The sequence below is a fragment of the Colius striatus genome, chromosome 2 (assembly GCF_028858725.1).
Source record: "Colius striatus isolate bColStr4 chromosome 2, bColStr4.1.hap1, whole genome shotgun sequence".
NCBI lineage: Eukaryota > Metazoa > Chordata > Aves > Coliiformes > Coliidae > Colius > Colius striatus.
Window position 1 is genome coordinate 62,663,589 of NC_084760.1, and position 72,089 is coordinate 62,735,677.

The following is a 72,089-nucleotide window of genomic DNA, read 5'->3' on the forward strand; positions in this document are numbered from 1 at the left end:
TTCTGGTCTCAGTAATTCTCAGAGAAGCTCCTTATTAATTCATTGTTACTATTCTGTCTGGCACCAGAAAACAGTGCTCAGGACCTTGAAATGCATTCTTGAAACATCAGTGTGGGCAGGATCTTTCCTTGGTGGGACTGCCCAAGACATGCCATAGAGCACCAACACCAGCAATGCAAAGCAGAGGCAAAGCCTTGCAGCCTGGCAGTAGGAAGAATTTATTTTACCCTTGGCGTTTACCAGAAAGAGCAATGATCTAATTTAGCCGTGCTACTGCCCCCTCGCCGGTAGCCTATCCACCTCAGAGGTCTGTGTTTATTTTTACAACGTACCTATGACCTGGCAGGATCCAACCCACTTGTAACCTGACGATCTAATGGTGTTGGGGGAAACACCACCCACCGTGTGTTTTGCACACTACCAGCAACTGCTTGAAACTTGCTCTCTCTCCTTCCCACACACTCCCACCTCACCCAGGCTGCTGTCACCGGAAGGGCTGCAGCAGAGGGGTCTTCCCTTCCCGCACAAGACCATCACCACCAAACATGAGTCACAGGCAGGGAAGGGCTGATGAAACAAAACAAGAGTCGGAGGGTGAAGTCTAAAAGGGTGCGGGTCGTGCCTGAAGCGCAGGACACTGTGTGCAGCTTCAGCAAACAGGAAGCAGAAGGACGTCAGCAGTCGCACGCCTGTGAGAGCAATGTGTGTGAGATCAGCCTCCGACATCAGCCGCAGTGAGCCAAATGAACCCTCTGGCACAGCTGGCAATCACCTAAATCACACCTGTTTGCCAAACCAAATAGGGAATGACCAAAAAAAAAGAGAAAAATCTCTTTTCTCTGTAGAGCTGACATCTCTATCAGCAGCATTACATGCCCTTAAAGGTAAAAAACGCTTTTAGGTGACACAGTAGAGCTGTGCAGAAAACAATTACACTTCAGAAATCACTGAGCTTTGGTCAAATGGTAGAAAAGGTAGAAAGCAAATAAGCAAATCAACTGAGTTGTAAAACACTGTTCATTTAAAAATTACTCATTATGTGTCCAGCTGGATTCAGTTGACACATGACAACAGGGCTGATGACTTTCTTGGTGGAAATTATCCACTTGTCTGGTGTGGCCAGTCTTATGGTAAAAAGTTACCAGGATAGTCTGGTAACATCTTCATTTCAGCTAATATCAAAATATCAGTTTCAAACTAAATTGGTTATTGCTGGGAAATGCAGAATAACAGTGGCTTTCCCTAGTCGTGTAGCTAAAAAGCACTTTCGGTAAAGCAGCAGTCAGTTCTTGTGAAATTGCCACACACTTGGTGCATGAGAACTAGATGTATTAAGGAGTATTGGTAAATGTGCGGTATGAATGATTCAAGTGGTTTTCCTCGTTTTTTTCTTCCATTATGTAACTACAAAAATTTGGCTAACACAAAATACTTGATCAAGAATTGATTCATATATAAGATACACATGTATTTGAAGTTGATACTTGAGGGCAGAATTTTGCTGAGTAAGGAGAAGGTAAAGTTGCCTCCTTTGAAAGAGAAAATTAATACAGGAATTGCTTCATGGGTAGTGGCTGCTGATTATGATCCACAGCACCAAAAATGGTGGGCACATCCACACTGACACAAGCCAGTCCAGCCTGGTGGCATCTTTACCAGGATGAGAAGACCTGTGCCATTAATTTATATCCAATCTGATAATAAATTAATTTTCAATGTGGGGCCCATAGTACCTGTTGGTACTAAAACAGCATAGCTGTGCTATTGAATTTGATTGAGTTGTTCTGATTTATCGAGGATCCAGTTCTTTGCTTAACTGTCTGGTTGATACAAGTTAAATGAAAGATAAGTCTATAGGACAGGAAGGGGTATAGGACTCGAGCTGATGTTCTCTGAAGGCTTTCATAGGTGAAACCTCATTTGTATTTGTTTCTGCTGAAAGTTGAGTCCAAAAAAGTTTTCTTGGCATCACTGTGACAGGAATGTGACTTCCCAGGTTGCCTGGTGCCATTCGCCATCTTGCTGTGCTGCTTTTGCCATGTCCCAAACCCTGCCTGATGTCAGCACTCCATTGTGATGTCCCAGCCACACATGGAGTACCCAGCATGCCACCACCCGGCCTGGTGGAAACCACCGACAGCCATCAAGAATTACTCGTTTGGCACACAAGCAAAATGAGAAATATGTCAGGTGTCTGTGGTGCTCATCACCCAGGGCATGGCAAAAGGATGCTCAGAGATCGGTGGGTGAGGACAAGGTCACCAAATGGGACCATTGCCCTCCTGCCACCCACAGAGTGATGTAGTTGCCCACATACTCTCTAGTGCACCTCCGTCATGATGGCCTTCAGCTTCACTGCCAACACATTAAATGCTAAAGCGAAGCAGTGACAAGGCATGCAGTTCTGCTGATCAAACCAATCACTGCTAGGGATAACGTGCACCACTGATGTGGGGTTTAAGGCTTAATGCTGTCACTGGTCCTAATGGCAGATCAAGAGCACAAGGCCACCTGACACATCCGGCCTGCAGTGATGGGTTCTCTAGGTTGTGTTTTCACTATAAAGATGGAAAACAAAGTCCGAAACTAGGTATTGGCACTATTAATACCTAATTCCACCACATTTCTTTAATGGCAGAAAGAATCCTTGACTTCTACCCTACAAAGCGGAAGTGTTTGCTGCCAACTCCTACTGCTTGACTCCAATGGCAGAGTGCACAAGTTAGGGAGCTGCAAGGTAAACCTGAGGAGATACCTCTGCTCAGATAAAGCTAAGGAGACACCGGACCAAATTGTCAAAAGCAAGTGTGAAACCCTTATTGCACGTCTTTAAGAAGAGGTAATAGAAGCATCTGCCAGGATCAGCTGAGGTGTTCAGGATCCGGCCTCAGGGAAGGGTTAGCACAGATGACCTCCAAGTTCAGGGCTACTTACCTTGTCCCTCTCACAACCTAAATACTCATCCAATCTGCTACTGCAAAAAAAGTAGTGTAGCCTCTGCTCATGCTGCAAAGTGTCAAAAGCTCAATTTTAAAAATCATGAGAAAGATAGTAACTATGCAGCAACACAGTTTCTCTAACATCTTTCAGAGGTAAAGGATTGGCAATGACTCAGAGAAAATGCTGCCTCCTGAATTATTGCTTCCACTGCTGCCACGCTACTGTCTGCAGCACCAGGGAAGTTCCTTTGCCATGTCTCACCCTCCAGCAGGATCCAGAGCATTTCATCTGCTGATATCTGTCCATATGACAACCTAAGGACATTGGCAGCTAGGGACAGTCAATTTGGCCAGGTTTATTTCTGAGTAGCAAGTATTTTGTTTATTTGTTAAGGAACATAATTCTCCAGCATGCCAAAAAGCACTTTCAGTTCTCTAGAGAATGGTCACTTCTCTCAGACATCAGCCACATGGATAAAAGCGGTTCCTTCCTCAAGAAGAATTACCAAAGTAAAGTGAGGGTATTTAGGCAACTCAGACCATCTCTCTCCTTACCTGAAAAAGTTAATAGCTGTCACTATCACAGGATCACAGAATTGGTAGGGAGTGGAAGAGACTTCTAAAGATCGTCTAGTCCAATCCCCCTGCTAAAGCAGGTTCACCTCGATCAGGTCACACAGGAACATGTCCAGGTGGGTTTGAAAATCTCCAGAGAGGGAGACTCCACACCCTCTCTGGGCAGCCTGTGCCTCACCCTCACAGGAAAGAAGATTTTCCACATGTTCAAGCAGAACTCCTTGTGTTCCAGCTTATGCCCGATTCTATGATTCTATCATTCTACATCTTGTCCTGTCACTGGGCAGAAAAAAAGTCATTACATAAAAAAAAGTCTTGCCTCATCCTCTTGACACACACTGTTTATATTTACTTAACCTACATATTTATATGTGTTGAAAAGATCCTCCCTTCGTCTTCTCCAGGCTAAACAGCCCCAGGTCTCCCAGCCTTTCCTCATATGAAAGATGTTCCAGTCCCCTGATCATCTTGGTGGCCCTGCGCTGGACTCTCTCCAGAAGTTCTCCATCACTCTTGAAATAAGGAGCCCAGAACTGGACACAGGACTCCAGATGAGGCCTCACCAGGGCAGAATAGAGGGGGGAGCAGAACTTCCCTCAACCTGCTGGCCACACTCTTCTTGACGCATCCCAGGATGCCATTGGTCTTCTTGGCCATGAGGGCACGCACGTTGCTGGCCCATGGTTAGTTTATTTATCAACCAGAACTTCCAGGACTTCTCTCTCTGCAGAGCTGCTCTCCAGCAAGTCAACCCCCAGCCTGTACTGGTGCATGGGGTTTTTCTTCCTATGGTTCATGACTCCATGAACTGTTGAACCTCATGAGGTTCCTCTCTGCCCAACAATCAAGCTGGTCAAGATCCCACTGAATGGCAGCACAGCCTTCTGGGGAATCAGCCAGTCTTCCCAGTTTGGTGTCATCAGCCAAATTGCTGAGGGTACACACTATACCCTCATCCAGGTCACTGATGAAGATGTTGAACAAGACTGGCCCCAGAATCGATCCCTGTGGAACTCCACTGACCACAGGCCTCCAACTCGACTCTTTGCTGTTGATCACCACACTCTGGGCTCTGTCATTCAGCCAGTTCTTGATCCACCTCAACCATCCACTCATGCACAGTAGCACACCACAGGCTGTGGCTGGACAGCACTGTGTCCTGCTCTCACAATTCCTCTCCCTTGTGCATCATTTTCATCCACATTGCTCAACAGACTTCACAAAGGAGAGCATCATCCTTATTCACATTGGACGGATGAGGAAATAGAGAGATACCATAGTGGAAGCAAGAATACAACCCAGATCTTATACACCAAGTGCTGGCTAGTCGGCATGGCCATGTCACAATGATAAAAAACTGTCCCTTTGGTTAGTGAAGGGATTGAACTGAGGAAACTGTCCCCAGAGCTCAAGGAAAAGACTATAGTACTTGCCTGGAAGCATTAGCTCCTGCAGCAACACCCTCCTGGGGCTTTGTGTCTCCTTTGAGCAGAGATACCTCAGACAAAGGTAGCTCATTCAAATGCAAAATGCATCCTCTGGAGGTATAAACTTCAGCCTGCTTTGATGATGAGAGGTGAAAGGACCATTTTCTGTCCTGATAATCTCCTTAGGACTATTAGATGCTAGCCTATACAACACCAGAGCCACAAGTTTGTCTCTCTGACAGCCATGGGGATAGGCACAGTGCCAGACAGCACAGTTTTAAGGCAAGCTCACATGCACACCAAGACACTTGCTCCACTGCAGACTGTCTCACAAAGTCCAGTGGAAAATAACACAAACATTTTCTATTCTTTCTGCCAAGAGATAGTCGGGGGACTAGGGCAGAGAGCTTTGTACCAACACGTGTTTTTCTGGGAATGCTGTTTTCTGCAGTGGCTTTTAATTCACCTGAACTGCCTCACATCCATAAGCCTCCTTTTTACCATGAGGGCAGGAGAAGACAGCCTGCAAACTTTGTCCATCTCTCACCATTCTTTCTACTTTACCCTCTGATGGTATCAATATCTTTGCACTGACTAGAGCCTCAGTCCTTGAACAGGTGATTAGCATCGCACAGGTCACAAAGAAAGTATACATACACATCCCAAGTCCAAAGCAGAAGAGTCTGGAGATAAAATTAAGCTGCCATTGATATATATGTGAAGAGCAGTTAGAAAGCATCCTTGATCTCTGGGAGTACCCTGGAATCTTTTCTAATAATGGGAATTGTGTACACAGATGTTTCAAATAGCCACTCAAATACTAGTTTTCTGGCCACAATCGAAGAAATTGCCTTCATTTGAAAACTGTCATGTTCCTCTAGGGTGACTGCGTTACTTTGCCTTTCAATGTTCTATTTTTGTTTCAAAGTTCTTCTGAAGCTTTTCTTAGAAAAGATGTTATCCTCAGTCAAAACCAGATCGGATGGAAACCATGGAACAACACCCTGGGAGACCTGAAAGTCCCCTCACCATTAGATTTCTCTGTGGTGCTGCCTGCAGTTTACATACTGTGCCTTTATAACCACAATCACCTTTTGGTAGGGACCGAGGGGGTCAATTTCCAATTGAAAAGTTTTTCCCTGGGACATTCTCACAAAAGTTTACCTTGTGTGTAACTGCAATTTGCATATGAAAGTTTGTACAGTTTAAAAGGCTTTCCCTCCCCACTTGCTAAGCAGAGAGCTAGTGGCTTCCTGTTAAGGAAATACTTAGTCTGCTCTTGCCTTTGTTAGTCAAGACTGGTATTCCCCTCCATTAAAGAAAAAAAAAAAAAAGCTATTGCTTAAAAGAAAGCCGTCAAGTGATGCTAAATTAGCCTATACCTATATAAATGTGCGTGGGTGCATCCTCCCACATCTGGTACAAGAAGTGGGCTGAGACGTCTGAGATGACTGACCACTACACTCACCACTTCCAGAGGCCATCTTTTTCTAAGAATATAGTGCTTTTTCATTCCCACCGGGGCTTTTCATTCCCACATGTATGTATCTTTAGCACACAGTTTTACTCCAGACCAGCACAGCACGGATGGGCCTTTCCACTGAACACATAGCAGAAGTCAGAAGTACAACATACCAGTGACTTAAATCTGACAACTCTTGAAGCAACTATGGCAGCAAGTGAACCAGATAAATCTCCTTGCAGTGATACTGATCGTGTAACCAACACAAAGAAAATGGGTTCAATGTCAACATTTGTCCCTAAGCAACAACTGACCTGTTGTGGTCACTCATAGGTATGAAGCAGATGATTTGTTATTTGCAGAGAAAGTCATAAACAAATTTTCATGCTAACATGCTGTGGAAATGGAGACAGTAGGACAGGATAAAAGTGTTTTGACCTTCTTTCTTAGATCATCACCTTCTAGTTAACTCTTACTTCCGTAAACATGCACATGCTAAGAGAAAAGCACTGTTGCTTAAAGCCATAATGGCAGCAGCTTTGCAATCTAGAGAGTATTACCATGATGCAGCATCACCAACCTGAGTTACTGTGCAACTTTTGAAGCCACTTCAGCAGGACATGAAAGAAGCAAACTCTCCCTCGTTGATAAAATAATGACAGGAGAATCATCCATGTTCTTCCTCCAGTCATGGCAGTCTTGTGTCAAAGGCAATCCTTGCTTTTTCAGACTTGTGTTTGAAAACCATAAGGCATAGTGCTTCACCAACCCAGAAGTAATGCTTGCCAGCATGCACCCAGAAGCATGCCTCTTTCTTCGTGGAGTAAACTATTCAGAAGTGATTGTTCACCTCACTTGCCTCCATTTATGGTGTTTTTCTGAGAGGTATTTGGACTAGATTCTTTCACAGTGCTAGATGACTGCTCTTCCTTGATTTTTTTTTTTTGGGGGGGGGATTTCAGCACACAAGAAATAAGACACTCAAAGTAAGCATTAATCTTTGAAAATCTATTTAAAAAATATTTACTAGTTATATTTAAAAGCATGCTTCTATATACCTTCCTAAGGAGAGTATCGCTATTTTTGTGTATGCCTCATTCAGTTAAAACATAGTTGTACAAAGGAGTTTATTACCTGTTTTGGCCTTTTTTTATTTTCTTGAAAGTGAGTGCAGCTTTATGACACGTAACTGACACGTAACTGGTTTGTGGATACAGTCCCTACTTAGAAGAGCTACACCTCCTCCACTTTTTAGTTTTTCAGCAGGATAATATTTCACTCTAGGTGTGTTTAAGAGACTGCATATGTTAGTAAAGAGACTGTATCCAATGACTACAGACATGGTTCATTTTTCATCTGTGCAGAGATGGATAATGTTAGGGGATAGTTCCACAAAGACAGCACACCCAGCAGTATATTCCACTGCTGTATTTATACAAAATCTTGTATAACACATGTTACTTTATTTAGTGAATCCTCCCCCCACCCCTCCCCTGACACCTGACTAGGCAGGGGTTCCATCCTTATCTGTCTCTGATCCTTCTTCAAGAATTCAGTTGTTAACAAACCATGTAAAGTAACAGGCCCGGCTCATCAAGGTGTTGATGATGGTCAAAGTACAGTCCTTACAGTGAGTGGACCCACCCTGTCAAGTTGTTGATAATGATTTCTCAGGTAGAGAAACCTCTTACTGTTCCTTTAAAAGAATAGTATGTCTGTCTTGAGCCCATGTTTATTTCAATCAATACTATTTTAATCTTAGTTCTAAATACATAGTTCCTATGCCTAGTATACACTATTTTAATCTGTCTCTTATTATATTTTATCTGGTTAGAGAATGGTTAAAAAATAGCTATATGATTTTAGAACTTATGCCAGATTTGTTACAGAAATACTTAAGACTTGTGTGTCTTTCTTTCTTTAGTCAGTACAAATATGCTGATAAAAGAGGTGATTTTCTGCATACATAGTGCTGGTAACATTTCTGACACATAGCTATAGTAAATACTTTTTATTAATTACCAGCTCTTGAACTGGAGCAAGTTACATTGGTATGAAACAATACTGTGGTTATATTTATTTATAAATATATTTGTGTTTGTTTATGTTCTAATACAGACACGCTGCCCAATGAATATTTTAGCATGAGACAATGCACTTATTTGCCATGAACCTGCATCCAGGAAGACCAGTATGGAGAGTGATATTTGTGTGTGATTATTATAAATCAAGGTTCACGAAGACAAAGAAGTCTGTCAAGCTGTAATATATTGTCCAAATTTGCCTCTTTACCATGTTCACAGAGTCACAAAGTCACTGAGATAGGAAGGCACCTCTGAAGATCATCCAATGGAGGTCGCTCAGTTCAGAGGAAGGTCTGCTTGAGCAGTACTGTGTTCAGCTGAGGTTTTAACATCTCTGAAGGTGGAGACTATGCAGCTTCTCTGGGTAACATCTTCCAGCATTTGACCACCCTGACAGTAAAAAGGTTTTTCTTATGTTTAAGTGGAGTTTCACTTGATTCAGTTTATGCCAATTGTCTCTCATCCTGTCACTAGGCACCACTGATCACCGAGGCTGACTCCCTCTTCTTTTCTTCCTTCCATTTGGGTATTTGTATACATTGATGAAATCCCCCTGAGCCGTCTCTTTTCTAGGCTGAGTAGCCCCAGCTCTACCAGCCTCTCCTTGTCTGACAGGTGCTCCAGCTCCTTCATCATCTTTGTGGCCTTTCACTGGTCTTGCCCTAGCAAGTCCTAGTCTCACTCATACTGAGAAGCCCAGAATTGGACTCGGAACTCCAGGTATGGCTCTCCAGTGCTGAGCAGAGAAGAAGGATGACCTCCCTCCACCTCCTGGTGACAGCAGTCCAAGATGCTATTGTCCGGCTTTGCCATGAGGACACCGTGGTGCCAGCTCATATTAGAAATATTCTTCACTTTTCAGAGCAGATAAGATTTCTTCTGAAGGTGTGACCTGGACTTCCAAATCATTTAGCTATCTTCCAGTCTTTTTTCCCCAAAGAAGGTACTGCATGGTTGAACTTGTGACCCATTTACCTAAGCAGTAGGAGATTTACACGTTCTTCAACAAACCAATCACCTACAGCCTCAAAGTGTCATAGGCCAAGAGGGGCAATCATATTGTTTTCCTCATTTAGAAAAATGCCTATAAAAAAACCAAGCTGATCTTCTTTTGGCACAAAATTTTGTGTTCTTTAAATCTGCAAGTGAAAGCTGTTTTCTCCAACCTGGAAATATGCCTCTTCTTTCTGTTATTTCAAATTGGAAGAAGGGCTCCTACACACCATTTTTTGTCTGGTTTCCAACTATGTCAGCTGCTTAGACGATATATGAACTCTACCTACAATGAACTGCCTCTCCACTATTTTCACTGTTCTTTAAAAAATAGAGCAGAAGCTTCAAGGCCTACATTTGCATGTTTGCATGCATCAGGCCACTATGAAAACCAGGTATGTTCTTCCAGATAATAATCCAGATGTTTAAATGTACTGGATTAGAGACTACCCCCTGAAGAATTCAGACCAGCAGTCCTTCTGATGAATCCTTCTCCAAAAAAATCTTGCAGCAGGAAAAGAGATATGCCAGAAAGATCATCTTCCATAAGTTTAACAAGATAGATAAACTAGAATATTCCTGACAACGTCTGGCATACAGTAGGGTCATTAATAGGTTCCTTAATAGATTGAAATTAATCTTAGAGCTTAAGACCTTCTTGAACTGTATTACTGTTTCTGTGTGCTCCTCCAGATCTCAAAGTACTTCTCAGGAGCAGCTCATACCCATTGCCCCCTCCATGCCACAGGTCCCAGACATGATTGCCAGGGCTAGCTGCAAGCAAATTCTAATACCTCACAACAGCAAATACAGCAAAGAAATTAATGTCTAAACAAGATATATGCTAAGATTGTGGAGAAGGACAATGATAGCATTTTCTGCTCACAGCTAGTAGTAAACATTTCCCCAGAGTTGATGTCAGGCCCACAATTTCAGAGCTGCATCAGCAGGTAAAAATCAGTGCAATCCAGCACAATCCCTTTATTTAATGACTGCTTTCTTAGGTTTGTCTTGAAAAGGTTGAAGACACTTTTATATTCCCCTTTTACTTATTACTTCCCTGGTGTACTTAAAGAAAGCTCCAGCCCTAGTTTGAAGCCACACTGTTAAATATTACAGGAAGTTGCAAAAAGAAAGGGAGACAGGACATTGCCCTTCCTGTGGTGAATACAAACTGTGTGAAAGAGAAAACTCATGTCTGACACCAAGAGAAGCCACTACTGAAGACAGTAAGCAGGCAAATTGTGTGTCCTGAGTTTTAAAACATTACTAATAAATGTTCCATGTAGTGTCAGACTCATTTCTCTCATCTACAGCCTGTAATGACATTTGGAATAAATTTCACTCTAATCTTATTTTCACAGTGGAGGAGAAAACACAGTTGTTGGTTCTTTTTCTTTTCTCAGAAATTAAATGATTCTGTACCCAAAAGAGTGACTAGAGTAAGAACCTATATTTGGTTTGGGGCTTTTATTTTTTCCTTCACTGGCTTTTTGATGATCAGTGACCTACATTGTAGAGGATTTCTCTTTCTCCCTCTGCTCCTGACTGGCCTTACAGATTCCCATGACTCACAGAATTTTTTAAAAAACAAACCACCAAATGTGTGTTTTTAGCTGTATCAGTTACAGTTTCATTATCAGTTATTAAAGGGGATTCCACATACCCTCAGTGCAACGGAAAGAAGTACTCCTTTGTTAATTAAGGTACAGGTGAACACCAGTTCTAGGAAACTGCCTTTAATTCCAAAGCCAGACCCCCCCATCTGTGTCTCTGGTTTTGAGCTCTTGATACCAGAAGCTCTTTTGATTCGTTCAATTGAGACCCATTCAGACTTCAAAGATTTTTGTAAAATCAAGATTAATTAAGATTCCTTCAATATCAGGCCTGGATTTCTCCTCTTAACATGCTCAATGTTCCCAAATAATTATTTACCCCAGACCTGACCCTGGTTATGTTAAACGGCAAGACAATCACCAGACTCCCAGGTAAACTCTGTTTATGTATGCAGTGCTTCTAACCCAATGTGACTGAAGCAAAAATGTACGCTCTTTGATCTTCAGGGGAAAGAGCAAGATGCAGGTATCTGAGGTTTGTTCCCAGCTTTTCAGTGATAATTTCAAATCTTAATATGATATATCTGTAAAATGGTTGCAATACTTGTCGGCTTTTCTAAAATTCTGTTCCTATGAATGCAAATGTATTAATTAAATTTACTGAATTAATAACAGTATTATTCACCAACACAGTATACTACACTATGACCATGCAAGCCTCATTTAACTTGCATTGTAGACAGAGAGAAATGGCCAAACAGCTCACTAACACGTGTTTCTGTTACACACAAAACCAATCACTCAGGGTAGGAAATCCCAGAATTTAAGTTACTTTTGCAGCTCTGTTTTAGTTGCTCCATGTCTTAGGAGAGAGTCTTTTCATGATCTCATCATAACTTTCCCCCCTCCATGGCTCTCTTTGCACATCCAGGCTGCAAGGTTAGTCACTCGGTAAGCAAATCTTTGGGCTTTTGTGTCCTCCCCTTTGCTCAGCACCCAGCCTCACACTTTATCTACTACTCAAAAACATCTCTGAAAGAAAATTACTCAAACACTCTTGCTTTTGCCTCATCACTAAAGCATCTGAGCGCCTTTGAATGTTAGCTAATCTTTGTTCGTAAGCCCTGCAATATGAGGGGGTGGTACAATCCACATTTTAAACATAGAGAACTGAAGCATAGGTGATTAAGGTCAAAAGTTTCCATTACTTCTGTGTACTCCCTAGGACTTGATTTCTCAGTTTAATACTCTGTCTCCAAAGCACAGTATGCATTACCTCAGCTACAGCTGTGAGAACTCAGCACTCCCCCACATCTGACCCAAAATCTCCACCCACACATAATGCATAATATAAGGAGTACCCAGTCAGTAATCACCTCTGGCAAGTTAAGTTTCAAAAATTTACCCAGCACCACACAGAAATTTTGTGGCAAGGAAGAGGATAAAGCACAGTTTCCTGGGCCAGCATGTGACCTCCTTCACCACGTGTCTGTGCTTTCTCTCCCTGAAATCCCTTCCTGCAGCTTGAGAATGAGATAGTCAACAAGGTAGAGGTCTTGGATACATGGGGTATGGCCTCTTCACTCTGCTTCAGATGCCTGAGTCCCCCAGTACAAATATCTTACATACTGTGAAGGAGATGGATGTTCTCATGTAACTTTAGTGTTCTTTAATCTCAAGGGGAGCGGTAGAAAATGTGGGACAAAGGTAAAGGATGATCCCTGGTGTAGAAATGCCAAAACACAAAGCCTCACCTCCATATCTGGAAAAGCGATGGAACAACTCATCCTGAATGTTATCACTGAACATATGAAGGATAAGATGGTTATCAGGGGGAGTCAACATGGATTCATCAAGGGGAAATCCTGTTTGACTAACCTGATAGCCTTCTATAAGTGCATAACCGGCTGGCTAGATGAGGGGAGAGCAGCGGATGTCATCTACCTTGACTTCAGCAAGGCTTTGACACTGTCTCCCACAACATCCTCATCAGAAAGCTCAAGCAGTGTGGCTTGGATGAGTGGACAGTGAGGTGGATCAAGAGCTGGCTGAATGACAGAGCCCAGAGGGTGGTGATCAATGGCACAGAACAGAGTTGGAGGCCTGTGGCCAGTGGAGTTCCACAGGGATCGGTTCTGGGGCCAGTCTTGTTCAACATCTTCATCAACAACCTGGATGAGGGGACAGAGTGTACTCTCAGAAAGTTGGCTGATGACACCAAACTGGGAGGACTGGCTGATTCCCCAGAAGGCTGTGCTGCCATTCAGCGGGATCTCGACCGGCTTGAGAGTTGGGCAGAGAGGAACCTCATGAGCTTCAACAAGAACCACTGCAGAGTCCTGCACCTGGGGAGGAACAACCCCCTGCACCAGTACAGGCTGGGGGTCAAACTGCTGAAGAGCAGCTCTGCAGAGAGAGACCTGAGAGTCCTGATTGATAATAAACTGAACATGAGCCAGCAATGTGCCCTCGTGGCCAAGAAGGCCAATGGCATCCTGGGATGCAGCAAGAAGAGTGTGGCCAGCAGGTCGAGGAAGGTGGTTCTCCCCCTCTACTCTGCCCTGGTGAGGCCTCATCTGGAGTCCCATGTCCAGTTCTGGGCTCCTCAGCTCAAGAGGGACAGGGAAGTGCTGGAGAGAGTCCAGCGCAGGGCTACCAAGATGATCAGGGGTATAGAACATCTTTCATATGAGGAAAGGCTGCGGGAACTGGGGCTGTTTAGTCTGGAGAAGAGGAGATTGAGGGGAGATCTTATTAACATTTATAAATATCTGAAGGGTGGGTGTCAGGAGGTTGGGACATGTTTTTTTCTATAGTAGCTAGCAACAGGACAAGGGGTAATGGGATGAAGCTGGAACACAAAAAGTTCCACTTAAACATAAGAAAAAACTATTTCACTGTGAGGGTGAGGGAGCCCTGGCACAGGCTGCCCAGAGGGGTTGTGGAGTCTCCTTCCTTGGAGGTCTTCAAGACCTGACTGGACACGTTCCTATGTGATCTGATCTAGGTGAACCTGCTTCTGCAGGGGAGTTGGACTAGATGATCTCTAAAGGTCCCTTCCAACCCCTGCAATTCTATGATTCTATGAAGTGGTTTGATCCGAAGGAAAAGGCAATTTTTTCTGTTCCTTTTATTAACCTGAAAAATTACACTCACCTGCATTTTTACTCATTACAAAGTCTTTCATTTCCATTTACAACACTGGAAAAATAAAAAGCAAACGGCACAAAGTGAAGAAAAAGGAGGCAGTTCTATAGCTTCTTGTCTTTTAACTCAGGAGCCTTTAGTTAACATTTTGCAATGTGAGGAGACTTAGACTCTTCTTCTGCAGCTAATATATAACCCGATGGTGCAGATCAGGGTACGGTGCTCCCAACTTTGAATGTTGAGACTCCTCCATTCTATTTAGAAATATTTCACTATTATTTGGAATAACCCCAGTAAGATTCCTCATTGTTAGCCTATGATGACACTTAATTCCTTGGGTGCTTTCTGCCTGTCATGGTTTAACCCTAGCCACTAACTAAGTACCATCCCACTGACTTTCCCTTCCTGCAGTGGGATGTGGAGGAAAATCAGGGATAAAAAGTGAAACTTGGGCATTGATATCAAGAACAGTTTAATAACTAAAGTAAAATAAAATATAGCAACAACAAAAATAAATATATAATAATTGTAATGAAAAGGAATGTAATGAAAAAGATAGAGGAATAAAAGTAAAAAAAGAAGGAAAAGATCACAATGAACTCTAGTGATGCTTGATGCAATTGAATGACGCAAAAGAAAGAGGTGTTTTAAGTCAGGTTTTCCCTATTTCTCATCCCTGTCACCAAATTCACTGTGTCTGGATCAAGTATCACAACAGACACTTCATCCAGAAAATATGCGGTTTGACAAATATGGGAAAACCCAGGAAACTGTGTTTTAAGATCAGAAATGCTGAGCACTTTACTAAAGTTTGGTTTTACCAATTCTGCTTATGATTAAGACATAAGACTGAAACTTATGCTCTAATTCTATTCTTCAGACACACTGTATCAACTTTTTCTAAATAACAACAGTGGTGGCTTAAGACCCAGCAGATATGCTGAGTGTTGAACTAAGGCAAGAAATAGGTAAGTGTGCCTAGGTGCTTCTAATCTCCAAAAACAAGCATGCAATGCTGAATGTTCAATTAGGGTATTTAGCTTTGATGACCAATTGCACTGCAGCAGCATTGTGGGGCTTTTATGCACAGTTCAATAGAAGCAGGTGAACTACTGCAGAGCTTTGTTGGAATTGCACAGAACTTCATTAGAAACAGTTGCCCTTTCTGCCTGGGATAGCTCCAGTACCATGAAGTTTCTCCAGTTTGCAGACTCCCACTGAGAAGTAACAGTGCTTCTTTAAACTCTTCCCATTTGATGTCATCTGCCCTATGTATAAAGGAATGAATCTGTCTGCAGAACATGAGTTCAGAGATAACCCTGATTTCATTAGTGCCCAATTATGGTATACATGCAAAGCAGTCAAGGGGGCAGACCAAATCTTCCTTTTGCAATCTCCACAAGAATCTACCACAAAGACAGAGGGTGCAGAGATTATTTCCTCCCTGCATCTCTAGGGATTCAGTATACTGTAAAAAGAGAACAGAGGTATTAGATAATCTAGATACCTGCTCTCACAGCCAAGGTAACGTACCTGAAGCCAGAAGGGGAGATAGTCATAAAAGTACAGCTATTCATCAAATGATGCGTGATCCTGGTCCCTGACCTCCTCATATGGAGGACTTTTAAAACACAGACATGTCCTGGATGAGTATACTTGCAGGGGTTATCTGAGAGTGACCATGTCAGAACATACATAGCAAACCACACAGATACTGAGATACTATGCCTGGGATTGATGATCTTGAAGCATCACAAGAAAAGTCTACAGCTTATCACTCTATTTAATTTTCCATAACACTGAAGTGAATCAGGTTAAGCCTCTCTCAGGGCATGGATTCTGAATCATGGTTATAACCAATCACAGTGCTACTAGATACACTAGATATGGTGAAAGAGAGTGCTCCAGTAGTGGGATGACTGGTAAGGGTGGTGTTGGCATAGACAGCAGCTAATGCTACTCCGTCTATCCCCACAGTTAGGAGCTCAGGGGAGGGCAATGCCATCAGACCTGAGCAGCAGGGACAAGTGTCCTTGCAGGTACAGCTTGCAGATTACCTGCACAGTAGCCTGGCACTGTACCCATCAGAACAGAAAGGCACAGCGATTCAGAGGATTCATAAAGAAGAGCTGAAAAGCTGTTGCTAAGTATGTGAGAGAGAGGAAATTCACGGGGAACCTGTAAAAACCACACACCCTGTACTCTGTAGATACCATGGTAAAGTCTTTACCGCTGCTGTTTGCCTTTTGTTGTCTACCATCTTAAGATTTAGTCTTCTCTGTTCCACTTCTCTACCATCTGTGTGCACATGTGTACATAGATGTACATCCTTACTGGAGCATACAGCCCATATATTACTTTCATCATACAATAATTATAATTCAGATGCATATCCAGTGTATGTTGTTCTGTGTTTCTCAGGAAATGATATGAAACAGGGCTCTCTTTTTTTATGCTCTTTAATTGTCACTGGAACCATTCCTGAAATGCAGACATGTCTTTTCAAGAATATCATAGCTGCTCCTCAGTGCACATCTAAATGATTTTATTTAGGCCAGGAAATGACAGGATGCCACAAACCTGCTGAAATTGCAACGGGAAGCCTGTGTAGGTAAATATAATTGGCCTCATTGAAACATGTCAAGTCAGCACAGGCCTTTACTGGGGTAAAAAATCCCATGGAATAGTTACTGACTATGAACTCCTTGTTTTTTCTGCCTCATACACTCTTGAAATTTTATTATAAAATTATATAGCCACAAAGTTAGTGCTTCCCTTTCATCTGTTTTTAAAATTAGTGAGTTTGGGCAACAAGCATAACTATAAAAGGAGAAAAAATGGCAAAACTGGAGAACAAGGAGAGCAAGGAGATCAATATTAGCTGTGTGCTGGACTTCTTACTGATTCACAAGCCAGATACAACCCAGTTAGGATAAAGCTATAAAAACTGTACTTAAATTTTTGATGCTGAACTTTTAGTCTTTACTTTGTCCACAGTGTCATATTTCCTTCAATCCATCTTCAACCATGATACAAAAGCATCTGCTTAGTTTTCATTTTCAACATCTATTCTTCTGTATAGAGAGGACTGGAAAGGTAAACACATTCTGATGACAATGAAGAGAAACTGACTAGAACTTCAGAGCTCTCCCATTTGAAAAAAAAAAAAAAAAGAAAGAAAAAAAAAAAAGGAAAAAAGGTTTTGCAACAGAAAAAGAAACTTTCTGTAAAACTGGCCTACCAAATAAATAAATGTCTCCTCTAAATAATATGGCAAATTCATCAGTCCAATTAGGAAGCAGGTAAAACGCTTTTGGACAAATGAGCTATTGCAGGAATGTACCAAAAATTGTAGATCTAAGGCCCCTCAGAAGCTGAGTGTCCTGCACAGTCTTAACTATGTTAATACAGCATGAAAAGGGACTCCTATTCCATATGAAGAATGTTGACACAGAGAGAGATGCATTTGCTTAGTGCATGGGATCTAAATCAGACAGTCCTCAATTTTAATGCTCTAAGGCCATAAGGATAGAAACACAGTTATTTAGCATGCTCCATGCAGACCAGAGATGAATAGATTTCTACAGCACTCCTACACATGATACACTGCTGCTTTCTCTACTATTGCCAGATCTATCTGGGACTAATTTTACTTCACTCCACCTGAATGAGTGAGCAATGATTTATAGCAAGCATCTTGTGGGCTATGTTCAGCAGCTGCAAAAAGTACAGAAGTGGGGCACGTGACATGAAAACACATTCCCCGCCTGTACATAGCAGAAACCTTACAAAATTCTCTTTGTGGGGATAGGAATAAATGATTACGTTATTGTTACCAATAAATGCTATCACTGCAAAGATTTCAGGGAGAGTCCCTTCTCCCTGAAATCAGTATGAATCAGAAGAATTTCCATGGAATACAGTATACTATTTGAGCTAAAACACATGATTAGAGTCACTCCATGAACATCGACTACATCCATGTTTAGAAAGCAAAATTACCATTTCCCTGGTGGGAGATGATTGCTAGTTTTTAGGAAACATTCTGTGGACTCTGTTGTTTAATTCAGCAACTGCTGGTAAATTCCTATGTGTAAACAAATATCCTTCTTTGGAGGAATTTTTCTTGGGGAAATTCTGGCACTAATAATACAGGACAAATAGATTTTCTCTCCACTTGGAAAGCTAGCTTGAATTTCTGGCCACTCATATAAGCCTCTTGTGTTATTCCCCATGCACAGAATTTGCTCTACACAAAGGAAATGCCTTTCCTCTGTTTCTGAAAGTCCAGAAATAAATTCACTTCCTCATTGTCATTGAAAAACGGCTGTGAGCTTTGAACTCGAAATGTGCCTGAAATACAGTTAACCTCTTAACATACCAGATACTGAAACTTGTTCAATAGCTTTTGAGGTAAAAACCCAGTGAAACCTTTTGTCTGGGGGTGTGCCAAATGAACTTAAATCCCACACCTACACTAGTTGTTCTAAAACAGGATTTACAGTAAGCATGGGGGGTACCAGGTCCTTTATACAATTTCTTATTTTTTTCCTTATTTTCTCTTTGACAAAATCAAAACAGTCTCTTCCTGAAAGGCTGTTGTGCATCTAGCAGAAGTTACGGGGCTGACACGGAAACTATGGATGAAGCTCAACGGCCTGTGTTGTTGACAAGGTTGGCCTAGATAATTTTGAACAGAAAAAGGTGACAAGAAACATGCGCCATGTACTCTAGAAATGGATATTTCTTGTCTATTTCTCCACATTTTGATGATTTGGGGGAAATCATAAAAATTACACAGGGAAAAGATCGACATGCTTCACCCTCTGTGATTTGTGATTAAAGATTACCTTCACGTGGTGACTTTTTATTCACTCAGCAGTCCTCACATCATTCTATTGCTGAGAGCTGCTGAGGAGAAGAGGTATTTCCGTCTTGAGAGAAAACAGTGTCAGCAGCTCTCCCATATTAGTAAGGAATGATACAGAGTCATTCATTCACATATTCACTGTACACATGGAAATTAACCACAATTTTAAATTGCTTTACTGATTTTAAAGAGTATAAGGTTGGCTTAACAAATGGAAACATATGTAAGGAAATACATTTTCAGACATATGTAAAAGATGAGAACAGGTTGCTGTGAACTTTTTACCACTCAGATTGCATAAACTGTATATATTTTGGGGGAAAACAAAAAATTCCCATGACACTAGAGTTCACTGGCAAAGGAGCTAAGATGCCATAGCATGTGAAACACTTGGAAAACTGACAAGTTTGCTGAATCACAGGGTGTTTTACCTAAGAAAGTTTGACCAACGTTGAAATTGCTCAGGGAATGGAGGAGAGAGGTGCAGGCACTTTAATTACATGAGCAGACATTCACTAGCATTATTTCTCAATCCTTCCCATCTGTTCCCAGTGGATATAGCTTTGTCTTAAATACTTACTTCATGCCTAAAGTTAGAAGAGCTGCTTATGTAATCTCATCAGAGAGAACACAGAAGAAAGGAAAACAATAATAGTTCCTGCTGGACTTTAGATGAGGCATTGTCTTTAGCTATTTATTTGTTAACCAGTTGCTGACTCAGAGATCATAGAATCATAGAGGCTAGAAGGAATCTCTGAAGATCATCCAGTCCACTTCTCCAGCTCAAGCAGGTCCATCTAGATCAGGTCACACAGGAACGTGTCCAGGTGGGTTTCGAAAACCTCCAGAAAAGGAGACTCCACACCCTCCCTGGGCAGCCTGTGCCAGGGCTCCCTCATCCTCACAGGAAAGAAGTTTTTTTCTTAAGTTTAAGTGGAACTTTTTGTATTCCAGCTTTTGTCCATTACTCCTAGTCCTGTCACTAGATACTACAGAAAAAAAGTGTTGGCTAAAGCAAACAGCTCCAAAATCCAGTCTGCTTTAGGGACCCCTGCTGTGGAGTGTACTGTACATTTAGGCAGCACTGCAGTTGTGCCATCCTAAAGGCTAAAATGAGTGGGCTTGCACTATCTAAAACCCATCCCACTGCAGCATTATCAATTCAATGCTTGATGCTCGTGATCCTCAAGCTAAATGAAGCACTATTACAGCACAATGCACAGTTAACTGAATTTTTCTATACCTGGATAGTAACTTTCTTGAAGCAGGGATAGCAAAAACAAAATAAGAAAAGAGTATCCTAAAAAGTTTGTAGTGAAAATTAAAGAGTTAAGATACAGAAAAGTGTGAGACAAGAAACATCCTTACACTTACCATACAACTCAGAAACTGAGATATCTGACTGCTACACCACAGCTTCAAATCTCACAGGAAAACTAAAGGCTGGAAAAGTATCAGGAACAACCCATTCTATTTCTGTGCTGTTTTCTAGGTATCTTCTCAGTTACTGTGAGAAACAGCGAACTGAGGTCCATGTGCCTTTGATTTGGCTTATTACTGATCTTTTTACCTTCTTCAATTTAGCCACAAGCCTTGTCTGATCCTGCTTCAAAATTCAGTGAAAACACTTTTCTCTCCTGGCCATCTGCTCATTTCTTACTGGGGGCTTATTGGAATTCTCCATATTGTGCATTGTAGAGGGTCAGTCATCCTGGGCTGTGCTGCTCTCAAATGTAGCTATATATAGTTTCAACGGCCCTGAGGCTCAATCCAGTATGTACAGATAGTGGAGGAATGTATGACAGATAAAAATCAAGGTAGAAAGATATTTTCATTGCCACTGCAACCTTTTCACACATTTCACAGAGTCATAAAACAGTGCTGGAACGGCAATCTGAGATTTTGGCTTGCCTATTACCTCCACAACAGCTGGTAAGCATGGTTAAGGCTAACCTTAAGTATAGTTAAGGTCATGCTTAACCCTCTTTTAGCTAATATAACTTGTTCTTAAAAATGTTCAGTGTTTGCCTCCATAGGTCATTTATCAGAATGTTTCACTGGCCTTAACAGGAGAACATTATCCTTAATGTTTAACCTTCAGCTAAACAAAAGGGACTAAGGCAAAGTTTGAACTTTCAACTCCTTTGGAACCCACAGAAAATCGGGGGTGGGGGGTGGGGGGGGAGGGAAGAGAGAAGACAAAGCAGAGGGAGCCTTGGCTCAGTGGCATAAATAAGAACTCCTACTCTCAGTACAGTCCCTTGCCACAATACCCTGGCAAAACTGTCCCTGTGAATCTGGAATTTCTCTTACTATATTCAGAGGAGTGACATGGAAAATTCATAAAAACAGTTCAGCTCTTTCTATTTAACTGGCAGAGACGAGTTAGAGTTTGGTTGTTTCGTTTGGCTTTTTTTTTTTTTTTACCATCACTACTTGATTCAGCATTAAGCACCAGCTTTCTGTCTGATACAGATTTAAGGGATTTTCCTCCCTCTTTCTCCTCTGCATCGATAAGCTCTTCTCATCACTTCCCCAACAGGAAAAGAAGCAAGAAAAAGGCTCCTGGAAGACAGAGGTGCTGAACTCAAGCATGACCTCAAAGCATTGCTATTGCAATAGAAGGGATTTCCCTTTTATGATCCTTTTCCTCCCCTGTAGATGAATCACACCTCTTACAGAATTATCAGATATTATAAGACCTGACAAATGACCGAGCTATTGAAGTCTGAATATTAGTATCCCTAAATATCTTAGTCATGATCCTGTGATAGAATAGTGTATGAGTACTTTCTTGGCAATGAGTCTTTCCTACTGCAACCTCTGAAACACCTGATGATGGTGTTCTGAACACTCAGAGGTCTTGATTTAATTTAGTGAGCAGGAACTCCTCCTTCCTGAATAGTAAAAAGAAGTGAAATTATTAAAATAAGTTAGAGATCAGAGATTAATGAGGCCTTGAGAGGTTTATTCTTTTTCCCAAGTACAATAAAGAAGTGTTATTGATTCATGCACATGATCTCCAAAGATGAATATACTATGCTGCAGCTTCCCTAGACTGCCTGCTCCAGGGTAACAAAAACGTAAACACTTACACATATGGGTTTTTTCACCCTCATGCCTAACCAAAATCTAGGTAGCTGCAATTTCTTACCTTGCCCTCAATAGCAAGTAGAACTTCCCCCATCCCTCAAGAAATACAGATATGTGTATATATACATTAAGATATATGTATATAGAGGGGTCTGTGTGTATGTGTGTGTCTATACACACACTTCAAAGAAGAAAATTTTCCTTGCCCTTATATATGAGCATATGCTTATATTCTGTCAAATATAAACATTATATCATAAATAGTGGGATGAACTATGGAGTATAATTACAAGAAATAAGAGTAAATCAGAAAAGAGGAATGTATATTCATGTATTCTGTAATTGTTGATGTTTTTAATGTATTCCTATACTGCCTAGGAGATGCAGTTGACAAGACAGAACCTCATTTTGTGCTGTGCAAACTCAGATCAAATGAATTCCTGCCATCCTGTTCAGACCTGTATGATAAACATCAGCCTTAGCCATATGCAACTGACTTTCGGTTTATCAAGGCATAAATAGTAATTATGAATATTCAGATGTGCTTACCATTTTAGAGAAACAAAAATAAGCTATTGCCTTTTCAGGTTTTCCTGGGACTTAGCTTCTCTCTCATAGTCTCACAACTAATACCTGCAGAACTTTTAGTATCCTTACTCATACTTAGTTTGCTTTCCTTCTTCTCGCAAGTTGAAAAACAGAAGGGCCCAGGACCACTTAGTAATCTATTTGCTGTAGTTTCATGTACAAAGCAGGATATAAATCAGCTCATTTTTCTCTGCTTCCTACCTTAGCTTCTCACTGCCACTCCATGGTGAAACTCTTCATCGGTTATAGATAAGATTTCTTTTTTCTTTTTCGTTTTTTTTTTTTTTCATAATCAGATCACTTCAGTAATTTCAGTACCTCAGCCTGTGGGTCAGGAAAAAATGTCCAAGAGCAGGGAATGGCAAGATGCTGAACGGAACACACACTGGGTAAATCATACCACAGACAAGGTCCTAGGTATGCAAGTAACCGCTGAAGACCAGTTCCCTCAGGGATCTAGACTCCTGGATCTCAATCATTCCTCAGGCTATCAATCCTTAAGAGCAGGACCTTCTACCCATTTAATTACTTTCCAAGGCAGCAGAGTGGGGGAGAAAAAATAGGAGGAAAAAAAAAGCAGCTGCACTAAAATAATTTAAAATAATACAAAAACAACACAAAAATAAAAGTCTTTGAAAGAAATCTCTGCAAGGAGAGAATAAATAAAGAAGATTGGAAGGCATTATTCTTTTTCCAGCTACATCTCTGATTTCTTTTTGAATAAAGGCAGAGAAAAGATTGCAGGCAGCGTGGAGCCAGACACAGGCCTGTAAACCCCAGGAAAGAGCAGGCTGCCACATAACCACAGCATGTGACACCAGCACATGAGCTGAGCCAGCTGCTGCTACCGGAAGGGATCTGAGAGAGCTCAAGGCTGAACTCTTCCAAAATCCACCTGTTCTCTTAAGAAGTCAAGACTTAAGACCAGATTTCAAGGTGTGGAGCAACCCCAGCTTTTTATTGAGTCAGTGGGAATGGTGAATGCTGGGGAATGGGCAGGAGCACAGCTTCTGTGAGCCCTCTTTTGTGACTGCAAGAAACTTTTTGTTGCACTGTGTTTGAGCCCTGGGTACCTTCAGAAGGTTGCCAGCCTGGTGGGCAAGGAACTGTCCTTTTTTCTGGCATAAATCCCATCTGCAAGTCATATTTACAGGCCTTCAGTATTGTGTTTAATTCAGTGAGTTTGTCCATTGCACAGATTTTAGGACATGGTTTAAAGGTGTGAATTAACTGATTACAATCACAGCATGTAATGGCTCCTACAAAGTTAAACGTGGCCAGGAGTTTACAAACACAGGTACTAAGATCCTCCTGACTTGGTAACTTCAGCCTACATTCACTTTGCCTTAAGCAGGGCTGGATTAAAGTACATTAACAGCTCCTTGCTAAAATGCCAGCATATGAAGTTATGGGACTACAGATAAGTCTAACCCCTAAAGGAATGAGGTCGCTTGTGGTTACTTACAATATAAAGCCAAAACCATGAAGCAGATGCAACCTAAATAAAAACAAAACAAAATAAGAATGAAAACTTGCTTGGGTCTGAAAACAGGATAGATGAGTAATAGCTTCCAAGGGGATAGGCATCTTGTTGGAATGTTGGCCTGCAAGGTGTGGACATCTACACTCCAAGACCTCTCAGCATGAGCAAGGAGCCCACTGGACCCCTTGTCACACTTGCCAAAGACAAGGTCCTGGGGAAGTCAGCATCTTTTGCAGCTGCCGTTACTGGCACTGAGAGGGTGCTACGGCACTGCTGGGATACAGTCAGGGACACAGCTGGGGTGTGCCCGGGGTGCAAGAGTGCTGTACATGACGGGCTGCTGCTGGCAGCTTCTCAGCACAAGTCCCCGGTGCCCCAGAGACCCTTCACACGGCCGTGGTGGGTCCTGCACGGTGCTCTGCATCGCGATACAGAGGCTGTTCCGCCTTCAGCGACTCGGGCCGCAGGCTGCCCTTGCCGGCGCTGCGGCGCCCCGCCAGCGGAGCGAGACCTGCTGGACGAGATGGGACAGGACGGGAGGGGTACACACCCCCCCTCGGGGAATAAGGAAGGAAGACACGAGAGCCCGTCTCGGGGGCAGCCCGTGGGTGAGCCGGGCCGGGCCGCGCCGTGCGGGGCTGCCGCGGGCCGGGGAGGGTGTCTGCGCCCCCTAGCGGCGGCGGCGGGCCGGGCGGCGGCGGTTGTCACATGTCGGAAAGTCCCCGGCGCTGCCGGTGGAAATCCCCGGTGGGGTTTTTTTTGTTGTGTGTTGTTTCTTTTTTTTTTTTTTTTTTTTTTTTTTTTCGCCCGGGCGCTGAAACAGAAAAGGAAAAAAAACCAAGAGGCTCTGCTCAGCCCTTCATTCCGCGCGGCGGCGGCGGCGGCAGCGGCTCCGGCGGGGAGGGGGCGGCGGAGGGAAGGGAGCCCCGGCTCGGCGGGGGTTGATGGCGCCCGAGCTCGGCTCTGTCCCACCGCCCCAGCCCCGCTGCTGAGCTGGAGTTACAGGCAGGATCGGCCGGAGGAGGAGCCCGCCGGCGGAGAGGTGAGCGTCGCTGCGGGTACATGCACGGGTGCGGGAGGCTGGCCGGGACGGGCACGGCGGGGCGGCGGACCCTCGAACGGGCTTTGTCTCCTCCGTCCCTCTCGCAGGAGGGCTCCTCGGGGCAGAACCGGGTTTGGCCGCGGTGTTTGGTCGTCTTTCGCCCAGCAGCCGAGCAGTTGGCGTGGTGGTTCCCCGTTCGCCGCGGGCTGTTTCCGAGCGGTGAAGTTGTGCCCGGGCTCGGAGGGACCCCAGCCCCGCGGCAGCTCGGCGAGCTGCCCTCGAAAGGGGTCTTGCTGGGCTTGCTTTCGGCGCTTGCCGCTGCTTCTGCTTTGAGCTCCGTCCGTAAGGCTGGCAGGTGGTAATAGCGGTTGACGTTTCCACCTCGCATACGCTTGCTTCCAGCAGACCAGTCGGTTAGGGAACTAAGTAATGTAACACTCTCAGTCCTCACCTTCTTCCCCGGTGAAGAGTGGTAATGTGCTTAGTTCTATACCAATCGCTCAGACAAAGACTCAGGCAAAGAAATCCATGGGTGCTGAAGGTGTGTTGAGCATGTTTATTTTAGCATCGTCCTAGCGTTGTACCGAAAAAGTTTATTGTTGCTGTTTCTCAGATAGAGGACAGAAAATATAGATAACTTTATGAAGGCACGAGCAGGTCTCCAAATAGTATTCAACTTTCCCGAGGCCAGCATCCTTAGTATTACAATTTCAGAAAAGGATGCTGCCTCAGGTAGACATTTAATCATTGTTTACAGTGGTGCTGTTCTGAGAATTTGTAGGCATCACATGTCAAAAGGTTACAGCAGTATAGTGTACAGGAAAGCACAGTATGGTATAAACCAATCTGATTGTACCTAAGCAGCTTTCTGTTCTTTAAATCTCTAGCTTAGGTGGCTATTGAGTACTGTTTGTTTCATGACATTGTTTTTGAAAATAAGGGTTGCTCAGCTTTTGCCTTGATTGACGTTTAATGACTGAAAGTGATTTCTATGCGTGGAGAGGAAAATACGCCTATAGACTATAATATTGAATAGTGTAGTTTCAGTGAACGCTTCTGTAAACTCAGGACTTTTCGTTACTTAAAGCTGGAAGTTACCATTGTAAGGGTCCATACCGGTAGTGCTTAATCATGTGATTAGTCTTTACTGATGTAAAAAAAATCCCATTGACTCAATAGGTCTACTTACCTAAGAAAGGAATTCAATATTTTGCTCATCTCAGAGCAAAGTTTAGCTGTAGTTTTTAAACAGATGAATAAGGGGTTGTTTATATTTAATTTCTTAAATCATTCATATAGTTAAGTATAAGATCACATTAATAACATGTGTAAATCAGGGCCAGTGGGTGAGAAAATGTGTTATTTCCATTTTAAGGCTATATGTTTTTAGGGGAATTATAAGAATATGCCACCTTCATTAGCTAAAGGAAAACCTTTCCATGTGCTGCAAGATGTGACAGCTCTGAGCCCTGTCCCTAGTACTCTCGAAGAAGCAGAGGAAACACTGTGTGAATGACACTATCCTGATTGAACAGAAGATTTTGCAGCATCTCATGTTACACCTGCCTCTATTTAGGGCTTGACAGGACAGCCACTGAACCTCTCCATCAGCTGGTTCTTAGAGAGGTTACAGAGGGCAGCTTTTGGTAGCAGGAGTTTGAGGTCCCCTCTTACCCTGACAGTGTTCTTTCCAGCACTCCAGATGGGTGACTGGAGGTGGATGTTGCCAATGGAAGTGTCTGGATGAAGAGAGGAGAGCAGCTGGTGAGCAGCTCCTTGCTTCCAGCAGGGAAGGGCATGCAGAAGTCCCTCCTGTGCAAGAGGTGGCTTTTGCCTCCACAGATCTAGAGGTAAACTTCTTGGTCAGTCTGTCAGACCGTAGTCATCATTCCTTTCTCTGACCCTCCAGATTTCCATCTCCATGAGCAAACTTCCTAATAATTGCATAAACCAGTTGCTTTTTGTCTCCCTGTACTTGGCAAGACATATATGACTTACTATTTGTCCCTAGATGGTGGTCTCTCCTAATGTGACCAGTTATATTCTAAGTGTGTTAGGCATGCATATACCTTTATTTGTCTCAGCAGAAATTTTGCTTTGTTTTTAATCAGAGCAATAGCGAACATGGACAATATGGGGAGTCTCTCCATGTAAAAATAGGTTGGTGGTGGTATCACTGTAGTGCACGGGAGTTTTGAGGGATGTGGTCCCTATGTTTGGCTCTAGCTAGCCGCAGAGTTAGTCTGCTCTGAGTAAGTGTTTCAGAGCGCGTAGACGGTTTGAGGTTATGGGTTTGGGTTTTGCTTTTTTTTTTTTTTTGGTTATTGTTCTTCCTGCTTTAGCTCACATGAGGCCAGAAATACTGAAGAAAGGGATACAGGCCAGCAAACATTACACGTCCCACTGTGGAAAAATATTGGGGTTTTTGAGCCAAGTGGAAATGCTTCTTCAGCTCTATTGAGTTACCGCTGAGTAATAGCGGCACTACAGTCTGCACCCCCACACACAGCACAAGCACCTCTGTGCAGTAGCTCTGCCACTCTCAAAATACAAGGAGCCTCAGGAACAATAACGTAAGTCTGTCTTTGAGTACTGGCTTTACAAAGCAAATTCCTCGTTTGCTGTCTTCGGCCACCGTAAGTATGAGACAGATGCTAACACAGCGTGTAATTCTTGGTGGTCATTTTGTACTCTTCCAAGCATCACTTCTCAGAATGCATGGGCTGCGGAAATCTGTAATGGTCATTATCTACTTTTTTTGGCATGTCATCAAAACAAGAGTTTAAAGTGTGCTGAAAGTTCAGCAAGTTCATAGGGGCTTACACTATGCAATTATCAATGAATCAAGTTTTCAGGATAATTTCCCCTTCCCTTGATCTTGCCTTTTTTATCCTTACTTTGATTTAAATGGTTTTTTTTCTTCTTTTTAGAATGATGATGCAATTTTCTTAGTTATGAGTAAATTCTCTTTAATAGCTCAGTAAATGATCGGAATAAGCTGGTCAGCATCTCTATCAGAGTAATGCAAGGAGATGAATGGATATGAGCTTTAAAAATCATCATCTATACAAAGCTCAGTAGACTTCATCCACCTTGTGCTCATTTTAGGCAAAGCTGCAGCCAGAATCCTGCCCCTGAAAGTGCCTTCTCAATCTCTGCAAAAGTGATAGCGCTGTGATGCAGGGACACTAACATGCCAATAAAAGGATCCTTTTTCATTTCAGATGTCTTCTAGAAACATGGCTGGCCAACACATCCTTCCTCAGACTTTGTATCAGAGCAATATGCTGAAGGCCATGAAGATTAGAGAGAGGATGCCTGAAGATCTGATCAAACCTCCCAGTGGAATAATTCACCACTTCAGGACTATGCACAGATACACCATAGAAATGTTCAGAATGTGCCAGTTTTGTCCTCAATTTCGGGAAACGCTTCAGAAGGCCCTGACTGACCAGGCCACCCAGACTTCACTGGAGCGCCAGAGGAAGCTGAATTGGTGCATGGAAGTTCGGAGACTTGTCCCTTTGAAGACTAACGGTGAGTTATGGGTAGTCTTTGCATTTGCATTAAGATGGATAATACAAATGTAGCACCTTTATTAATAGCATCCGAGTTCATGTTACTGAAACAGAAGTTCACAGCTTGAAAAAAGTGATGCCTTTTAATCTTAGGTTTGTAAACTGAAATTCTTTCTACATGACGTAGTATCCTTGAGGGCTGTAGCAGACTGCTGCCCACGTCCCAGTATTTTGAATAGCCTGAAAATTTCACAGGTATTTTTGCAGTATCAGTAACCTGGGGCACATCAGAGTAAAATATCAGGCGGGAAATTGGACTCGTGACTATTCACTTTTTTGTGACTCCCACTGTGCTGTGTGTCAGCTGCCTTGTCGGAAGTGCCACATGGCCTTTAGTGCCAGGTAAAATGAGTCTTCAGATACTTTGAGTGATGGGATACTTTCCCATGTATGTACAGCAGAGTTAATATCCTGCCATAAGCCCTGCTGTTGTAGCTGGCAGGCAAGGTTCCCTTGCCGATTCAGTGTTGATAGTGATGCTGGCGGGAGCATCCTGGCCATGGAACGCCTGTGAACCTGACTTTGCTGTCCCTGGAGCTGGTGCCCCACACCTGACCGGCTCCCTCACACTCAGCTACCTGCTGGGGTTTGCCAACTCTTGCCTTCCCTCAGGGCTCACCAGTAAATCCCATGTGTGAGACTGACAGCAATCTTTCATAGTCACAGAAAGGTAGAGGTTGGAAGGCAGCTCTAGAGATTATCTAGTCCAATGCCCTGGTAAAGTAGGTTCACACAGATCAGGTCACACAGGAGCAGGCTCCACAACCTCTCAGGGCAGCCTGTGCCAGGGCTCCCTCAGCCTCACAGTAAAGTTTTCCCTTGTATTTAAGTGGAACTCTTTGTGTTCCAGCTTATGTCCATTACCCCTAGTCCTGTCACTTGGACACTACAGCAAAAAGTGTCGCCTCATCCTCCTGGCATCCTCCTGTCACCCCGTCATCTTTGTGCGACACAGTTTTGCAGTGCTTCTTTCTTTCAAGGGTCAGTGCTGGGTTTAGGACTTGGCTTTTGGGTTACTTTGTGTAAATTACATCAAGTGCTGTGAATTTAAAGGTACAGCAGTAGTGCAAAGATTTCCTGAATAGTTTATACGTGTCCAGTCTTGAGCAGGAAACTTTTGCACATGATTGTAAGATTTGCTGGACATTTCACATTCAGCAAAGGAAATATTCAGTAATGGCTATGACTTACAGTCACGCAGCTGCCAACTTGGACTCAGGATTCTGTGGAGCACAGAATGTTCCAAACCAGAAAGGTAGACTGGGACAGTGAGGACTCCAAGAACATGGAAAATACATATTCTTTGCTCAAGGAGCAGATCATAGTAGTTATAGAAGCACCAGGTGTGGTGGACCTGCAGCCTTGTTGAAGTCCTTACGTTGTGTTCTGTGGATGCTTGTTTTCCTGTCTGCTTCTATACATATTGCCCTTTTCTTCCTAGTTCCAAGTTATTCCCATCACAAGTTCTACCACATTTCTTAGTCTGATTGTATACAGCTGTATTGTCCAAAAGCCATAAAAATAGAACAGCTATGCAGATGTCACTGCTCTGGCCAAGAAGATCCTTATCCTAACATGCATCTCTCTAGCTGTCATAGAAGCACTGACCTTCTGGTGAGCTTTTATGGGCTGCCTCTGCTCTGGTGTAAAATTCTCATCACTATAATTAGTGATGCTGTGCATGGAGATGGTGTAATCTTCAACTTCCAGAAGGACTGGAGTTGCAACTTGGGCAGGCAACACTTTAGAAGTACTGGGAAGGTAACATCACTCCAAGTGTGGCATCTTCAAAACTTCACCCTAAAAGATATATTCTAACAGATTTGCTAGGAAAGTGGACAACGTGTGGAATTTTTTCCCAGAGTAAAGAGCAGCAGTTTTGGAATCCTCCATCTCCTGTCAATATGAGTTGTGCAGGGGTTAATCCTGTTGAGACAACACTGAGTTCACTGTGACCCATTCACTAACATTGTGCCTTGGCCATCAGCCAGTGTTACAAATGAGAACAATTCGTTGAGTGGATGACTTGGATGCCATCCTTGAGCAGGCACACCAATATACAAGGTGCAAAAATGTTAGGGCAGACCTGCTGTGATTTTTTATGTCCCTGATACCCTGCACAGCCAGTGAAATCTGATTCAGTGCTTTAGGGTCATGAAGTGCATGAGTAGAAGGAGTGGCTTTGGCAACCTGTGGTTTATGCAAAGTAGTTGAAACAGGGACCTTTGTAGGAGAGAGAAGGTAGACTGGACTGATGGAGAGGATTCCTGAAAGAAAGGACTGAAGCCTGGAGAAGCCCTGCATCATCCCAGGAAGTAACTCAGGGTTTTATTTTGTTTTTCTCCCACATAGCACAAAATAATTTTTAAAGCTTTTAGCTGCTTAACCTGTAGATATAGGAGGAAGATCTTATTTCTTTCAGTGAAAGTTGGGCTTTCTTCAGAAAATTCTGGGATTTTTTTCTGATGAAAGTTGTAATTGTGGAAAACAGAGGAAGTATTACCTATAAGATCTTTCAGTGTATATTTTATCTAATATGTGTATGACTTTGTCGAGTGGTGGGTTTTAATTGAGGAAAAAAAAAAAGCCTGTTTGAATCACCATGCATTTTTTGCAGGCCTATAAGTGGAGGATAGAGGGAAAGCAGTAGGAGGTATAAAAATCGAAACTTCTTTTTTTTTCTCTTTCTTTTAAATTTAAAAAATCCAGCATCTATTGGCTGTAGAGATTTCACTTGTATAATGAATTGCTAGTCATTCCAGCTCACCCGGCCACACCCCCCGGGAAAGTCCGAGGGAGGCTTCGCTGCTCAGCCCTGCACCCGGCAGAACAAAAAGTACAACTGTTGCTCAATTGCTAGTCAAACGGTGCGGGGGGAATTCCAAGTGCTGTGTAAGGAATTTTGGGCAGTGCTTCTCAATAAAGAACTGAAAGTGAGCTCTCAGAGAGAGAGAGAGAGAGGAAAAAAACCCAACTTATCTTTGCTCTAGATTTTGCAAAGGGAAAATTTTAATGGGATTAACATGTCATCTTTCTTGGTCAGAAGGAAACCCAGTCAGTTTTTCTGTCTTATATGTTGTTCCCTGATTTTGTTTGAGCTCAAGTAAGCAGCTGTGGACTTGAATTAAGCTTTGCAAGACAGCATTCAGGAATCACAAGGTAGTTGCAGGAACCTGATATGCGGAGTCCATAAGCAATTCATGAAGCATTGAGTAGATTTCAAATGATGTGTTTTTCAGGATCTGAGGTATATAATAGTTTTTTTTCCACTGGAATCCCATAGAAAAAGTTGCAAAAGCATTCACAAATGATGTAATTGAGCTCATAAGATATGTGGCAAACTGGTTTTAAGTCCTTTGGGGAGATTCTTTGGGTGAGAGTTTTGGTTGGTTTTTTTTTTCCACATCAGAAATTAAGAGTTTTGAACATGAGAATCTAGTAACTCTGCCATGGTTGATGTCCTCCATTCCAAGGAAATTGCTGTGGTTTCTTAGCATTGGGTGAATCTATTTACCGCTGTGGTAAACAATTTTGAATTTGAGGATATGACAGTAGTGATTCCTGATGTCTCCTTTTGAAGAATACAGCTAGAGATAGAATTTGAAAACTAGTCATAGGCAAATTATGTCAGACCTTTTAAATTAAGTTAGTAAATGCTCCCGATTCTCAGTTTCTTCCCCTCTGAAATTGCAGAACATCACTTTCCTTCCTACCTGTAAAGATGACTTTTTCAGTGCAAGAAGGGTGTCTAAGTGAAAATCAAATCATATAATCATAGAATGGTAGGGGTTGGAAGGGACCTTTAGAGATCATCTAGTCCAACGCCTAACCTATGCTTTTCATTTATTTAGTTTTGATTTTATATTTTTAAAAACAACCCTCTAAATAAAATATTTAACAGCCCAGCATCGTATCAGTTCTGAGACAAAGGCAAGATTGATGGCTCTACATAAATTACCTACTCTTACCTCTCTGTCTCTTTTTCATGGCAATTCCTGCATGAAGGACAGACAAGTGCCAAGCCTTTCAATGCAGTGCTCACCAGGGGACATGAAGCTTGGTGTTAACTGTAGTATTTTCTTAGTGATTTCCATTATCTCTACCCTGTGCCATCAGGTTCATGCCTGTATAAGCAATGATAAGGGAGATTTACATGTTCTTCATGTAATTTTAGGACTTTTTTTGTTTTATTTTAAAAGCTATTTCAACTGACTTTGGCATTTGCGATTGACTCCAAAATTTAGTCCATTATATGAGTCAAAGTTAAGTAAGATAGGTAAGGGGCTTTAACAGAGTCACAGAACAATAGAGGTTGGAAGGGACCTTGAGAGATCATCTAGTCCAACCCCCCTGCTCAAGCAGGTCCACCTAGATCAGGTCACTCAGGAATGCATCCGGGTGGGTTTTGAAAACCTCCAGGAAAGGAGACTCCACACCCTCCAGGGCTCCCTCACCCTTACAATAAAATATTTTTTCCTTATGTTTAAGTGGAACATTTTGTGTTCCAGCTTTTGTACATTACCCCTTGTCCTGTCAATCGACACTACAGAAAAAAATTGCACTCCCCCCCATCCTCTTCACATGCACCTTGAAAATACATGTAAGTATTAATGAGATGCCCCCTCAGTCTCCTTCAGGCTGAATAGTGCCAAGTCTCACAGCCTTTCCTCGTCAGGAGAACCTCCCTTGACCTACTGGCCCCACACTTCTTAATGCACCCCAGGATGCCATTGGCCTTCTTGGCCATAAGGGCACATTGCTGGCTCATGGTTAGTTTATTATCAACCAGCACTCCCAGGTCTCTCTCCACAGAGCTGCTCTCCAGCAGGTCAATCCCCAGCCCGTACTGGTGCATGGGATTGCTCCTTCCAAGGTAAACAAATGACAGCTTAATGCTAACCGGTGAAGGAGCAAAACCACTAGAGAGAGGTTTCTGAGCAGAGAGCTCATAGTTGTGATCTCCTTGTTAAAACCCTTCTGTCTGAGGCTTAGACAGAAGTGCACAGGGAATATGTACAGTATAGTTCTGCCTCCCGTGTGCTTGTAGTGTTTTGTTTCAGTAGCCATTTCAAAATAATGTAGTGTTTCTGGGTTTTTGCAGGTGATGGGAATTGCCTCATGCATGCTGCATCGCAGTACATGTGGGGTATTGAAGACATTGACCTCGTCTTAAGAAAAACATTGTTTAGCGCGCTCAAGGAGATTGACACACAGAACTTCAAGCTCCGCTGGCAGCGGGAAGCTATGAAATCCCAGGAGTTTGTGGAAACGGGACTCCATTATGACACCCGGGTAAGGTGGCCTGAGGGAGTGGTGCTGTTTCCTGAGTGCTCGCCAGTGGTACCTTGCTGATTTCATTTGCTTTTTGACTTCACGGATTCCACTGTTACTGGGGAGAAATGTTTTTCCTTTGGAGGAAGTGGGAAAATGTGATCATTTTGAGTGCTGCTGTGGTGCTGCAATTGATTCCCGACCTCTGTGTCTTTGAACCGTTGCTGATGGATGTTTCTTTCCTCAGAACTGGGAAGAGGAGTGGGAATACCTCATTGAAATGACCTCCCCAGAAACATCTAGAGCTCAAAACAGGCTTCCATACAATGCACTGGAAGAAATCCACATCTTCATCCTTGCTAACATCCTCAGAAGGCCAATCATCGTCCTTGCAGGTGAGTTGCCCAAGGCAGTCATCTCTGTTACTCTGCTGTGTTAGTAATCTTACTTCAGTAATTGCCCCTTTTAAGTAGATGTGTTTCAGAGCAGGGTATTTTCAGCAATTGTTCTAAAACACACAGAATATCTTTTCTCCTTCCTGTAGCACATACTTATTTGTTGTTTGTGTTTTCTTTTTCTTCCTTATGTAGATAAAGTGGTGAGAAGTTTAGAGTCAGGCTCCAGTTTTGCTCCCCTGAATGTTGGTGGTATTTACTTGCCTCTCCTTTGGCCAGCTGAAGAGTGCTACAGATACCCAATTGTGCTTGGCTACGACAACATGCATTTTACACCACTAGTGACTCTGAAGGACAGTGGGCCAGGTATTTTTCAAGTACCTTGTTTGGTATTTATGTAACTTCTTCGATATCATCATGCTGATAAAGCAGTTGCAATATGATCTAGTTTAGATTTGCATTTTTAAAGTTAAAATAAATGTAAAAGGTGCCTTTGGAATATATTCTTAAAATGTGAACAGAAGCAGGTTTGGAAATCTGAGTGGAAACTGAAGGTTACCTTCAAAATGCTAGTTCAAAGTAGAGCGCAAGCCACCTACTTGCAGGGTAGAATCAGTCAGAGTGGCCTCTGCTTCATTGTGTTCCGGCCTCCTTTCCACACCTCATCATAAGAGAAGCAGCTTTGAAGGACATGTTCTCACAGCACTGTGCCACTGCCTATCAGGGATAATGAAATATATGTTTTACCGTTTCTGACGTATCTCTTCTGAATGGATTCTGAATGGTTCCTTAGGTTCAGGTTAGGGCATCATCCCATCGTGAGTTATGACAAGTTAAGATCTACAGTGCTGCCCACACTGAGAAGAATATTGCTATGGGGACATTAAAACTACTGTGGGATGGGGCTGTGTTTGCAGTGTCTGCATCCTATCCCAGTGGTATTGTTTAGAAACTGATTGCTCTGGCCAGCCATTCTCATCTCTTTCCAAAATTCATCAGCAGTGGTGACATCCTCATGTGTTGCATCTTGTGGTTACTTCTGCCTGATAAAATATACAATTTGTCTTGTTTTCCCACAGAAATCCGGGCTGTCCCTCTGGTCACCAGTGAGCGAGGGAGATTTGAGGATTTGAGTGTGCACTTTCTGACAGACACAGAAGAGAGGGAGAAAGAGCAGCTGCTAAAAGACTACTTGATAGTGATAGAAATTCCAGTGCAAGGCTGGGATCATGGTACAACTCATCTAATTAATGCTGCGAAGTGAGTGTCATTCCTGTTTCCTCAAAGTTACCTTGTTTATGGGAGGTGGGAGAAGCTGGGCAGACCAATGTGTTCCTTTGGTCTTTCCTTCCTTACATGGTACCACATGTGTTTAGCCTCTGAAATAAGAAATATTGGTATTACTGTTGACATGCTTTGAAGTGATATGAGCTCTGTTCAGCCTCAAATTTAAAAGCAAAAATGTCTTCAGCATTAGCAGACTGAAACTAGTATTTTAGATGAGTAAACCCAAGGGTTAAGTTTTGCTCGCTTTTAGATTACACAAGAGAGTGACCAAAAAGTAGTTAAACCCAGGAACTAATTAGACAGAACTCATGGTGCTTTATGTAAAGGGCACATTGCATAAAGGGCAGCTGGCGTAATTTTGGCTGCCCTAGTGAAAGTACTTGGCGATATGTTCTTAGGGCAGATGCCTTGATAGCCTGGGCTGTTGCAGTGTAACAGTAGCCAGGAAGCTGTGACCGGTGAAGGAACTGGCATCTGTCCTTGTACTCCTATCAATTGAGCACCAGCAATGTGCAGGGGGCAACTGGCAGCTTCTCACGTTCAGAGGATTCTAGCAGCAGGGTCTGCCCAGTCCCTTCACAAGTGTGGGAGGAAAGCAACTTCCCGTATTATCCTCTGTCTTTGCTTCCATTACCATACAGTTTATGCTGTTGGGTGGTTCTGGTTTAGGAGGTTTGACGTCCTTCTCTCCCAAGGATATATGCATACATAAAGAGTAGCACTCAAGCTTCATTAGTCCCACTGCACTGGTGTGTTCTGGTGTATTAGCAGTAATGCTAGCTCCTCACTCTACCAACTGTGACATGAAGCTCTATCAGGAGTAGAGTAGACATGATGTGATGGATGCTAGAGTCGGACCCACCATGTTGATACCCTGTAGTTTGTTTGAAGAGTTCTGCTGGTAGATACAGACCCAACAGGGCAAAACCAAGAGCAGTTTTCATGATATCATGAAATGCTGAGCCCTCTGTAGGAATGGCTTTTTCTTAGCGTGGGCTGGTGAAGAAAGGGGTCTTCCACTCTAACCTCCACTCAGCTGAGTGCTAGTCTTCAGACAAATTCAGGATTTGGAGGATTTTTCACTTCTGAGAGATTATCTGTACTCTTCCTGCAAACAGCTCTCAGACAGAAAACCCTCACCTAGAAAGTCCTTTTAAGAGTACTTCTGTTTAGCATTATGTCAGACCATTTCTTTAGATGTGAAAGTCTCTGATTGACATCACTAAGCACCTGCTTTTAAAATTATTTCCATTTACAGCAACAGTTTAACATCCTAGATCTTCTAGCTGAGTAATATGGATGCGTGTTAAATCTACATTTCCTCCCCATATTGCTTGTATTTGCCTCCACCCCCGTGATCTGCTCTTTTCAACCACTGATGCAATCTTCCTTTTTTAACTGTCAGGTTAGATGAAGGCAACCTACCCAAAGAGATAAACCTTGTGGAAGACTATTTCCAGCTGGTACAGCATGAGTACAAGAAGTGGCAGGAGAACACCGAGCCTGCTAGAAGAGAGACCTGCTCCAGGAACAGACCAGAACTGTCTTTTTCCCAGCTTTCCCTCTTACAGGTGAAATGTGAAACACCAAATTGCCCTTTCTACATGTCTGTGAACACCCAGCCCTACTGCCACGAGTGCTTTGAGCAGAGGTCCCAAGGAAGCAAAGGAAGAAAGCAGACCTCCAAAACAGCACCCGAGAAACTGAAGGCAGCTGGGTCGGGCTCCTCCCGTGGGGAGGTTTGTGAACCTGGGGGGTGGGTGACCGAAGGGCCTGTAACAGGACCTCGCTCTGCGCCTCCGACTGCTCCGAGCCTTTTCCTGTACAGCGAGACCACAGCCATGAAATGCAGGACACCAGACTGCCCCTTCACGTTGAACGTGCAACACAATGGGCTTTGTGAACGCTGCTACAACTCCAGACAGCTTGGTCCTTGCAACAACCTGGACGACCAGAGACAGTCAGACTATGCCACGTGCAAGGTGTGCCACCAGAAGGCCAACAGGACCTTCAATGGCATATGCAGCACTTGCTTCAAAAGGTCTACAGAGCACTCCTCAAATGACAACCCTGCTTTCCCACCCATGTGCCACCAAAGATCAACGTCTGACCCATCCCAGATCTTGCAGAATCTCCTCCAGCACTCCCGTCATCAGCCTCCCAACAACTGTGGCGAGGAGCCCTTGCCGCCGCCGATGCCTCCCAAGGAGAAGAGGGGAGGCAATCTCTGCAGGAAACCTGGCTGCAGTTTTTTTGGGACATCGCAAAATGAGGGCTTTTGCACACTCTGCTTCTTTGAGTACAAGGAAAACCATGGTGAGTGGAGATGGGGTGAGCTTTGACACTCTTTGGCTGCAGATAAGCCCCTCGACCTATGAAGCTCTGCATTCACTATGAGAGCAGGGGGTGATGGAAACGGTGTGGAGCAGAAGTAGCAATGTGAGGAGAAGATGGGGTTTGGCTGTTATTATCCATAACAGGACAAGTGGTAACAGTGTGAGAAATCTGTGAAATCTCTTGTAAAACTTCCTGTCAGCTTTCATGGAAGCAAAACTAGCTCAAGAAGGGATGGGGTTCATTCCTCTGCAATCATGATTTGATATGAATGTTCTTCACAGCTAGACAAGTTGAAGGGGTCTGTGAGGGAAATGCGACTGCGTTGATGCTACTGAAGAAACAGTTATGTCAGCAAGGCTTTTGAAAAGCTTAGGATGAGTCTGAAGATCTGTATCCATTCTGGATATAACAAGTACAACAAACTGGAGTAAATGTTGAAGTCACCTTGATAAGCTGAGCAAGTAGAAATTGACTGTAGATAGTGCGCTTGTATTTTGGAGTGACTTGGAAGTGTTTTGTTCTAATCTACCTTGAAATCTTTCTTGATAATAGCACAGGCATGCATGAACATGTGTTTAAAGGCAGGCCTTCGAAAAGGTAGTAGTCTGTGAATAAATCACTGCATGAAATCATCTTTCATGCTACTGCCCTATTACACCAGCAAAGAGGGTGAAAGGCACATGTAAGAGAGAATTACTGTTTCTCTCTTAAGACTGTTTCATTGCTGGCAAGCGTACCAAGAGAAACATAGAATGATTGGGTTGGAAGGGACCTTTAAAGATCATCTATTCCAACCTCCTTGCTGCGGCTAAGGACTTCTTTCACAATGCTGTGCTTTCCACATACTTTGAAATTAGGGAACTTTATACCAGCTTGCAATAGCTTATTTTCCAGCATTGTTCACAATGAAAGAAAATTTCCTTGTGATTGTGGAATATATAAGACTGCTTCATGAGACTAAAAAGCGTAAGGCACTTTTTCCTCTTGAGGTCTATGCCCCTATGCTTCCGTTACCTTCCATTCCGTGTGCCTGACGTGGGGGTGGCCAAAAGGGAAGCATCAGGGTAGGTCATAGGTAGGACATGCATTTCTTTTGACTTCAGTGGGATCTAGTTTTTCCCACTATCAATTGTAAAAAAAAAAAAAGTATTTGAGGCTAGTAGATTTAAATTTTTTTTTTATGTTTTCTTTTAAATTGAGGAGCTTTTTATAGTTGCTTTGGGTTATCAGATCTACTGCACACATTCAAACCTCTCCTGTCCTTACTTTGCATTACAGACAGCAGTTTGCCACATCACCAGAGGAGATCTCAGAGGAAGTCCTCGGCAGCAGGTCAGACAGGGACCTCCGCTGCCACCTTCCGGAACACCATGTCCTGCCAGCGGCGTGACTGCGACACCCTGGGTAGCACGATGCTCGAGGGCTACTGCCAGAAGTGCTTCATTAAAGCTCAGAACCAGAGATTTCAGGAAGCCAGGAGGACAGAAGAACAGCTGGTGAGACAGACAGAAGTAAGTGTGAACTTCTCAGAATATCTTGTTCAGCTCTGTATGGCTTTTTTTCTGAAGCGAACAACTTGGGATACGTAGCAGCTCTCTTAAAAGTCGTTCTCAGTTTAGGGTTATCATGGTTGTGCTCAGTTTTACCTCAGCCAGGCTTTCACCAGCAATTTCAGTGGAAACAATGGGACCAAGAGTTGGTTTGTTTGCTGATTGGGGAGAGATTTTTATTCTTAACCTTAGAGCTGTGAAACTGCATCAGTTGCATCAAACGTGAAACTGGTCATGTTGCCTTTTTCATTGAGCCCATTACAGATTTTCCTTGTTCCAGATTTTTTGGTTTTTTGAAACTTGGTTTGGTTTGGCCCTTTTAGAACTGAGAGTTGCCAAAGATTATTTTTTTTCCCTAAGCAATGACAAAAATGAAGATGTTCTTTGGTAAGGCCCAACTTGGCTTTCCATATTATACTCTTCAGAACATGCATTGGCTTGCACCAACCCCCTGTGGTTACCTATACAAACCATGATCAGTGTTGAAAGTAAATGCGAAGCCACTTGTGCTGCCAGCACAGCAACTGAAAATGTGTTTTAATGTTTTTCAAGAGAACGGGACAGCACAGAGACTTGCAACGAGCAGCGTTGAGCAGCCAGAGGAGACAGTGTGCTGTGGCTTCATGTAGAAACAACCTGGCCTGCAGGAGCGATAACTTGTGCCCAGAGTGCCAGCGCCTTACTCCGCTTCTGCCACCACCAGGGAGTCCCAGGGACCCAGCTGCAGAGGAGCCTCCAAAGCAGCGTTGCCGAGCCCCTGCTTGTGATCACTATGGCAATGCCAAGTGCAACGGCTACTGCAATGAATGCTACCAGTTCAAACAGATCTATGGGTAGTGGAGGGGAAGAGTTGGTAAAGAATGATAAAATGATGCTAACTACTTCCTTCACTGAAATGGTGCTATGTCCAAAACACTTAACAGTCCTGGGAGCTGGGAGAGGGCAAGGGGAGATATAAGCTGTCTGGTCATGTTCCTGTTTGTTCCCAAGAACAGGAATAGATGTCTACTTCCTCTAAACACTGCATACAAGGACTGCTGAGAAGGACAGGTTGCCTTCTGCACAGAGCTGTCGTTCATGACTAAGCTCCTACAATGCCATATTTAATTCTCGGACTTCCCAGGAGGAAGTGTGAAGCATTTGAATCCAAAGAACTTCCCTGTTCTGCCTCTTTCCCAATACCTCCTCTGCTCCCAGGCAAGGAGCCACAGCTACTGTCAGAGGTGCAAGAGCATTTTGCATCGGCATACATCAGTCAGAGGCAAGCCTTTCCTGAGAGGGATCCCCTAGGACAGGCTGATGCAACATGCAGTTGATGTCTGAAGAAACTTGCTTTGTGTTGCCTGCATCCTTGCTGGTGTTCTTGAAGATCTCATCAAGGCGGGAGTTCCCACAAGCATTCAGAGTGTTAACGAGGAGCGGGAGCGGTTCTGTGTTTGCGGAGCCCTCTGGAAAACTGCAGCCAGAAGCACGGCCAGCAGCGGTCTGCTCCTTTAACATGCTTAACCTAACCAACATTTAGGTCCTTTCCCAAATCCCAAGATATCTGGAAAGACAGGTGATTCCAGAAGCAGCTTTCATGAGCATATGCATCTGATGGGAAAACTGAATCCTGCTGTTCCCCACTCGTGTAGAAAGAATTGCCTCCAACAGGCAAAAAGCCTTTTGGCTTCAGTTCCAAAACCAGAGCAACTCTCTTCTCTCTCATCATAACTGTTGGGAATGTTGCTGTTCATACCCTCCTTCCCCATTTCTGCCACACTTCTTTCTGTTATCTGTAATGTGACTCTCTTACTGTGCAAACAGCTTGAATCTTGGTAACATCGTCATTTGGGATTGAGATTTTACTCCTGGAGTTCATGCATCCACTTCTCAATCTGCAATACTTTCTTTACTTTCAACTTTGCCTTTACTGTTGTGCCTAGTACTTGCTTCTTTCTTCTCCTTTCACACCTTTTAAGTCTTTAGTATCTGTTTTGCTGCTATGATTTTGGAGGTGATACCTCTTCTAAGTTGCTTCTCAAGTTCAGAATCTTTTTCTAGTTATTAAAAAACATTTTTTGAAAGGAAAAAAAAAAGTAAACTCATGACTTATTTCTGTTAAATTTTATATATTTTGTGAACCTTAATGTGAACATATGTTTTATTAAAATATTTATATTATTTGAAACAATGCAACTTGAAATTTGCACAGCTAGGATTTTTTTTACCTATATTTACTCTTGTGTTGAAAGTGACAAACTTAAATGTATAATTGAAAAACATTCTCTGATATAAAGAAATAAATTATTGAAGGATTGAATTTGCTATTTTATATTGATGAGAGAGAACACAGTTGAGGCATGGGACACCTCTTTAAGAAAGCATTTCTGTTCAGGACCACTGTTCAGCATGTTCCTTGGTTCAGATGATGTAGCCAAGTGCTTTGAAGGGGTGATAACTTGCTCTAAGTCTCTGCATACTCTCACTTTATGTCAGCATTCCCTCAGGAAGAGCTCTTGGTACTGTTGAGGGACCTGTGCAGTCAGTGTGCATAATGAGTTGACACCTGTGGGTACAGGGTTTCTTCAGTCCCAAGAAGTATGGATGTGGGAGAATAGGGATGGTGCAGGACCGGGATCCAAGGGAAGCTGAACTAGACTGACTTGACTTTGTTTTCTTCATTCATCCATCAGTTATGCCAGGGATTCCCAACCAATGTGGATTAAGTGCCACCTTGGGAGGTGGCCATGGTAGCGTATGACCCCTACCTCTGCCCAGACATGAATACAAACCTGAAGGCACAGGCTGTGTCTTACCACATCCCCTCACTAGAGGCAACAGGGAAGCACCTTGTCCTTTGATCTTGGCATCTGGGTTGCTTGATAGCTTCTGAAAAGCAAGTTGACAACTACTGCTTGAAAAAAATACTTGTGAGCGGTGTTTTCTTCTCATCCCTAGCTCAGCCTAACCCAGCCCTACTGTCATGGGAATTCTGTACCGTAACACTCCCTCAGTATGGCATAAGTATGCCTGTAGCTGCACTCAGGTGTTCCAGACCTCTGCCTAGACACTGCACACTACCATGATATTTAGGTGTTGCCGGTAATTTGAAGGGAAAAAAATGAGTCGAGGCTGAAAACATTCCTGTGCAATCAGGAAAGAAGAGGCTGACCTCTCCAGGTCAGCTGCTCTCTATTCTGGTTAAGTCTCCTTAAACCCTTTCAGGAACACTCAGCAGATGCTTCAGTGCTGTCCCAGTTGAAATAAGGTAGATATTAAGTTCCTGAGTATTTTTGCCATGGGTTAGCTGGTCCTTGTAATTCACTCAGCTCACCAGCCCATGTTCCTGGATGACTGTCCACCTACTTCCCATGCACTGCTCTCCTCACAATTTAGCCCAGCTCCCTCTGGATTTGCATACCTCTCTTTCACAGCATACAACCTAGAATTCAGCCTATTTCCTGCAGAGCAGAGCCCAGATTGGATCTATCAACCCTATCTCTACAGCATATTCCTCTTTTTCAAACTTTAACTCTCCCTTTATCCATACCCTCCTTCCCCTTTCTTTACAACTCAGGCAATTTGCATGCCACTCTGATTCTGCACCAGGTAGACACCTCAGTGCTGAAAGAGCAGGCAAAGACTGGGAGAGATGTCTACAGCTGGGTACCAGGATATGCAAGGAGCTCATGGCATCCAGACTCAGCAGCCATTAGCCCCAGCCCACAGAAAAGGCAGAGCCTCCATTACAATACCATCAGTGTCAAGAGGCCAATTAAATTCAGGAAGGATTTCAGATTGTATACCCAAGGTCCCACTGATTTCTCTCTGCTGCTTTCTGGGCCCGTTACTCATAACCTTGAAGTCACATGAGGCTTGTCTCATTCTGAAGCTCCCTTGTAAATGAGTGTCCAGCCTCTCTTGTGTGGGAACATTTAAGTTAGCAGGACTTTTTTTTTTTGTATATTCTGGTATTTCCCTAATGTCCTTAGGGGATTTTGACCTTCTGATGCTTTCTGCTCTTTGCCCAGACACCTCTTCAAGTTCATCTATTTCTTTTTCTTCCTGTTCTGCGAGAGAGAACTTTTATTTGGAGTCTCCCTTTTTGTAATCACTTCTGGAAATCTTTTTGCTAACACACAAGTATTTCATGTCCAGAGATTCTTTTCTTAGCACAAAGGCAAAACTAATATGAAATAATTGACTTAACAACTGTTTGCATTGCATTGGAATTCTTTACAATATAGTGCAGGAAGGGATTGCTGTGTGAACTGTGCTTACATAGTCATTTTGTTTGGGGAAGAGACACTTCTGGTTAATTATATGACAATCTCAATACTATATGTTTCTGAATTTCTTGGGGATTTAACCCCTATATTAATAGATAGTTTATGACCTCAAAAGAAGAAAGCACTCACTATGTTTTCAGTGTAGAGAGAACACAGTTTTATATTTTGATACTCCAGCACTCTTCTTGGCAAGTCTTCGGTGTGATCTGAAGTGTGAGACCACTAACAGATCTGGAAGCACTGAATGCATGTACTGTGTTGGATTAAAACACTTACATCTAGCTACTGACCTAAGCTTGTATCTCAGGAGCCCCAAGTAGGACTCAGTGTGGCCAGCGGTATGCAGGGAAAGCATGAATAGAGAGTCCTTGCTGTTACAGTCACAGGTGCAGGCTGCAATGTTCTACATTTACACAGAAGGAAAAGGTATCACATTTATGGCTTGTGAGCTACCTGCCCATCCTTTCTTCCTGCACTTTTTCAGCCTCATCCCACACAGAACTCTGCCCTCACCCAGCAGAGACAAGATGCCTGCAGATGGAGGGGACCTACTGTCTACAGTGCTGCTCCTTTGCTGCAGACAGACCTCCCAGGCAAACTGTGCTCCTTTGAGGTAGCTATCAGCAAGTGTTTTTTTAAGTCAGGATGTCTTATTTAATGAGCCATTCATGAATTGCTTGCCATGCAACTTGGTATACAGGTTCTAGCTGACCCACCAATGGCCTGCAGCAAGTAGGAATGCAATAAATCTAAATGAAAAATATTTGTTTGAGTTAGTGTAAATGTAGGAGTGGCTTCATATCTGCTTTTATGTGCTTGATTGAATAGCAAGCGATAGCCATTTTGCCAGCTGGCTTTCATCCTGATGTCCCTGCACATGCTACAGACTGTTGTAACCCCATTCAGTTATGGCCTTTACATGATAGGCATAGGAGAAAAGGCAGTTCAGTTATGAGGATACGTAGATGAAAAAGATCCTTACACAAGACCAGAGCTCTTGGGATATACTAAGGTGTCTTTCTTACCTGGGACCTCGATACTTGACTTTCAGTTCCTCTTCTGAAGAGGTACAGCAGGGACTTTTAAGCTGCTATGTCAATGAGGCAGTTCACCTAACTGAAAACAAATCTTAACCTGCTCATCCCTAGCTGTATTTAGAAGACGATGAGTGGGTGAGGATATCTGGTAGGGCCAGAAATCGTAGTTCAGATGCTCAGAATAATGCTTTGTTTGAGAGTCTTGCTGAGAGTTTGACACCAGAAATGCTTCTGAACACCTCTTCAGGGTATAAATGGAGACACAGACTCACCAGAGAAATCCTCATTACCTGGGGATTTTACTGACAGAGGTGCTGAAAGACTTCAGGCAATATTTGAGGGAAGATTTCAGTAGCATCTAGATGTTGGATAAAAGTGGTTTGGATATAGATCTCAAAAAATTCATGCTGAGTATAACTTTGTGCAGTTGGGGCCAGGAGGCCACAGTGCTTGAAATGCTCGTGTGTTCAATCTATGTGAAATAAGTGGTTCAGCATGGTGACATGATGCACGTTTTGTACAGATGAGAGCCACAGGGGAGCAATTGTGTAATTTTATCTTTCACACTTGAGTAGGACGGTGTAGTGTAATATATGTGCAGCATTAAAATAGAAAACCATGACACTAAACAGTTGAAATTTCAGTTTATATTAAACTGACAAGGCCCCTTAAAATCCACAGTTAGAAGTACAGGTGCTTTTACATCCAAAAGCTCTGTTTTTCAGGTGGTGGCTGAGCAGTGCAGCTGTGGTGCTTTAACTCCAGTCAGTGGCCAGGCATCACACAGCCACTCACTGACATATACACCCTCTGCCGTTGGATGGGGAAGAGAATTGAGGAAAAAAAACCCCAAACTCATATGTTAAGAACAGTTTCATAATAGAAATTAAATGAAATATAATAATAACAATAAAATACTTCTAATAATAATAACTAATTAAAATGAATATAAGAAAAAAGAGAAAGAAATAAAATCCAAACAAAAGAGAAACCCCAAAAAAACCCCAAAGCATGCACAATGCAGTTGCTTACCACCTGCTGACCGATGCCTGAGCAGTGATTGACCCCTTCCTGCCAACTCACCTTAATTTCTATACTGTGCAAGATGCTCTGTGGTATGGAATAGCTCTTTGGCTAATTCAAGTCAGCTGTCCTGGCCATGCCCCTTCCTAGATTTTTGTGCATCCACAGACCACTCTTTGTCAGGGCAGAGCAATAGGCAGAAAATACCTTGATGTTGTGCAAGCACTGCTCAGAAATAACCAAAATATCCCTGTGTTATCAGCATTCTTTTCCATGTAAACCCAAAACAATGTCTTGTAGCAGCTAAGAGGAAGAAAATTAACTCTGTCCCAGTGGAAACCAGGACAGCAGCAAACGTGTCACTGATGGGAGCAGATTCAACAGACTAATGTAAACTTGTTCAGCCATTTCTGTGCCAATTCTTGCTCCTTTATCAGTGATAAATGCTGACAGCATCAACCCTTGCCTGGTTCAGAAGTGTTGTCCTAGCTGCAGTGGAAGAAAGACCAAATGTTTGGAACATGTCTGATTGACCTGTTACTTCATTAATTTCCTTTTGCTTGACCATCCCGTGATTATTTTGGAGAAGACTGCCACTAAGTGTTGAAGGAGTTATTTCTCTAGCTGTTTGATTACGTGGGACACATTTAGATGTACCTCACAGTCCAGCCCTCGCTCCTGTACAAGCATTATCACTTCTCAACCTGCAGCCAAGCTGATTTGGCCATTTTCCCCACGATCCAGCAGCTGCATGCTGCTGCCAACCGGATGGAGCTGCAGCTGTCCTGCTGCCTCCTGGGCAGCCCAGCACCCCTGCAAAGGGTTCTCACAGCCCTTTCACACCAAGCAGCTCCTGTAGGAATCCTCATCAGACAAATGGGATCATGTCTTGATTCATCAAGATAAATGCCTATTGAAAAAAATCCTCTATGTATATATACATGTAATTTAAAAAAACAAAAAGCAAACTACACAATGTATTTAAAGTCTGTCAAACAGAAACCTAAAATAAGAGCAGGTAATTTTGCTTGGGAGTTTTATGATGACTTTTTTTTGTACTAATGTTAATTTTCAAAAAACTCCCCGTGTCTAATATTGAAAGACAGCCCACGGCATGCTGTCCAGACTACCCCCTCCTCCAGCCTCACTAAAGTGAATAATATTACGTATGTAACCTCTCCCCCCTCCCACCACCCCTGATCTCTCACAGTAATGATTCTTTTTGTTATTTATTTGGCTTCCATCCCCCACCCTCCTCTTTTTTTTTTGGTTAAGCTCTAGTAGACGTCCATGGTATTGGGCAGGAAGTCAGATTTCCCCTGGTGAATTTCTGAAGGGGAGGGAAACTTAGGTTTTGTTCTCCGGTTATGGCTCCATGTCAAGTGATTTCGTATGAGCTCATACGACTGCACGTCATGAGTTAGTCCAGTTCTCAAGTGGTACTGCTGTTTTTCAAGAAAGAGAGTGTTTGGTGGCACATCGCATAAAGGGGCCAAAATTCCCCTCCCATTTACAATGTAAAGCAAAGCTAATGAGTTGGGGATTTGCTCCGAGAAACACAGCTCTGTGTGGCAGTTTGTGCTGTGAAATCAAAGCTTTTCTTACCAACTGCTCTCAGACATGCCACCGTGTACTGTGGGGCAGAATTTGGTTATGGCATGAAGTATCACACATCATTAGATCACCCGGTCAGAAGTCCCACTTGCTAACATCATTTGTTGCAGGGCTCATTTCATTTCCTGTTGCCTGACACTGGGGACAGCAGAGCATGCGCTGCGCTTACATCTCGTAAACAACTCACAGCAAAATCCAGTAGTGTTTATATTGGTGCAAACCTTTAATAATTAAATGAGTTTCAGTAACTTGACTCCAGGTATACTGTAGGATAACTAGGATGGGGATTTGGCCAGCTATTTTATAAAAAACAGGCTCTTACTTATTTTTATACATTCTGGAGTGAAAAGATGCAACTTGAATTGCTTCCATTGTGACCTTCCTGCCAAAAAGCATGCCTATCTAAGCTGATCTTCTTGTTAAGACCTCATTTAAATATGCACACATCTTTTGCACTTGCTGCTGGTTACAGCTTAATGAGAATTAGGTGTCTTAGCCTTTGCTGTGGTTCTTAAACGCACAATCACTCAAAAGGCAAGAAAAATAGCCAAACTGTTATTTCATCATGATAGGTTATAGCTTATTTAGCGTGGCATTAGCTGATTTTACCTGCAATGAGTACAAGGCTTATTCCTACCGGAGGGGAGAGATTAGATTATTTTTTTTCATTTACGTATTATTAACGCACAGTGTAACAGAAAAAGATGATGTTGCATGCCTTTTTCACAATCATGTGCAAGTCTAGACCAGCTTACATATGCCTCAAAGAAAAAAAGTCATCATTTCCAGAGACTTTTTTTAAAAAAGGGAAGTTTGGGTGGTGGTGATAGAGCAATGAATGATGACCCCTGGAAGAACTGTTCTCTTTAAAAGCTGGCACCAGGTCAGTCGCTTGGAGGCAGGAAAGCCTCCTGTGCATTTGAGTCATATCAGTAGTGTGCACCATTAAAGTTCAAAATGCATTACTCAGACCAGACATGTAGCTCAGGCCCCGTCAGGCCCAGCCAAACCCGAGTCTTACTGAATGTCACATTTAACATATTCATCACGGGAATTTTCTTCCTCTTGCTTTCTCTTTTGGGCACTCAGCAAGGAACACCTATTAAGGCAGAATTTCATAGTTATCAGGGTTTCATTATTTAGTTAGTTGACTTTCAGTTCAGACAGTTTGCTGTTACATCAGGCCTTTAATCTTTGCTCATCTCATCTCCCCTGCTCTAGGGCTACATCTGATTTCCACTCTAGGCTCTGCTATGAACTCAGTCCTCCTCAGACTGGTAAGATTTTTTCCTAAGAATCTGGATTTGTCACGTGTCTGCACATTGTCAGTTGAGTACAGCCACAACATCATCTACAATCTTGAGTTACCTCACGGTCACAATCCAGGCTCGCTTTCCTCTCCCAGGAAAGAAACCTACTGACAGCTATGACCAAGAACAAGCTGGTCTTTAATATGCAGAACTTTGTTACACTTCCCACTGTACGGCTATACATTCACTTATAGAAGTGTGTACATGTGCTGTGCATGGAACAGCATTTCCACCTTCAGCTAGCTCCCCAAGGTACCTGTGGTTTCCTTTTGCAATGCAACAAGGCTTCTGCCTCACTGTTCTCCTACCCTCACACTGGCTTCTAGGTCAGGCACATTCCTCCACTCCCCAAGGCTTTGGAGGACAGGGTCACAAACATAATGCTGAAAATTTCAAGCCCCTAATGCTTCGCCCTACACTTGCTGCCTTCATCTTGCAGGTAGCTTCATCTGTAGAAATGCAGAAGCCTAGCCACACTCTGTGAAAAGTTGACCTTACAAATTTCAAAAGAAAGTTAACAATGCTTCCTATTTGGAAATAACTTAGAATTAAACTCTCATCAAAGTCCAGCAGTAAACAGAACAGTTATGAGCAGGTTTTATCTCTTTTTTTCTTCTCTGCAATAGGTTTCAGCCTGTAATAATAATGTGTAGTATAACTGCTGGAGCTGTGTTTGTGCCTAACCTCTTTTTATTAACATGCCTTTCTGTTATGTTTCAGGGTGTAACTAAGTGTTTTCACTTCCAGGGAAAGTCTAGCTAGATCATATTGTTCATCATTTATTTTTCACCAGTGAAAAAGTAATAAGCTATCTAAAAATACCTGCTAATGTATAAAAGATTGCCTAAATATCTGTTTTAGTACTGTGATAATGAAAATATCATCAGTATATAATATCAGTAGATAAAATTAATCTATCAAAGCCTATAATAAGTGGAAAATAATCATAGGACATCACAGAGGTCTGCAGAACCAGGAGATGGCAACTTTATAGGCACGTGGAACATGTTTAATCTATAAACTCTCTTCTTTTGAAGCAGGTTAAGCAGAGACAAGTAGACACAAGAAAAAGTACAAACAAGTTCTTTATTCTGAAACTGCATTAAAGCACTCTAAAGATAGCATCAAGGACCATATGGAAATCCCCTGGATATGTTTTGTAATTTTTTCCAGTGCATCTCTGGATAGAAAATATGAGAGGTGAGGGCAAATGGATGACCACAGCTGGTGTAGGCTGAGTTCTGGTCTTCCACTTTTGTGGTGCAGATGCCCAAGGTGGCCTCACCTTTGTTGTCTTTCCCTTGCTTGAATACAAGGAGCATCCAGTTGACTTAGTAGAGGTGTGGATTTTTACACTGTAAAGGTGACACGTTTGATGAGCTGAATCTCACAACCCATTTCTAAGGTGATGTTTCCACATGGAGAATGTTAGAAAAGTGGGGCAATATGCAGATTGCTTTTTATTTCAGAGCTTCCTGACTGATCAGTTTAATGCTAGACAAACCACATAGACACTCCAAATTTAAGGCACCTGATACCTCCTGAAATCAATGAGTGCTAGGCATTTGATATGTTTTGCATATCTGGGGTAATTAACCTCTCATTTCTTCCATTTATGTATTTGTTCTGCAAGAAATTGGAAAAACAACTCAGTAGATATGAGATTAAATTCATTAGTGATTACAGTGTGCACTCATGTCCTGAGGTGAAATATGCCCTATGTAAATAAAAATACTTCGTATTTCTATCTGTGTTGACGATTGAGCCTCACCTTTTGAGACTCTTCTTTCATCTTTCTGAAGTCACTTTGTCTTGTTTTCTTTCAGGTACTACATGGGATATAGAGGAGGCAAAATGAAACTCACCCAAAGGGAACATGTGGAACCAGATGTACATCTCTGCACTAAACAACAGTGAAATACTAAGCCTGCTTTATTACCATTTCCTTGTTTATTTTACCAGTGATCTAGAAATGTATTTGAATTCTCAAGTAATTCCCAGTTCAGGCCCAACATGTTCCCAGTGCAGAAAATCAGAGCAAATGCAGTTTTATCAGGGCAGGGCTGTTTGGAATGAATGTTAACAGGAAGATACTTGGCACTGTTGCCAAATACAATATATCCTCTGCTTGCATTAATAATGCATTCAAGAAAATAGGGGTTTTCTTCATAGTCAATGGAATCTTATCAAAGAACTACCTGACTCCTTTGTCAGTTTCTCTTTCTAATGAAGTAAAAGACCTGAAATGTTGTCAAATGGCAAGGAAAAGTACTGGGTCACAATTCTCTGCACATTGCTTGTAGTCAGCTGCAGATTGGTATGTTTAGCTTCTTAGAAGTGTAACACAGTTGAGAGGTACCAAGGAATTTGTACCCAGTTTACACAATGCTAATGTTATAAATTGGGGCAAATAAATGGTTTTCAAGGTTATCAAAGGAGGTAAGAATAAACCACTGTGGCATGAACAGAGAGGTTCATCTAGTTGGCTTTTATCTGATTCTGCAGCGATTTATTGCCATAATCAAGGGATAAATACCCTCTTTTCAGTGGAAAAATATTCATAAAAAAGATAAAATCATTATCTCAGTGAGACCCGGGAAGTACCGGTAAAAAGAGCAAGAATTACTAGCATGGAAAAAAATCTCAGCAATGCAAAACAGAGGGGCAAGAATCACCTTTTCTCCTAGCTTGCTTATACATCCATGAATCACATCATTTCCTTTTGGCCCTGTAATGAACTGTGAACTCATGTTGAGATATTTGCCCACTGTGCCCTTTACTCTTTCTGTTGTTCTCAGGACATAATGTCCCACCTTGTATTTGCTTGTATTAAAGTGCATTTGTTTCAGTGGGTCTAATTTGCTAATTCATCTATTTTACAGCATCTGACTCGTCTGCCTCCTCCATTTTTATTGTTTTCTAAGTCTTCCCATCATCTTTGGTTTATCAGCAGTGACTTAATATTTTCTTCCTGGACACAGATTAAAATGTAGAATGAGATCAAATCTGGCACTGATCTCTGCAGAAAATAACTAGAGAAGTCATGTGCTAAAGATTTCTTATTGCCAGTCTGTTAGTAATGCTGCTGGGGCATCAGTTCCCAGTTGAATCGGCGTGGGGATTTTTTTCCAACAACAGTTGCTAGATTTTTGTGTCTAAATATTGTACAATACTGAAACAAATTTCTGACAAAAGTCTATGTAACTACTTTTATCAGTCAGGCTAGTAATTGACATCAGTAAAGCGTGGAATCGGGTTTCTTTAAGAAGCTTTGTTTTCTAATAATTAACATGGAATGACACTGGTGGTTTTCCTTCTTCACGCAACTGTTGTAGGATTTGTGGGTGTAAGTTTCATTGAGGAAGAAGTTATGTTATTTACTTGTAACACATAAGTACAATATTTTCCATTACATTAATATTTAAGGTAAATGTTAGATACAGAACTGGGACGTTTGCTGAACACATTTTCCCTCCATGTTTAAAATTTTATTATCTCTAGAGGAGGTATTTCTACCGCTGAGATAATTTTGATGATATAAAATTCTTTATTGCCTTTAGATTCGCCAGCCTCTGATTTTTCCCCCGATGTTAGTGCAACTCAGACTCAGGAAGATATCTAAAATGTTCCTAAATTCATTCTTCTACAAATGGTCATGTTCTGTTTTGATAAAGTGAAATTCCTTTGAAAAGATCTAATCATTTTACACAGCCCATCAACTCAATCCTGAACTGCAAGAAGCTTTTGACTTCAGACAAGAATTGACCTAGGGAGGTAACCTACACTATAAAGACTCTCCCAAGTCATTAACCTTTAGTAGTCCCTACGTACCCATCTAACCCACTGGAAAAATAAGCAAGGTCAAACCTTTGAAAATGTTTTATACCAGGTAAAATTTTTTCCCTATCCTCTCTTCAAAGCATGCAATCTACCCTATCTCCTGGCATCTGGTGCTAGACTTTGGTGAGTTTCGATCCCTATATGTGGGAGAGAAGTGCTCATCCTGTAAACAAGTCAGATGTCAAAAGAACAAATGGATGACACACAGGGTGCTAGGTTAAAGTTCAACCATCAAGTTTTGGCATTATGTGGTAATGCAAAATGTTCCCTACTCCTACGTGTCTGCACCATCTGCCCAGCTCCACTGCCATACTCTGGCTACTGAGCTGCTCCAGCACAGCTGAGGAAAGGACCCTTTAGTCCTTCAGTCCAGAAAATGGGATTTCTGCATTTTTAATTCTACTCAAGTGTTGTGTTGTACAAGGGCTAAGCATACTGCAAACACAATTCAAGAAAAAACAACAGATTTCCTACATTAAATAAGAGAAAACAATGCGCTATTGGTTTCCTCTATCAGGTCACTGAAAACATTCAAGAGGAAAGTGTTTAAGAAACTATAATTCACATATTTGTACAGAGAGTTGCACAGGGACATAAGTAAAAGAAGTCAGAGGTATATTTGCTGTCAGAATACAAAGTGCCATTTACGTGAGAATTAAATAGACTAGTTTATGCTCAGGGAAAAAATAAAAAAGCTAAAGAAGGATTGAGGTATTTCAATTTTTCTAACTAAAAAAGATGAAAAATTACAAATTTACAGCAGATGAACTATCAGTCTCTATGCTACGAGGTGCTTCATGATGACTAGACTTTAGCATGATCACACCTACACTGGTAGGCTTGCTAACTGCTGGGGCAGGTTGCTGGGTGCACCTTGTCCAGCTTTAAGCTTCTTTCCAAGACATCTCAGCCCAGATGCAGACTGTGTTCAAATGTCTCATGCCCCATCAGCAGTCCTTCCCAGAAAAATCCTAGATATGAGTCACCACAGGACAGGCAAGATACAGAATCATGAATAGTATAGGTTGGAAAAGACCTTTAAGATCATCAAATCCAACTAGTAACCTAATGTTGCCAAGCCCATCACTAAATCCTGTCCCTCAGCACCTCATCTACACATTGTTTAAATATCTCCAGGGATGAGGACTCCACCATCTCCCTAGGCAGCCTTTTCTAGTGTTTAACTTATTAGTGAAAAAGTTTTGAGAGATATCAGTTTGAGATATGTGGCAGCTCACCTGGATAGAACATGAGATAGCCCATTCCCGAATGAGAAATTAAAATCCCTTATTGAACAGGAGATATTTCTTTCCCTGGAGATCCTGTCCACACTCATTGGTAGGCTCATTTTGGAGCTGGCTTTGGAGACAACCCAAGGCCATTAAGGCCTTCTTCTCAAAAGAAATGTCCTTTAGGTCAGATCTCCTGTACCTCTCAGTTCCAAGGACTCCAGATTGCAATTTACAGGACTGAAGACACCTCAGGACTGTTTTCCTCCAACAGCTTCGGGGCCTGCTAGGTCTGAAGAGGAATTTTTCTCTCTGGAGGCTCTGTCTGGGGACAGTCTAAAGGTGCTTTCACAGGGTTGTTTGCAAAGAGGGAGTTTCCCTTTTGTGGCTACAGGAGATTACCATATTACCTCTTTAAAAAGAGTTAATTACCAAGAAGAATGGTACCAAATGACTCTCAGGTCACAGGTCTGTGCTTGTGGGCACAGTCTGGGTGAAGCAGCCAGGGGCTCACACCAGTGTCCTCAGATTGTTCCTGTCAGGGCATTTGTGCAGTTCAGGGTACCCTGCAGTTCAGGGTGGCCCTGTGCAGCAATACCCTGGGCAGTCCCCAAGCACAGAAGCTGGAGCACTCCCCTTAGGTTCTGCAGCACAACCAAAGCAATTTGGAAAGCAGAGGAAGTCAGTTCATTCCAGCTTGTTTTCAGCCCAAACTCAATGCAGTCTCCATCCGTTCCTCCTGCACCACACAAAGTATGGTCTGAGGTCTGTAGGATTTGTGTCAAAACCCCTTGAAATCTGTCTGTTTCTTCTAGGTTTTGTTACATTTTCTCTGAATTTTGAAAGCAAATGCCTCAGAATTTTGAAAGCAAATGCCTCAGGAAGTCCCCAGGCAAATGTGTTTCCAGCATAGGAGGAAGGAACACCTCAGGGGTGTGTCTCCTGCCCAGCCTGCCCATTCACCCCTACTCAAATTGTGTGTTGAAGTGTGAGCTATGTGTGAGTTTCTAACTGCTGACACCACCCCAGTCACTCACAAGGACACAACTTCTTTTTGGCCATTAAATCCTGGTTCATCCATCTCAGCTTTTCTCAGAGAGCTGAAGTGTGAGTGTGGATGGAGGCATTTACAAAGCACCAGTCAATCGGCACAGATCATTGTGCAGAACTGTGCTTGGTCTTGCTCACAGCAAATGAAGTAAAATATTGGTGCTCTAAATATTTCCAGGCTTTGAAACTTCAAGAGAATTGTAATTACAGATTTACAAGGAAAAATTTTGTGTAACTAATTTTTCATGAAGAATTGTGATCAACGTGAGGAAAGAGAAAGCAAACAGTTTTGTTGCTTTGTTGGTTTTCTGGGTGGTTTTTTTAACACTGCAGTTTATCATTGTAAAATTATCTCTGTCAAAACAATGTAAGTTTTCTTGCAATATCATGATACATAATGTCAAAACTTTTAAGTCCTTACCTAGCACAATATAATATTACTGAAAGGCTGTATAAAAGAACAGTGTATATTTACATCTCACCTTGCTTTACTCTGTAACTAACATAAGTTACTTAACTAAAGCAAGCTGTGAGAGGAAAATGAGGTCTTGCTTACAACACTATCTTGTCACCAGAACTAAGTTTATCATGTAAAGATAATAACTGCAATTACAAAGCCATCATCTCGCTGAGTTGTAGTGAGAAACAGGAAAAGATAAGTCACACCACACCCAGAAACTTCTCTTGCACAGTCACAGAATAACCTGTTTCTTGAACAAATGACAGATTTTTTTTTTCCAACCTTCAAATACTCATTTTTGTCCTGTTTCTAGCTTCATCAAAGGCCATACAGGAAAATCTTCATGTTACACACATAGCCCCTAAATACTCACTCAGACTGGATAAGTCTTGTCCTCTGTGCCCAGCGGCAGTGGAGTATGTGGGCTCATCTCAGCAGAGGGCCTCCCCCTGTCCCACCTCCTCTGCCACTCCAGGCAAGCAGCTGTGAGTGGAAAGAGATGCTATACCGTCAGGCCACCTAAGCAACTCTTCTACCATTTCTGCTTGGACTATCTCCAGATTCTCCTATCCAGAAGAACATGAGTACAAAAGCATATTTTATTTCATTTGATCAATACCTACTTGAGACTAAAGAGGGATTATTTCAACAGATGTCTCCTGCTTTTCCCCTGGGTATTAATTATGCATACTCCTCCCCACCCCTTGACAGTGAGACACAGGGGAAACTAGCCACTCATGATGCCTTATCTGCACAGATTTCATGTAGCTTGTCATCACAAGACAGAGTTTGGTAGGGTTTGGTGACACAGTTATTTTGCTAAACAAGGTGATTTATTCTGACCTCTGTCACAAGGGATTTTTTTGTTCAAAGTATAGAATTTCAACAGATCTGTGTTCTAAAAATAAATTCTGACAACTTTTAGAAGATATCTCTCTTCCCTAAAACCTCCCTATTGTACAATCTAATTTGGAAGTATACCATGATTCATCCAAAGTCTTCCTTTCCCATGTGAAAATAGTTCTTATTCTGCAGATACTTCATTTAGGTGCTTTTCATACCTTAGGTGCAAATGTTTGTACATAATTCTCAGGTTTTCTTTATTTCAGTTGAGGATGAGTTGTTTTAGACACAGCTCTTATCTCCAGATGCACCTCTCCAAGCAATAAGAAGATATTGTAAGGTCTTCCCAAAATGTCACAGGTCCTTCCAACCAATTGAAAAATGATTGCTGCCAGATGTCAGATAAGAAGCAAGCTTTTGGCTGGAGCAGCACATCATTCACACTCCTCTGATGTCCTCAAATGACATCTTCAGTTCCCACCACTCCACCTCTTCCAGCAGCTTCCATTGGTCTCCCACCTGCTCCGGCATCCTGACGTCTCCAACTCTGTGCTTTCCAGTTGCAGAGGCTGGTTGCTGCTTGCCCATGCTGGGACTTGGCTGGGTGTGCTGAGGACCCCCAGCCAGCCAAGACATCAGGGCAGCGTCTGTGGTCAGCACAGCTGCAGTTGTGCAGTGAGAGTGTTGTCACCCTGCCAGCTGAGAAAAGTTTCCTTGTGGGTAGATTCTCCTTCACGGTTCCTGTTTTAGCCATTTTTTGCCCATCTCTTGCTCATCACAGCCTCCTCCTGCCTGTCTGTCTGCCTGATGCCTTTTATCTTCCCATTGGCAAACAGGCAGGTTGCTCTATGAGTGGCTGCCCTCTTGGCCTGCCCCAAACACCTGCCTGGCTTCCCAGCGCACAGTCCTTGCTGGCTTACAGCTCACACCATGGCGCTCAGTAAAGCTCACAGGGCTTCATGGTGGCTGCCTGGCTCTGCCACCTCTCAGATCTTCTCTGCCTCTTTAAGAAGGTATTGCATCGCATCAAGAGGGAAGAAGTATTTTAGTTTTTTCTAAGAGGTTATTTAAGGCCGTCTGTTGCATAATTAAGAAATGTTTCCACCCCATGAGTATCTTTTATTCACATCACTTTTGGCAGCACACCCAGGCTCTGGGCTTTGTATTGAGCTATTTGCACTTTTTCACTGCAGTTACTTTCAGTAGAAAGGGCTGAAGATGTGCACTCCTCCTGGGGAGAGCCTTGGGAAGGCCTCAGGAACAGCTGGCCCTGGCTGAGCTGCACCTGTCCCCTCGCCCCGTCTAGGACAGACCAAAGGGGCCTCACCAAGATGGGTAAGGCAGGGCTGGCTGTTGCACCCTTTGATTGCACCCACCACATTTAGAGAATGTGATGTTGGTGTTCAACCTCACCTTGCCTCTGAGATTTTATTTCTAAGCATAACAAAACCACGAGACAATGGTGCTTAATGTCAACAAAAGAAAGAAATTATTTTCTAGAAATAATCTAGTCATTTGTAGCCCTCTACAGACATCTTGTGTTCATACCCACCTCCCCAGAGGCAAGTGCATGCCTTCTCTCCCTCCTCACTCATGCCAACCAACAGCATGCACACACGTGTCCCATGGAGCCAGCAGTCCACAAGGGTCCTTCCAGAGCTGCAGTGCTCTGCTTAGGTGATCAAGGCTAAAAATGGCACAAGAGTTTTGGCAAATTGTTCCTTGAAGAAACACTTTCTGACATTAAACTATGCTTGCTTTTAAAAAAAATGTTTTGTTTTTCTTTGGCTTGAGAAGTCACATAGCTACTATTTGTAAATGTTTTCTCCTTCTTCAATAATTTGAGAGAGAATCCAGGTGTCTCCTGGTCTGTCTCTTCATTGTCTGTTAAAGTTAGAGAAAAAACCCACAAGATTCAGTGGCTGGCTTTCATCTATCACAGAGTCCAGTAAATATTCAAATATAAGCAATGAGCAAGATGTAGTTATGTGGGCTATACCTCATTCTTCAGGGATTCATCAGAAATTTGACTTGACCCATGTTTCTTTCTAAAGGAAAAAAGCATCATGCACTTTAGATAACTCAGGTAAACAATCCATACTTGCCTGGTAACTCTATTTGTGGACTGCGTTGTTGTCAGCTGGAAGGAGGCAGACAGCCAGTGACAGATTTCCCAGTAACTAGTGTTGCTTGAAGGTTCTCAGGTTCAAAACCATCATTCTGAGTAGAGAAAGACCGATCCACCTAAGAACAGACATTCATTGATTAAATCTGCAAAAGATGAGAGAAGAATCTCTTTTCTTGTTAAACTTCATGTAAATTTAAATGTTGAGATTGAAAGTGACCTGAGCAGCCACTAATAGTCTTAAGGGTCCCAAGGGGCACCACCAGTCAGGCAAGATCCTACTCATCAAGGCACTTCAGTTCTCCCTTAAAGATTGCCCTGAAAAACCCACTGCTACATACTGCCTCTCTACCTGTATTTATACTACTTCACATCTTTTTCTTGAGGAAAGTGACACCTCAACCTGCTTCCAGAACTGACACAGCTTTGCCTATAGCTTGAAATCTTCCATTGCCATCCCTTCAAATCTGAGTGTGAGTAGTATGCCAGTGCTTGGGTTAACACCCTAAACTTTCCAGCAAGATTTCCTGGTAGCTCTTCAAAACTTTTCTTAAACCTTGATGGAACAATCCTATTCCAAAGTTAGAAAAAGCTTGAAACGAAAATTACAGAGAAGACAGGGGTATTGTGTGTGGTTGAGTAAGGGGAAGTACTTGACCTTGTGGTGCCCTGAGTTCCAGATGAGCAGTTCTGAGCCTTTTGAATCAGTATGTGACAGCTCGCCTTTTCAATAGTGTTCATCCTTGACATTATGTGTCACATCTTTAACTAAATAATAGTAAAAACTTAATGTAAAAGTTTGTTGATGGGTTTTCATGACAGTTGCTAAAAGTATGCAGAACAAACAGTATGTACCTTTGAGGAGCAAGGTATAGCTGCTGCAGCATATTTAACATACACTACTTTCAACCATGAAGAGAAAGGAGGAAAAGGTAAAGTATTCATTATGTGGAGAGAGGAATAAGGATGAGATAATGTCATGAGTTTGGGGGGATTTGAGACAGTTCTTGAGTGTATCACAATTTTCCTACTTAGACAAAGCATTTAATCCATCAGTGCTTCAGTTGTTGAAGCTTTTTACAATTTTTTTCCTAGTAACACTGCTCTGCACAACACTTTCACACACTAGATCAGGTGCTTGAGATATTATGTAAAAATGTGTATTATAGGTACATACCTAACCTTGACTCCTAGTGCTGGTGCAGCAAACAAAAGTCACCTTTATCTCTGGAAGGCATGATGTTCCTGTAAGAGAAGATGATGTTCAGAGCTAGGGTCCAAGCTGGCAAGAGAGGTTCATAATCACAACTGTCTCTTTGGCACCACAACAGGTGGTTTCATTGAGGACTGACTAAAGAAAGATGCAAGTTTAGCTTGTCAGTCTGTTAAGAAATCCCTCATTTCCCCATTTTAGAAAGCTGCTACCATGTATTTTCTCCAAATTTGCATGAGTCTTGGTCCTATTACTAGAAACAACAGACATAACTCTCCAGACTTACTGGCAGTCGACATAAATGGACAGAAAGTTAATAAACAAATCATCGCTGAGCATAAGAAAAGCCTATAGCATGCTTGTGTAAGTCCTTATTTGCATCCTCTGAAATGCATACTGATTTCTGTTGACATGACATTCATAAATGAATTTTTTTAAAAGTTTGGCACAATTTTTATGAAGTCTTGTAACTAAATTTGCAGTCACCAGTTTCACATGGTATACCCTGGAGAAAGAGCCTTCCTTTTACCAAAAGACTAATATGAAGGAAAAAATTTGTTTAAATTACTTCAGCATCAGTTAGATCTTGTCTCAGACACTCTCAGATGACCCCAGTACTTTCATTTTGAATATGGTAGCTAATAATCCAAATTCAAATCTCACTACTGGAGCTGTGAAAAAGTGTAGAAAAAAAACACCTCTACTATTTGCCTGGAAATTTGCTACAAGGATTTGATGACAATTGTTACAGTCAGTAAGATATACCAATCCCTCCTCGTGAGCCAGTTATTTTGCTATCTGTTGCCTGACCTGCCTGCTATTCTCCAGTGCTGTTTAATCTTAGCCCCTGGCAGCAAATATCAGAATCCCCAGGAGTGACAGCAATCAGCCTTGTTAGGCAGAGAAGTGTTTTGGTGCCACAGTACTCTTCCAGGATACCTCAGTGATTAACCCAGTGCTTTATCTAGTGCTTATATTTCCATATCTACCTCTGCCACCTCGCATCACTTGGGGTGGGTAGAAGGAGTGAAGTGGACTGAAGAAGTGAACTTGGGACATGGAGGGAGGTGGGGGAGAGGGGGCGACATCTCAAATTGAGGCAGGAGCGTCTCCCCACAGTCCCTGCAGGAAATGTCTTCCTTGGTCTCCATGAGAATTTGGCTGGGTCTAGCCTAGAGGACAGCTCAGGACCTCCATGCTTAGCCTCAGCGCTGACCAAGCTGTCCTGCTCAGGCTGCTTTCGTGAAGAGCTACCAAATAAAAGCCTGCACTGCACTGCACCCCACAGCTCTCCTTACCTGGGGTAGCCCAACTATCAATATGAAGAATAACCAAGATTATTTATATAGCAAATAATCTTGTTAGGGTGGGTTTTCCTGCCTCTTTAGCTTGGCCACGTGAACTCGTCCATGAAAAGACCAATTGAGCTTATAAAAATAATAAAGCATTATTAGTGTGGGTTGCAGCAGAATAAATGTGTATCCTTTTGTTACTGAATACAGCCATCTAGTGGTTCATTCTTGTTTATTCCCTACAGTTTTCAAAAGAGAATAAGAGCTGAGAAGAGATAAAAAAATTGAGAGTGCACACACAAGAGAATCCTTTTCCTCCTCATCCAGCATATAAGGATTACCCTTGAGGTCTGACTTGAAGAGGCCACTTGGCCATCTCAACTTGTGGCTACGATCAGACTTTCTAAAAAGAAGCCATGGTAAGGTCCTGGCACTGAATTTCCAACAATATCTGATGGGTAATTTCTGGTAGAAATGGAAACAGTTCCATCGCTCCTTGTATTAATTCAGTGCTTACTTCATTACATACCTATAAAAATCCCATTCATCAACACTTAACTTTGTGCTGTACTTTTGATCCTTTTCCTTTACACATAACAGGTTTGTTTCCTAAATAAAATATTTTGTTACTTATTTGAAAAAAAACCCCACCTATTTTAGTGTTTCTATTTTGGGTCAGAGAAATGCTGATTCAAGAGTCCTAAAGAAATGTATGAAAACTGAAATAGTAAAGAGCACATATATATGTAACAGGTTTACAGGAAGTTCCACTTGAACAGAAGGAAAAAATTCCTGTGAGGATGAGGGAGCCCTGGCACAGGCTGCCCAGGAAGGATGTGGAGTCTCCTTCTCTGGAGGTTTTCAAATCCCACCTGAACTTGATCTAGATGGACCTGCCTTAGCAGGGGAGTTGGACTAGATGATCTCTAGAGGTCCCTTCCAAAGCTCTGCCTGGTGGAAAAAGGGCCTGATTGCTTAGGAAGAGTATAGGAACATTGCCAGCGTATATAGGGACAAATCCAGGAAGGCTAAAGCCCTTTTGGAACTAAACCTGGCAAAGGAGGTAAAGGAAAATAAGAAGGGTTTTTTTCCGGTACATCAGCAGCAAAAGGAAGATTAGGGAGAATATGAACCTACTGATGAACAGAGCCCTGGTGACAGAGGATGCAGAGAAGGCTGAACTGCATGCCTTCTTTGCCTCAGTCTTCTCTGCCAAGGCTGCCTCTCGGGAAGCCCAGTCAATGGAGGATATTAGGATAGTCTGGAGAATGGAAGACTTTCCATTGGTGGATAAGGATGACGTTATAGACCTGTTGGGCAAGCTGGACACCCATAAATCTATGGGAGCTGGTGGGATGCACGCACAAGTGCTAAGGGAGCTGGTTGATGTTATTGCTCAGCCACTCTCCATAATTTTTGAACAATCATGGGGGACTGGCAAAGTGCTTGAGGACTGGAGAAGTGCCAATGTTACTCCAGTCTTCTAGAAAGGGCAGTAAGAACGATCTCAGAAACTACAGGCGGCCAGTCTCACCTCCATCCCTGGAAAGGTTATGGAACAGCTCATCCTGAATGTTGTCAGTAAACATATGAAGGAAAAGATGGTTAGCGGGGAGAGTTAACACGAATTCAGCAAGGGGAAATCCTGCTTGACCAAACTGATAGCCTTCTATGATAGCATGACTGGCTTGGATGAGTGGACAGTGAGGGGGATAGAGAACTGGCTGAATGACAGAACCCAGAGAGGGGTGATCAATGGCACAGAATCAAGTTGGAGGCCTGTGGAGTTCCACGGGGATTGGTTCTCGGGCCAGTCTTGTTCAACATCTTCATCAACGACCTGGATGAGGGGACAGAGTGTACCCTCAGCAAGTTCCCTGATGACACCAAACCGGGAGGACTGGCTGATTCCCCAGAAGGCTGTGCTGCCTTCAGCGGGATGTTGACCGGCTTGAGAGTTGGGCAGAGAGGAACCTCATGAGCTTCAACAAGGACAAGTGCAGAGTCCTGCATCTGGGAAGGAACAACCCCATGCACCAGCACAGGCTGGGGATTGACCTGCTGGAGAGCAGCTCTGCAGGGAGTCCTGGCTGACAATAAACTAACCATGACCCAGCAATGTGCCCTCATGGCCAAGGCCAATGGCATCCAGGGATGCATCAAGAAGAGCACGGCCAGCAGGTCAGGGGAGGTTCTATTCTCCCTCTACTCTGCCCTGGTGAGGCGTCATCTGGAGTCCAGTGTCCAGTTCTGGGCTCCTCAGCTCAAGAGGGACAGGGAACTTCTGGAGAACGTCCAGTGCAGGGCCACCAAGATGATCAAGGGTCTGGAGCATCTTTCTTACAAGGAAAGGCTGCAGGATCTGGGGCTGCTCAGTCTAAAGAAGAGACTGAGAGGCAGCCTCATAAATACTTACAAGTATTTAAAAGGTGTATGTCAAGAGGATGGGACAACACTTTTTTCTGTAGTGTCCAGTGACAGGACAAGGGGTAACAGAAAAAAGCTGGAACACAAAATGTTACACTTAAACATAACGAAAAACTTCTTTCCTGTGACGGTGAGGAAGCCCTTGCACAGTCTGCCCTGTGTGGAGTCTCCTTCTCTGGAGGTTTTCAAATCCCACCTGAACACATTCCTATGTGACCTGATCTAGGTGGACCTGCTTTAGCAGGTGGACCTAGATGATCTCGAGAGGTCTCTTTCAACTCCACCATTCTGTGATTCCATGATTCTATGATCTCCAAGGATGGTGACTCCACCACCTCCCTGGGCAGCCTCTTCCAGTGTTTAATGACCCTTTCAGTGAAAATGTTCTTCCTAATGTCCAATCTAAAGTTCCCCTGGTTCAACTTGAGCCCATTTCTTCTTGTCCTATCATTCACTACTGGAGAGCGACTCCTAGCTCACTACAACCTCCTTTCAGGTAGTTGTAGAGAGTGAGCATGTCTTCTCTCAGTCTCCTTTTCTCCAAACGAAACAACCCCAGTTCTCTCACAAGACTTGTTCTCTAGACCCTTCATCAGCTTCATTGCCCATATCTGGACACACTCCAGCACCTCAGTGTTTTCTTGTAGTGAGTGGCCCAAGACTGAACACAGTATTTGAGGTGTGGCCTCACCTGTGGCAAGTACTGGGGGACAATCACTTCCCTGTTCCTACTGGTCACACTATTTCTGATACAAGACAGGATGCCATTGGCCTTCTTGGCCACCTGGACACACTTCTGTCTCATGTTCAGCTGGCTGTCAACCAACATCCCCAGATCCTTTTCTGCCAGACAGTTTTCCAGCCACTTATCCCCAAGCCCGGGGATACATGGGGTTGTAGTGTTACATGGGGTTGTTGTGGTTCTAGTGCAAGACCAAATATTTGGCTTTGTTGAACTTCATGCAATTGGCCTTGGTCCATCAATCCAGCCTGTCCAGATCCCTCTGAAGAGTCTTCCTGCCCTGAAGCAGATGTATTCTTCTGCTCAGTTTGGTGTCATCTGCAAACTCAGTCCCTTCGTTCAGAAAGGAAAAAGGCAGTCTACAAGCTGGGTGAGGCAAGAAGCAGCCTAAGCTATTGTCTGGCCACTGTTAATTCTTCTCTTGTGAAGCTGAAAGGCATGAAGCTGGGCTTGTTGATGGTCATGAGCAAAATGGATGGCACAGAGGGGGACTGCTCCACCTGCACATGATGTACCACGGGCATAGCATCTCCTTCCCCATCGGGTACACTGGTGCTGGAGTGGAGGCAGCTCCCAGATGCCCCAGCTGCCCACAGAAGCTTCCTGCCCTGGCCTCTCCTGCAGTTTAACATTCCATAGGAAAATTAAAAGCTCTGCTCACTGTCTTACAGCCACAGGAAAATCCCAACCCGGGAGAAGTTCGATGCCCAAAACGCAAGCGTATCTATCGTCCCTTCTTCTGTGTTTGCCTGGCTCCTGAGGTGGGCCTGCTGCCGTGCCCTGCCCTGCCGTGCCCTGCCCTGCCGTTCCGTGCCCCGGCCCGGGAGCGCCGGCAGCGCCGCACCCGCCTCCGGTACTGGCTCCCCTCCGCCTCTCCGCAATCGGCGCCGCCAGGGGGCACGCTCGGGCAGCGCCGCCGCGGCGTGGGCGGTGGCGGCGGGGCAGGCAGGGCCGGCGGCGGTGGGGAGCGGGAGGAGGAGCGGGCAGGCGCGGCCGGGCGGGGCGGAGGCGGGAGGCGGAGAGGGCAGGCCTGGCGGGGGCTGTTGGGGGCGGAGTGAGTGGGGAGAGGAGCCGGCCCGGCAGGAGGAGGGAGGAGATAGACGATAGGTTTGTGGCTCTGAGCAGCTCCAGGTGTTGTTAACCTGCACTCTCCGGAGAGCCGGCAGTAGCAGGTTCCTGCCTGGCAGGATGATGGAGTCAGGCTTGTGCCTCTCCATACCCTCGGCCACGGAAACGTGTTCTCCCAGGCCCTGCCCAGCACGGCCCTCCTTTCTGGATGACAGATTTCTTCTGTCTGGAAGCAATGGTTCACTGACTGTCACAGCACGGGGCAGAGTTAAATCCTACATTTTGAGACAGGAAACATATTTGTCATCTCTCTGCTATGGCACCATTTAGAATCAAAAGACATCTGGTAAGCTCAGGCATTTTGATTTGTGTGTGCAGTCATTCCTGATATTTTTGGTCCCTGGCATCTCAGTCTTTCAATGGAAGCACCCTGTCTTTAGCACCTAAAAAACAGGCACAAAACAAGAGTAACTCACATTGAAAAAAGCATGTTATCTTACTCATAGAATCATTTGGTTGGAAAACACCTTTAAGATCAAGTCCAACCACTAACTTAACATTGCCAAGCCCACCTCTAAGCCATGTCACTCATCTATGTGTCTTTTGAATATCTCCACGGATGGACTCCACCACCTCCCTGGGCAGCCTGTGCCAATGTCTTAACAACCCTCTCAGTGAAAAAGTTCTTAATCTAAACCTCCCCAGCACATCTTGAGGCTGTTTCCTCTGCCCTTTCCTCACAGCATCGCTCAGAATTCAGTAACTTTCAGCAAAGGCTGACAGTCACTACTGCAGTCTGTGACACCTTCATAGAACAGCTCACCACCTTGGTGACTCACTGTGATGGCTTGAGGTCACTGTGTGCATATGAGCATGCACATAAGTTCACAGCCTCTCAGTGTATTTATGCCTGGAGTTTGCTCATAAATATTCTCAGCACTTCTATGCAGAGGACTCTGAGCTAGGAGTCTAAAGTAATTATTATTTCTCTAGCAAACATAATCATCAGAATTAAACCTGACAAGTACACTCTCCTAAACCAGACAAGGCCTTCCAAGGGGAAAAGTAATTCAAATTGTTGAATGACTGATTTTACCATACTGGGGAAACCACGGTCTTTTGTGTAGTGAAAGGTCTCTGTCATGTTCATTAAGGCAAAGGAAAATAATCCAGATGTTTTGTCAGTTTCCAATGTGAATGTCTTCATCCAGTGTACTGGAAGTTCCCCTGCAGGTTCAACCACTGTTGCTGCTAATGGAACAGAGAGGTACTTTCCCAGTAGCTGTCCACTGCTGTGGTATGATACAAATTAGCTCTTTTACCAGGACCTGGGCAATGTGGAGAGGTGAGTAATAAATTACAGTACAAAGTGGGGATATTGGAGTCTTTCTGAAAGAAAGCTGCTACAGCGGGTGCATTTCTGCAAGGCTTTTTCCAAGAGATGTGGAGGCACAAAAATAATCCCCAGTGCCAAATACAGGCCACTCTATTTCTTCCTTGAGTCTGGTCTACCGTCAGAGTTAGGGCAATGCAGAGTGAGTGACAGAAAAAACAGATGAGGAAGCAGTTTTTCATTGCAGAATTTCAACTCTGTGTAATAATTCTTTTGATCCTGTTCTCCCTCCTGCCCGGGGGCTGAGTCCATGAGCTGTGAATATAGCTCCAACAAAAGGAGGCAGGAACTAATCTCAAATTGCTCAGCCACTTATCTTTTCCTCGGTGCATGAATGTCCCTAACCAATTTGAGGAGACGGCAGCTTCTGTGAAGGATTTAATCATGGGTAATTCCCTCAGTGCACGGGAGCTTAGGAGTTGGAGCTTAGAATATGGACGTTTGTACATGATTCCTGCTTTTCAGTGCACACAGGGCGGAAGGACAGGCCGATTGGCAGGTGCTTTCTGGTTGAAAACACCCAATTTGGGTGGAGCAGGCTTCACACAGCTCCAGCTGACAGTTTCGCTTTGTCACTAGGCCAAGGGAAGCAAATTGAACTGCCTGGAGTTGTTACAATTAGACATTAATCTCTGGCTTGTTGCTGATTAACTCCTTAATGCCACACCACCTACTGAACAATTTGTTACTCATCTGTAAACATGGATCTCTAACAGCTTACTGCCTTTCCTGCAAGCATGCAGGCAGTGACCCTTCTTCCCAAATCAACGGCTTTTGTTGTTGTCTTGGCAGAAATGGTACCATTTCCTCACTCCAGGACTAGCACAAGAGCTGGCCAGAGCTCAGGCAGCAGCTGGAGAAGGCTCCTATTCCAGGAGAAAGGATGCATCCAAGAGAGACAGAGATCTCTGCCATGGTTCTTAAAGTGCTCTTAGGAGAAAGATGGTGCCTGTCAGAATACTGACAGCATTTGTTCACTTTTCCTGTGGGCCTTTGGGAGGCCTGAAGATGATTCTCTAAGCAACCGATAATCAAAATACAGCTATAATGTGGTTAAGCTTTTCAGTAGCTGGGCAAGAGCCAGAATGTATCTGCACAAGCTAAAATGATATGGTTAGACATGGTTAATGTCCTTCTTGCATTGATTGGAAAAGAATCACTTAGGTAACTATCTCTACTCAGGGAACATGACATGTCAAGTATTTTTGCTCAGTATTCTAATGTGTATAATTTCACAACATTTCAGTATATTTATGTGTGCAGTTTGCTCATAAATATTCTCCTCTCGTTCCTGAATACTGGACAAAAGATAGAGATCTTGAAAAGACATAGGTAATGAAATAGTGCATTGTCAGAATGAAGCACACAGATTCAGATCAGCCAAACCCTTGTTTGACTGCTGTTTATTACTGGAGGTTTCTAAATACCATGAGCACCTTTGCTTTTTCACAGGCACCAGCAGGTAGAGTAGTCACAAGGCCATGAGAGCCCTAGATTCACCTGCTTCCCATAAAAATGCAGGTATAGTCCCTTCTCTCATATTGAGTCCCACCGGCCTACAGAGATCACACAGCTTTGCAGCATAGTGAGGAGGATGTTCATGTGGCAGGGAAGGGAGAAGATATGGGGAACAGGATTATAGCCACCTCCTTCCATAAGCATGAACATACATACGTACGTATTCATGACTATATAACACTTCTTAAGTGTATAACTAGTAATTTGGTAAAAGGCAGACTCTCACGTCTTCTCTTGGATAGGGCACGCTAATCTCTGAGCTCAAGGCAGCGAGCCCTTCCATGTCTCAATTTCTTTTTGACTTACCTTTTCCACTCCAGTGTCCTGAGGCCTAGGTTGGCTGGCTGACTATACTTCTCATAATTTCCTAAGGGCAAAACAATATGTACTTTGAGACCATGAGACCTCATGCTGAGGGCATTGCTGCATGTTCAAGATGGTGCAGTGCTGCAGTCAAGCACCAGGTAGTGAGGAGCAAGCACTTTGTGCATGGCAAGGAGCTTGGCAGCACCGGGGAGCTCAGTCTTTTGGGATTGTGGTCTCTCCTACACCAAGTATTTTGATTTTCTCTTTTGTTTCTCTGTCTTAGTGACACTGAATTACATAAGCCACATTTCTTCCTCTAGTAATTAGTGCAGCCTGAACTCCTGCTGAGCACAGCACCCTGCGAGCACCTAATGCCACCCTGCTCATTAGCAGCACCAGTCTGGCCACATCACTATTTGTGTCCTTGAAAAAATGGAATCTTCCCTTCTGTAATCTGCTGAACAAAAGCAGATTGTTGGATGGTTCTGTAGCTTCCTCTACCCCCAAGAGCTTAATAGCTCTAAGTCTGCTGACAGTATCATTGTAATGTGACATAAAAGAGGGAAATAATGTGACATAAAAGAGGGTTCTTGCAAACCTCGTGGACACATGCCCACCAAGTGGCATATGATGACAGGACTTGGCCAATCCATTAAATAATTCACTGTCAACAACTTGAAACAAGACTTGAGAAACTGAGCTTTGGTTTCAATTTCAGGGTCAAGCACTTTTGAGCACGATCCAACATTGGAAAATGTGTCAGAGAATAGATGGATGAGATTCCTATACGTTTCTCTGTCTAAACAGCTGTTCACCAATGTATCACAGCTTTCTATGTGAGGTCTGCTTCTGGGCTGAATCAGCTGAGGTTTTTGCTGTGGGCTGGAGTGTGGACAATACAAGACCAAATTTAGACACGTTACTCACAATATCTCTGTTTGCAGTTTTTAGCCCTCTGGCAACTTTTAGCCTTCTTGTTTACTATGTTCACATTCAAAAAACCCTCAGATCATGAGACCTGCAGCCTGGGCATGGAGATCAAAAACCATCTGCTACTGCAGGAGTCCCAGAAGCCAATACCATTGCTACATTTCCTCCATCCCTTCCTATATAGGGGAAGAAGTGATTTTGTTTACAGTCAAGGGATCAATTTTACCAAATTTACTCTGTAAGTTCAAACTCGTCATACTGTTGAGTCTTCTAGGTCCCTTATTAAAATCTCAGTGTCCCTTATTAAAATCTTGGTGTAAGCTGTTTTGGGCATATGTACATGGCAAATAGGAGAAACTTTCTGTTAGAGCAGATGAATGATATATTTAGAGCTTCCAAGATGGTTAAAGTACAGGTGGCTCTTAGTTAATATAGACGTAGTCTTCATAAATTGTATCAGTGGAGATGAGTTTCTCAAAGGATATGATGGAAACTAGGAGCTCAGTCATCATTTACAAATCTCTGTTTTAAAATCCACCTTTTCTCTCATATTTCTCTGTTATTTCCAGTGGCAAATTAGACCAGTTCCAAAATAAACAAATGAACAAGAGACAAACAAATGTCTGTGAGACTGAATTTCAGCCTTATCCATGTGAAATGCTGCACCCTCGTTTCAAATTCTTGAACCAACATTGCTTTGATTTTAATGAGAGAGACATGAGAGAGTTCGACAATGACGGTCTGCTGGAAACTTTTAAGGAATTTCCCAGATTGTCAACTAAAGTTAGTAATTTGTTGGGCTGGGCATGTTAAAAGCTTCTCTAAGACCATCAGGCCATCTGCACTGATGTTGACAGCTCTTATGAAAAACAGCACCCCTTCATAGCCATAAGGCTTACCTGGCTCTGCCCAGCTGAGGAAAGTAACCAAGGGCACGTGCTTATAGTTTGCCAGGTAATCCCTAGCAGTTATTACAGCCTCCTTACTACAAAAAACTAAGGTTCCAGAAATGTAATAAAGAGAGGTCAATGTAGCTACTAATAATACAGAAAGCTAAGCTTGCTAAGTCAAAACTGAGAAAATTGTAACTTGGAAAATGAACCAGCCACCACATCAAACACTAAGTTGTGGTCAGCAACTGAGTTTTACATGAGAGGACTCACTGATCAATTTTTAAAGTTGCTTTAGCCTCACATAACAAGTTATTATTTGTTCTACATAGTAACTAAGTTCTTACTCTCAAAATGCTGTTAGAAGAGCAAAGTCCTCCCTCCTCACCATGGACACAGAAAGGCTTGAGATGCTCTCATGGTTTGACAAGGAAGTCAAGATGAGAAAAACCCGAGTGAAATGCCCAAAGCAGTTCACCAATACCTCAAAGTTTACTTTAGAAGCCACTGTTCTGACTGTTGTAGTCAACCTGAGAGAGCTGACTGCCTTTGAAAAGGGTAAGATTCTTGAGGTTCTTGTGAGACCTCTCTTTTGAAGAGAGATATTAAAGGTGCTATCGCTCTTCTACCTAGAAGATAAACTTGCCTGGTAAAAGAGGTTTAATAAATATGCATCCTTTGTGCCTTCTGATTAAAACCCAACCCATCTACAGCTAATTACTGTTTATTTGGATTTGTTTAGGGTACACTTGAAAGAATCTGAGGGCATGATAAACTGCATGATGAACTTGTGACAGTCTTCCTGGTGAAAAGGCATTGATCCTAAACAGCCTCTTTTTTACTATTTTGTGCCATGAAAGAAAAAGCTACACAAAGTAGAACAGATATGTAGGTACCATATCAGAGCTGCTGAAGGTTTGCTTGTAGGCCTGTTTAATAATAAATTTGGACATGGAGGTTATTTGTACAAATATCAGGTGTTGACAGTTCAAATAAGTACTAGTAGCCTTTCAGGATGCTGCAGTTAATTAATGCTCTCAGGTTCACTGTCCCCTACTTATTGCAATGTGTATGTTAAGATGGGCTGAGGTGTTTGGAGGTTTTTTCTGAGTGGGGGTGGATGGAAAACTCCAGCCATATGACTAGAGTGAATCTTTACTCTTGCAAAATGAGCTCAATGGTAAGAATGAAGCTCAATGGGGTGTAAAGCAAAGTAAAGAGCTCCTTTGCTGCATCCTCAGCTGAGACTGTGGCTACAGTTTAAAGGCAGGATCTCATGATCTCTGGAGGCAAAGATGTTAATGAACCACTCTATGGGTTCTTTGGGCTAGAAAAGCGGATCCAAACCCAGCACTTGATCTGCCTTCCATAAAATGTAATCAGAGAGGATTTTGCTCTTCACTTTTACTTGGAACAGGCTTACAGGAAGCTGCAGGGGCCACGTATACAGAAAAAATTGTATGCTAACACACAGGAGTCAGTATGACTGTGCTTCCAGGCAGCCTGGTTGAAGTAGATTTCCTTGTCCCAGCTGATGGGGAACACCACACAGATGGCTCTGCTGGCTTCCAGGAGTGTCACCAGTGCTCAGGGATTCAAACCTAGAGATTCAAGCAGGGAGACCCATCCCACCTACCTGTAATGGGCAGGGTGCAAAATGCAAGGAGTGTAGGCAACTATGGTGTAATTACACTCAGTAGCTTCTCAATTTAATTTGATTTATTTATTTTCTAAGAATATCTTCTTTTTTAAAATGGAAATCTATGTATAAAGTCTTTTTTCAGTAATTCCAAAAACATCTGGGAAGACTGGGAAGGGACAAAAAAGGAT

General features: G+C 43.0%; 1 protein-coding gene across 5 annotated transcripts; it reads left to right on the top strand.

Annotated features, from left to right (window-relative positions):
* The first annotated feature begins 25,049 nt into the window (after window positions 1-25,049).
* On the top strand, window positions 25,050-51,904 carry TNFAIP3 (TNF alpha induced protein 3). Of its 5 annotated transcripts, XR_009818233.1 has the most exons (11): window positions 25,050-25,260; window positions 28,485-28,797; window positions 33,940-34,130; window positions 34,357-34,504; window positions 34,700-34,870; window positions 35,584-35,764; window positions 37,197-38,107; window positions 39,407-39,639; window positions 40,231-41,236; window positions 48,845-48,900; window positions 50,760-51,904. XR_009818233.1 is itself a non-coding variant. In XM_061990780.1 (10 exons), the coding sequence occupies exons 2-9, from the start codon at window positions 28,485-28,487 to the stop codon at window positions 48,854-48,856; spliced, it is 2,160 nt and encodes a 719-aa protein (XP_061846764.1). In that variant the 5' UTR covers window positions 25,050-25,260; the 3' UTR covers window positions 48,857-48,900; window positions 50,760-51,904. The 5 variants fall into 5 exon arrangements, 2 of the variants coding, with proteins under 2 accessions (XP_061846764.1, XP_061846762.1); XR_009818234.1 differs by lacking the exon at window positions 48,845-48,900; XR_009818235.1 differs by lacking the exons at window positions 48,845-48,900; window positions 50,760-51,904 and adding an exon at window positions 44,434-44,482.
* Window positions 51,905-72,089: the final 20,185 nt, after the last annotated feature.

Coding starts and splice junctions, on each gene's coding strand:
- TNFAIP3 (XM_061990778.1), top strand. CDS start 28,485: ATGTCTTCTAGAAACATGGCTGGCCAACACATCCTTCCTCAGACTTTG. Junction 34,505..34,699: donor GCCAATCATCGTCCTTGCAG/GTGAGTTGCCCA, acceptor TTCCTTATGTAG/ATAAAGTGGTGAGAAGTTTA. Junction 34,871..35,583: donor TCTGAAGGACAGTGGGCCAG/GTATTTTTCAAG, acceptor GTTTTCCCACAG/AAATCCGGGCTGTCCCTCTG.